The sequence below is a fragment of the Mesoplodon densirostris genome, chromosome 3 (assembly GCF_025265405.1).
Source record: "Mesoplodon densirostris isolate mMesDen1 chromosome 3, mMesDen1 primary haplotype, whole genome shotgun sequence".
Classification (NCBI taxonomy): Eukaryota; Metazoa; Chordata; class Mammalia; order Artiodactyla; family Ziphiidae; genus Mesoplodon; species Mesoplodon densirostris.
The window spans coordinates 42,958,289-43,030,377 of NC_082663.1; the positions used below are offsets into that span (position 1 = coordinate 42,958,289).

Sequence of the window (72,089 nt, forward strand, 5' to 3'; positions counted from 1 at the left end):
CCTTATGTATTGAGGTGCTCCTATGTTTGGTGCATAAGTATTTACAATTGTTATATCTTCTTCTTGGATCGATCCCTTGATCATTATGTAGTGTCCTTCTTTGTCTCTTCTAGTAGTCTTTATTTTAAAGTCTATTTTGTCTGATATGAGAATTGCTACTCCAGCTTTCTTTTGGTTTCCATTTGCATGGAATATCTTTTTCCATCCCCTTACTTTCAGTCTGTATGTGTCTCTAGGTCTGAAGTGGGTCTCTTGTAGACAGCATATATATGGGTCTTGTTTCTGTATCCATTCAGCCAATCTGTGTCTTTTGGTGGGAGCATTTAGTCCATTTACATTTAAGGTAATTATTGATATGTATGTTCCTATTCCCATTTTCTTAATTGTTTTGGGTTCATTATTGTAGGTCTTTTCCTTCTGTTGTGTTTCTTGCCTAGAGAAGTTCCTTTAGCATTTGTTGTAAAGCTGGTTTGGTGGTGCTGAACTCTCTCAGCTTTTGCTTGTCTGTAAACGTTTTAATTTCTCCATCAAATCTGAATGAGATCCTTGCTGGGTAGAGTAATCTTGGTTGCAGGTTTTTCTCTTTCATCACTTTAATTATGTCCTGCCACTCCCTTCTGGCTTGTAGAGTTTCTGCTGAGAGATCAGCTGTTATCCTGATGGGGATTCCCTTGTGTGTTATTTGTTGTTTTTGCCTTGCTGCTTTTAATATGATTTCTTTGTGTTTAATTTTTGACAGTTTGATTAATATGTGTCTTGGCGTATTTCTCCTTGGATTTATTCTGTATGGGACTCTCTGTGCCTCCTGGACTTGATTAACTATTTCCTTTCCCGTATTAGGGAAGTTTTCAACTACAATCTCTTCAAATATTTTCTCAGTCCCTTTCTTTTTCTCTTCTTCTTCTGGAACCCCTATAATTCGAATGTTGGTGTGTTTAATGTTGTCCCAGAGGTCTCTGAGACTGTGCTCTGTTCTTTTCATTCTTTTTTCTTTATTTTGCTCTGTAGCAGTTATTTCCACTATTTTATCTTCCACCTCACTTATCCGTTCTTCTGCCTCAGTTATTCTGCTATTGATCCCATCTAGAGTATTTTTTATTTCATTTATTGTGTTTTTAATCGATGCTTGATTCATCTTTAGTTCTTCTAGGTCCTTGTTAACTGTTTCTTGCATTTTGTCTATTCTATTTCCAAGATTTTGGATCTGGGAAATAGAATCTTGGATCATCTTTACCATCATTATTCTGAATTCTTTTTCAGGTAGACTGCCTATTACCTCTTCATTTGTTAGGTCTGGTGGGTTTTTATCTTGCTCCTTCACCTGCTGTGTGTTTTTCTGTCTTCTCATTTTGCTTATGTTACTGTGTTTGGGGTCTCCTTTTTGCAGGCTGCAGGTTCGTAGTTCCCATTGTTTTTGGTGTCTGTCCCCAGTGGCTAAGGTTGGTTTAGTGGGTTGTGTAGGCTTCCTGGTGGAGGGGACTAGTGCCTGTGTTCTGGTGGATGAGGCTGGATCTTGTCTTTCTGGTGGGCAGGTCCACGTCTGGTGGTGTGTTTTGGGGTGTCTGCGGACTTTTTATGATTTTAGGCCACCTCTCTGCTAATGGGTGGCGTTGTGTTCCTGTCTTGCTAGTTGTTTGGCTTAGGGTGTCCAGCACTGTAGCTTGCTGGTCGTTGAGTGAAGCTGGGTGCTGGTGTTGAGATGGAGATTTCTGGAAGATTTTTGCCATTTGATACTATGTGGAGCTGGGAGGTCTCTTGTGGACCAGTGTTCTGAAGTTGGCTCTCCCACCTCAGAGGCACAGCACTGACTCCTGGCTCCTCAATTTGGGATGATTTGTTGTCTATTCGTGTATTCCACAGATGCAGGGTACATCAAGTTGATTGTGGAGCTTTAATCCGCTGCTTCTGAGGCTGCTGGGAGAGGTTTCCCTTTCTCTTCTTTGTTCTCACATCTCCTGGGTCTCAGCTTTGGATTTGGCCCCGCCTCTGCGTGTAGGTCGCTGGAGGGCGTCTGTTCTTCGCTCAGACAGGACAGGGTTAAAGGAGCAGCCTCTTCGGGGACTCTGGCTCACTCAGGCCGGGCGGGAGGGAGGGGCACGGAGTGCGGGGCGAGCCTGCAGCGGCAGAGGTCGGCGTGACGTTGCACCAGCCCGAGGCGCGCCGTGCGTTCTCCCTGGGAAGCCGCCCCTGGATCCCGGGACCCCGGCAGTGGCGGGCTGCACAGGCTCCCGGAAGGGTGGTGTGGTCAGTGACCTGAGCTCGCACACAGGCTTCTTGGCGGCGGCAGCAGCAGCCCCAGCGTCCCACGCCCGTCACTGGGCTCCGCGCTTTCAGTCGTGACTCGCGCCCGTCTGTGGAGCCCCTTTAAGCAGCGCTCTTAATCCCCTCTCCTCGCGCACCAGGAAACCAAGAGGGAAGAAAAAGTCTCTTGCCTCTTCGGCAGCTCCAGAGTTTTCCCGGACTCCCTGCCGGCTAGCTGTGGCACATTAGCCCCCTTCAGGCTGAGTTCTCGCCGCCAGCCCCAGTCCTCTCCCTGCGCTCTGACCGAAGCCCGAGCCTCAGCTTCCAGCGCCGCCCGCCCTGGCGGGCGAGCAGACAAGCCTCTCGGGCTGGTGAGTGCCACTCGGCCCCGATCCTCTGTGCGGGAATCTCTCCGCTTTGCCCTACCCAGGTATGTGGGGAGTTTCTTGCCTTTTGGGAGGTCTGGGGTCTTCTGCCAGCGTTCAGTAGGTGTTCTGTAGGAGTTGTTCCACGTGTAGCTGTATTTCTGGTGTATCCCAATCATAACCTATATTAAAGCTTCCCAGCCTCCTACACCTTACCATCTATTGCTAAAGGCCTAATTACAGCAGTTGCTTTTACCCAGTACATCATGCCTGGCTATCAAGAAAATATTACAATGCATACTGAAAGGCAAAAAAACATAGTTGGAAGAGAGAAAGAGCAAGCAACAGAACCAGATTCATATATGGCCAGGATGCTGGAATGATCAGATCAGGAATTTAAAACAACTATGATTAATATGCTAAGGGCTGTAATGGATAAAGGAGACCACATGCAAGTACTGATGTGCAGTGTAAGCAGAGAGGAGGAAATTCTAAGAAAGAACCAAACGAAATGCTAGAGATCAAAAACACTGTAAGAGAAATGAAGAATGCCTTTGATGAATTTATAGTAGATTGCACATGACTGAGGAAAGGGTGTGTGGGCACCAGCTTATAGGAGATTTAGTTCTTCATGCCCTTGAACTTGGTCTGCTTGGTGGGGTCATCTATGGTACACTGGAAAAAGGGGTTCTTCCTTCCACTTGTGGCTGTAGAGCCCCAGTACCACACAGCTTGTCTCTGTCCTTCCCCCTCTTGTGAATGCTTTTCAGCATCATACTGGAAGTCCTAGCTAAGGCAATGAAGGATAGGGTATAAAAGTTATACAGATTGGGAAGGAAGAAATAAAACTGTCTTTGTTTGCAGATGATATAATTGTTTATGCAGAAAATCCAGAAGAGTCAACAACAACTCCCTCCTGAAATTCATAATACATTATAGCAGGATTGCAGGATGCAAGGTTAATATACAAAAGCCAACTGTTTTCCAGCAGCAATGAACAAGTGGAATTGAAATTAAAAACCCAACACCACTTACATTAGCACCCCCCAAAATGAAATACTTAGGCATAAATCTAACAAAATATGTATAAGATCTACATGAGGAAACAAAAAACCTGAGGAAAGAAATTAAAGAACAACTACACAAATAGAGAGATATTCCATGTTCATGAATAGTAATACTCAATATTGCTAAGATGTCAATTCTTCCCAACTTGATCTATAGATTCAATGCACTTCCAATCAAAATCCCAGCAAGTTTTTTTTTATAGATATCGACAAGCTGATTCTCAAGTTTATACAGAGAGGTAAAAAACAAGAATAGTCAACACAATATTGACGAAGAAGAACAAAGTTAGAGGACTGACAGTACTCAACTTCAAGCCTTACTCTAAAGCTGCAGTAATCAAGACAGTGTGGTATTGGTGAAAGAAGAGACAGATAAATCAACGGAACAGAATAGAGAGCCCAGTAACAGAGTCATAAATAGAGTCACCTGATCTTTGACAAAAGAGCAAAGATAGGTTTTTCAACAAATGGTGCTGGAACAACTAGACATCCACATGCAAAAAACTGAATCTAGACACAGACCCTACACACTTCACAAAAATTAACTCAAAATGGATCAGAGACCTAAATGTAAAAATGCAAAACTATAAAACTCCTAGAAGATAACATAGGAGAAAACCTAGATGACCTTGGGTATGCAATGACTTTTTAGATATAACTTAAAAGGCACTATCCATGAAAGAAATAATTGGTAAGCTGAACTTCATTAAAATCAAAAACTTCTGCTCTGGGCTTCCCTGGTGGAGCAGTGGTTGAGAGTCTGCCTGCCAATGCAGGGGACACGGGTTTGTGCCCCGGTCCGGGAAGATCCCATATGCCGCGGAGCGGCTAGGCCTGTGAGCCATGGCTGCTGAGCCTGTGCGTCCGGAGCCTGTGCTCCACAACGGGAGAGGCCACAACAGTGAGAGGCCCGCGTACCGCAAAAAAAAAAAAAAAAAAAAAAAAAAAAAAAAAAAAACAACTTCTGCTCTGTGAAAGATGATGTCAAGAGAATGAGAAGACAAGCCACAGACTGGGAGCAATATTTGCAAAAGACACATTTGATAAAGGACTCATCCAAAATATACAAAAAAATTCTTAAAAATCAAAAATAAGAAAACAAACAACCCAATTTAAAAATGGGCCAAAGACCTTAATAGACACCTCACTGAAGAAGATATACAGATGGCAAATAAGCACATGAAAAGATGCTCTACATCATATGTCACCAGGGAAATGCAAATTAAAACAACAGTGACATACCACTACACATTTATTAGAATGGCCAAAATCCAGAACACTGACAACACCAAATGATGGTGAGGATGTGGAACAAGAGGGACTCACATTCATTGCTGGTGGGAGTGCAAAGTTGTGCAGTCACTGCAGAAGACCACTGGCATTTTTTTACAAAACTAAACATACTCTTACTATACAATCCAGTAATCATGCTACTTGATATTCACCCAAAGGAGTGGCTAACTTATAGCCACACAAAAAACCCACACAGGGATGTTTACAGCAGCTTTATTCATAATCGGCAAAACTTGGAAGCAACCAAGATGTCCTTCAGTAGGTAAGTGGATAAACTGTGGCATACCCAGGCAATGAAATATTATTCACCGCTAGAAAGAAGTGAGCTATCAGGCCATGAAAAGACATGGAGGAATCTTAAATGCATATTACTGAATGAAAGAAGCCAATATGAAAAGGCTACAGAGTATGCTTCCAACTACATGACATTCTGGAAAACGCAAAACTTTGGAGATAGAAAAAATATCAGTGTTTGCCAGGGGTTAGGGGGGAGGGAGGGAGGGATTAATAGACAGAGGAGTTTTAGGGCAGTGAAACTATTCTGTATGATAATATAATGGTAGATACATGTCATTATACATTTGCCCAAACCCATAGAATGTACAACACTGAGGGAATCCTAACATAAGCTATGGACTTCGGGTGATAATGATGTGTCCATGGGGAGGCTGTGTGTGTGGCGGGGAGGGAGCATATGGAAAACCTCTGTACTTTCTCCTCAGTTTGCTATGAACCTAATACTGCTCTAAAAAAAAAAAGTCAACTAAAAAAAATTAAAAAAAATGAAAGGCACGCTTGGCTTGTTCCAGAAATAGCAAAGAAACCACTGTGGTCTCTCTCTAGTGGAAGAGAGGGATGGAAAGAGAGGCAGGGGCCTGGCCACCTCTCAGGCCAAGGGAAGAAGTGTGAAAATGCAGTTGTTTGGAGCCATTTAGTGTCCCCTAATGACTTGTCTTTATAAAAGCATAATGAAATAGAAATAGTTGATGGCTATAATGATGATTCTGTAAATTGAATTATGAATAATATGCTCCATTTTCTAGAGAAATCTTTTAAAAATGTTATTACTGTTCTACTTCCCTGAGTGAACAGTTTTAAGTTTCTAATACTGGAGTATATTTTCTAGATATCCAAGACCCTTAAGTGGTAGGGTATTTCCTGCCATTAGGGTGCCACAGGGCCAGGTACCATGTCCCTGTTCTTCATGAACCCCAAGCATTTGCTCGTGCACTGGTGCTGCAAACAACCTCCGAATCCCAAAGGTTCCTCAACCACTGCTCTACAGAGCAGCCCAACCTGTCTGTAAATGCCATACTCTCAAACTCCTGGAAGTTTCACACCCAAAATAGATTTTCAGTCTCCCTCTCTATTTGAAAGCCTGAAGCGTTGCAAGTTTCCTGCTACTTTAATTCTTTAACCTAAGGAATAACTACCAGATGAATAGTAAGGATGAAACTAAATTTATTTATCTTAAATATTCTAGATTAGCTTCTCAGAAGTTACTAAGTAAAATAAATTGTATTCTAGATGTTTCATAAATGTTGACTTCATGTTTCTGACCACATAAATTGTTGATGCCGAAATTCAGTGACCTCTGTTACTTACTGTGAGAATTGTCCTAACCCAGAATTTTCAGCTGCAAATGGTGTAATTCAGAATTTGCTTACTGCATTGAATTAAGGTTTTGCATTAGGGATAAACACTATGGGAGTGATTCTGGTAAACTGGGTTGGTGGTTTTGTGCAGAATGCTTAGAATACCACAGCTCTTACAATAATTGTATACTTTTCTGGCTTGTTTCCCAGATTTGCTTGAAAAGGGTCAGAGGACAGGAGGAAATTAATGACATATGAATGCTAACACCCAATCAGAGGTGTCTTCAAAAGAATAATTAGGCTAGACAATAAGAGGGGATTCTGAGAAGGAAAAGCTTTAGGCAACTTATACACTGAAGGAAAAGAAGATGTGAAACAAGGCAACTCTAGGAGACTGGGGTTGATTAATATTTCAGGAAGTGAATTTTTATCCACTAATCTTTTTTACGCGGGCCTCTCACTGTTATGGCCTCTCCCATTGCGGAGCACAGGCTCCGGACACTCAGGCTCAGCGGCCATGGCTCACGGGCCCAGCCGCTCCGCGGCATGTGGGATCCTCCCGGACCGGGGCACGAACCCGTGTCCCCTATATCGGCAGGCGGACTCTCAACCACTGCGCCACCAGGGAAGCCCTATCTATTTATCTTAAAAATAATATAAATATGGTGAGACAAATGAATGGAGAGGGATGGTCACTGATCTCAGACTAGGAGCAGAGGTGTGAACACTGGTACCCTTCCTGGGGCATATACCCCAAGATTGTAATTTAGGCCGCCCATTATCTTTATGAAGGAGAGAGGTTTTGCTTTCCAAAATAACAATAACAGCAGCAACAGCAGCAGCAAACACTTAAACTGTGCGTACCACGAATAATGCTAGTCATATATTAAGCTCTGTTTCATTTTCCTCATCTATAAATAGGGATTACATGATTATCAAATCCCCACAGCAAACCTAGGAGTCCAGTAAGTAACTTGCTCAAGGTCTTACAGATAGGTATTATCAGGAGGCCGACTGAACCCAGTAGCCTGGCGCGGAAGCTTAAGGTCTCATTCTTGTGTCTTAGGGAGGGGAAGGGACACATGCAAAACGCTAGCTCTCTCTGCACACTTCTTTTAGTGTAAACTCTCCAGTGCCTCCTTCCCCACAGCACCCTTAGCCTCTTAATTGGTCAAACACAGCGCCTTTCCTTACTTTGCTCTTGTCATTCTCCCTTTTTTGACCAAAAGCCTCCAGTGGGGAGAAGATGAAAGGGAGCTTCTCCGTCCGTCTACAGCCCCGACACAGGCATCCTGTCTCTCTTCTTAGCGCAACGCTAATATTGAAAATCCTTTAACAGACGCATGGGTTAAGTCATTGTAGGAGTATTCAATGAGCGTTCAGAGTGGGAACGCTTATCAGCAATGCAAACATTTACTTACTTTCTAGGATACGTTTTTTAACTTAAAAGCCTTAAAAAAGTCTCAGACAATTCACTTCTAAATAGAAACCTTCACCCGCAGCTCTCACTCCTGAGCCTCACTGCGCGTCACTGGCCACAAGGCGGCAGTGGCAGCTACGGAGTCGGACCCGGGGGCGGGCGCGGCGGATCGGCCATCGCTTGCTCTCGCCTGGCGCGCGGCTCTCGGCCGTGGATTAGCGTATCTGGGGACGTGGGAGGCCGCGGGCCCCGCCCCCAACCGGCCGCGGCGGCCGCCCAGCGCGGCAGTCGGCGCTACAAGCGGAGCGGCGCGGAGGGAGCGTAGGGCGCGGCGGGCGCGACCGGCGGGCTGGGGCACAGGAGTGTGCGCCGCCTTCGGGGCTCCTCTCCGCGCGCCAGGGCGCGGGCACCACCTCGGCCCCCTCGGGCCGGCACCAGGCTCGGGGCGCCAGGAGTCGGGGGCAGCCCTCCGGGGCGCCGGGACCATGGCGCTGCGCGCCCGGGCGCTGTACGACTTCAGGTCGGAGAACCCGGGCGAGATCTCGCTGCGGGAGCACGAGGTGCTGAGCCTGTGCAGCGAGCAGGACATAGAGGGCTGGCTCGAGGGGATCAACAGCCGCGGGGACCGCGGCCTCTTCCCGGCCTCGTACGTGCAGGTGATCCGAGCCCCCGAGCCCGGCCCGGCGGGCGACGGCGGCCCGGGCGCCCCGGCCCGCTACGCCAACGTGCCACCCGGCGGTTTCGAGCCCCTGCCCGCCGTGCCGCCCGCCTCCTTCAAGCCGACGCCCGACGCCTTCCAGCCGCTGCTGCAACCGCAGCAGGCGCCACCGCCGAGCACCTTCCAGCCGCCGGGCGCTGGCTTCTCGTATGGCGGGGGTGCCCTGCAGCCGTCGCCGCAGCAGCTCTACGGCGGCGGCTACCAAGCCAGCCAGGGGAGCGACGATGACTGGGACGACGAGTGGGACGACAGCTCCACGGTGGCTGACGAGCCTGGCGTGCTGGGCAGCGGCGCGTACCCGGACCTCGACGGCTCGTCGTCGGGGGGCGTCGGCGCTGCGGGCCGCTACCGCCTGTCTACGCGCACCGATTTGTCGCTGGGCTCCCGCGGCGGCTCGGCGGCCCCGCAGCACCACCCGTCGGGGGCCAAGAGCTCGGCCACCGTGAGCCGCAACCTCAACCGCTTCTCCACCTTCGTCAAGTCGGGCGGGGAGGCTTTCGTGCTGGGCGAGGCGTCGGGCTTCGTGAAGGACGGGGACAAGCTGTGCGTGGTGCTGGGGCCCTACGGCCCCGAGTGGCAGGAGAACCCCTACCCCTTCCAGTGCACCATCGACGACCCCACCAAACAGACCAAGTTTAAGGGCATGAAGAGCTACATCTCCTACAAGCTGGTGCCCACGCACACGCAGGTGCCAGTGCACCGGCGCTACAAGCACTTTGACTGGCTGTATGCGCGCCTGGCCGAGAAGTTCCCCGTCATCTCGGTGCCCCACCTGCCCGAGAAGCAGGCCACCGGCCGCTTCGAGGAGGACTTCATCTCCAAGCGCAGGAAGGGCCTGATCTGGTGGATGAACCACATGGCCAGCCACCCGGTGCTGGCGCAGTGCGACGTCTTCCAGCACTTCCTGACCTGCCCCAGCAGCACCGACGAGAAGGCCTGGAAACAGGGCAAGAGGAAGGCCGAGAAGGATGAGATGGTGGGCGCCAACTTCTTCCTGACCCTGAGCACACCCCCCGCCGCTGCCCTCGACCTGCAGGAGGTGGAGAGCAAGATCGACGGCTTCAAGTGCTTCACCAAGAAGATGGACGACAGCGCGCTGCAGCTCAACCACACGGCCAATGAATTCGCACGCAAGCAGGTGACGGGCTTCAAGAAGGAGTATCAGAAGGTGGGCCAGTCCTTCCGCGGCCTCAGCCAGGCCTTTGAGCTGGACCAGCAGGCCTTCTCGGCCGGCCTGAACCAGGCCATCGCCTTCACCGGAGATGCCTACGACGCCATCGGCGAGCTCTTCGCCGAGCAGCCCAGGCAGGATCTGGACCCCGTCATGGACCTGTTAGCGCTGTATCAGGGGCACCTGGCCAACTTCCCCGACATCATCCACGTTCAGAAAGGTAAAGCCTGGCCTTTAGAGCAGGTGGTGTGGAATGTGTTGTTCACGCTGAAAGGGTGACTTTGGCAGAACTACCATCGTCTGTTTCAGGTTAATATCCCACAGGTCGGGAATACAGCAGGGATGTGGACAGCCAAGCGGTGCCCTGAGCATAGGGCGGATTGTGGGCCGGTAGCTTCCTCCTTAAAATATTTGCGGACAGGGCGCCGGTACTCTTCAGAGGAGTTTCTGAGAGTACTTTTGATGACAGTGCTGTCATTTTAGAGTTTGAATAGTTGGGTAATGAGCTTCTGGGATCTGTAATCTTGTGTCTAGGGTAGAATTAGAAGGGGACCCAAACCATGTTAGGCATCCATTTGGACACTGGCAGTGTCACTTAGTCGTGGGTTCCCGGAAGTGTGGAAATAAGGCGGGGAGAATGGATATCTGCAAATAAAGGTAAGTTCTGCTTTCACCCTGCACACCACTCAGTCACTGCGTTGGTAGACGTTAGGGTCAGTTCTCTGAGGTACTAGCTGGGGCAGCTTAGGAATTTCCTGCACAGGCTTCTTGCTTGCAACCTTTGTAAAATGAGGTAAAAGACTCACTCTAATTTCAGGAAGTTTTAAGAAAATTAATCTCTTTAGGTTCGGTCATTTTGAGTTTGGAGTCTATTAACAGACTGAAATTAAGTATATTATGTAAGAGAATGATGCAGGGAAGCTATGTAGAATGTATAGAATCTCTGAGGATTGTGTCTGAGAGCAGTGTTTCTGGTATCCCAGTGAGTTAGCTGCCTAGCTGCCTGTCAGAGCTTGTTTTGTTAGTAGTTGTTAGAGTCCCTAACTATTGTTAAAGCACTGAGGTTTGCAGATTGTTTTTTTACAGTCTGCAATAAATAAATTAGTAATTCCTGACTTAACGTTAGTCACTAACTTCTGATAGCATGCCTTGAGGGAGAATGGGGAGGGGGTGGAGTTAGGGAGGCAGCCTTGCCTGTGAATGTCTTCTGTTCAGTGTGGAGAGGGAAGAGGGAGTCACCTAACTACCTTCCTGAGGTGGTGGAAACCTTGGGCCACCAGGCCTGGCCTTCAGTAATGAGATGCTCTCTGCCCTGCCATGTGGGCCAGTCCCTTTATGAACAGCCCTGATCTTTGACCTATTCTTCCTGGTATTCAACTAAAACTCGCCTCTCTTGATTCTCTTTCTGTTCCCTGGAACCACACAACATAAGTCTATTTCTCACCAACATGTCAGCCCTTCAGACCTCTGGGGACAGCAGCTTCCTTCCCCTCTGCTGCAGTCCTTCCCCTTCCAAGTATGCGACAGTCTTCTAACTTACCCAAGGGGGGTCCTTCAGACACGTTGATCTTGGCGTTGCCCCTGATCAAATGCACCCCAAACATCTGCAGTACTAGTTTTAGTAGAGACCAGTAACTTTCTTGGCAATTTACATTTTGTAAGTACAGTGTAAGGTTGAATTAGCTATTTGAGCAGCCATATCACTTTTGACCTGCACTGAACCTGCATCTACATTCCTTATGCTTTTTTTTTGTATAAATTGCTGTGAATCCTTGATGTTTTGGATGGTGCTGGTGCAACTGGCTCTTTGAGCCTTTAATGCAGGACCTTACGTTTAAATTCCATTGTGTTACATCAGCGCTGGACGCCTTTTTAACTGTTTCTGTAAGTTTATGCAAATTGTTGGTAAATAGTTGAAAGGGTGGAGCCAGGACAGACTCCTGCAGCCACACACGGGAGACTGGCTACTACAGGGTTTCATCCATCCATTCACTGGCTTTACTGTCATCAGACCACACACTGAGTCTTGTCAGGTGCTCTGCCGTTGAAATTATTTATTAGAAAAGGTGTGATGTTTGCTCTAAGGTCTATTTTGAGTTTATATGTAGCCTGTTAAACCGTGTACATAGTTTATTTTTTTAACCCTAGAACTAAAATTGTTACCTGCTGGGATTTGAGAAACTTCCTTCATTAAAACCAGTACCATTTTTACGTTGTTTAAACAATTCAAGGGCACTAAACATAATCTTTAGAAACTTCAGAAAGAACACCAGTTGATGTTCAACGTAGTTTGTTTCTGGTGTAGCCTTGGCGTGTAACGTACAGGGAACCTGTGTCCCTAGATGACGTGTCTTTAGAATGTACTGCCATTTAAAGCTATAGTGTGCAGTACATAGGCTAAAAGCATTTGTTTACAGCCAGCGTTTATCAAGGATGCTAGTGCTGGCCATTTTTAGGAATGCAGATGAGCTTTAGCCAGGCTAAAGCTTTTTGAACATGTTCTGGATGTTCACGTGGTGGTAAAGAGCAGCTCAGACACCTCCCCCCCACACGCCCTGTACACAGTTGCTGTTGGAATGAATCGTTCTTAGTCTGAGCACTTGGGGATTTTGTTTGCAAGTTGTTTTTTCCTCCAAGACCTCAAAATGTAATCGTATCAGAGGCCTTACTGTGACTTTTGAGAGGAGAGCCAAAAAAAAAAAAAAAAAAAAGTGAAAATCTTTAAGCAGCGTATACAATCCTTTGTTGTAAGTATTTGGTCCAAAGTTTATATTTCAACTTGGGAGAAATTTAAAAATTCAAAATAGTTATTTCAAGTCTTAAGTCTTCATTGTTTACAGTAAGAGAAAAACAGTTTCACCACTTTTATATTTTACATGTTCTAATCATATATTAAGAGACCCACATTCAGTTGAGTCAGAAAATGATTAGAAAGTGCTTTTCAATTACTAAAGTAGTTAAGAAGGGGAGTTAATTAGTTTTCTCCCCCCTTAATTCTGGGGGAAAGGACAGGAACAGTAGGCTCCTCTGAGCCTTTTTCCTATCCAGGAGACTGCTGCCATCAGCCAACTTTCCTAGCGTTCTGAACCTGGGCTGTTCCATGCTGGGTCTGCAAGCCACGTGGGACTATTTAAGTTAGTTAAAATAAAGTTCAGTTCCTTAGTCACACTAGCTATATTTCAAGTGTTTTGTATAGCTAGCGGCTACCATATTGGACAACAGAGATGAGGAATGTTTCCATCCCCGCTGCAGGTTCTAATTGGACAGTGTCGAGCTGGACCCGTTGGCCATAGTTTAACTGTCAGTCCTGTCATAAGTTTCCCCGGCAAATTGATGATCTTTTCACATACTTTCCAGATAGTTTGCTTTTTTCTTGGTCATTGCCTTTCCATATAGGCTTAGGAGATAAAAAGTGGGAGGGGAAACAGGTCCTGCTAGATCCCTCTACAGAACTTCCCAGGCACTCAACCAGTGAGTAATATTTCTGCAGTGTGAGGACGTCCACCTGCTTCGCAGCCTGCCTTCATGTCCCATTAAGAAAATGCAACTGGTCTCAGGATGGACATCTGAGGCTGGTGAGGAACCCGCTCCAGAAAGAGGGTGGAAAACTCAAATACTCTCAAATGTGGTGGACTGGGATTTTCTGACTCTACTTAGTACCGAAACCATCACTTAAACTTAATAATGGTTTCGTATAAGTACTTTCTGCAACAGTGAAAAGAGCCTTGTGTTTCCTTCAGCGAAAAGGGAATGGTTAGAATCCTGATTTTTTTCATCAACTGATGAAGTCTTAGATAAACAGACCTATTTCGGTGAATGGAGTTGAGTGTGGGAAGAAGGCAGTTTGCTGTAGTTTGAAGTACAGTAGGCGGAATTCAGAACCTGTTTGAATTTTCTTCATGTTTTGCTTTGTCTTCACAGGAGTCCCTTAAGTTCTTTTGTTCATGGGCAGTTCATTGATCGTGGACTAACCAGTCTACACAGGTCTTATCAGTGAGCTTTGTAACCCTGTGGTCTTGATTGTCTTTTCTTGAAATGGCAACCTTTTATCCTTTCCCTCTTTATCACCCCTGCCTGCAGTGTGCCTTTATACTGCCGACCTTGCTGAGTTTGGGGTGGTACATAGAATATATTTCACCATCAGTTTCCTAGCATATTCAGTTCTGTTTCCAAAGATACGATTAACCTCTAATATTTAATGAAGCTTAATCTGAATGGCAGCGAGTTGTGGTGGTTTAAAAGCTTTAGGCTTATCTCTTGGGGAATATTGCAAAAGGGAAAGGCTGTAACATTAGATGATGAGAAATGTTGGTTTCATCTTTGTTTATGAATCTGGACTAGATAGCCAGAGGGAGTCCTTTCAAGGGAAATTGTATTCCAGAGAAAAGGTGTAAAATCCTGTAAGAGTGATTGGTTGGTAAAATGTAGTCTCAGTGTGTGAAGCGAGGATGCAGAACTAGATAAATACACAAGGCAGCCCTGCTTCCTGTACTTGTAAATTCAACATGCAGGCAGGGTCTACTTCTCGGCCCTCTGTAAACGTTCCACATGGAGCCTTCTTTTGAACAGAAAACAGCCCCAGGACCTCAGGAATGGTACACCAGTAGTGGGCCTATCAGTCTTGTGGGGTAGAATTTCACCATTGTGCTTCCTTTCAGCACAGGGAGGGTCGGTCTTATGTCCCTCAGACATTAATTAAAGATAGCCGGAGTCCCGGCAGGGCACACGAGGTGAGGCTGGGCCACCGTGAGCCCTTCCCTCTCTGCTCCCCTTTCTCCTGTAGCTAAAAATAGCCCTGAGAGGGTGGTGCCAGGAATACAGAGAAAAGGTCTAAAACGCGGGCTGTTTACAAGCTCATCCTTATTTTGAAACCTCGGCTAGAAACCGAGGTCATTCATCTTTTTTGCTTTAGCCCCGTCTTAACTGCACCCGTTTCTCCTCTCCCCTCTTTCCATCCCCAGCTATTTTTTAAGGAAACTTCAGTTCCAGGCCTTAATCTTTGGCCCAACTGTATTTTCTTAGTGAAGATGAGGTTACCTTTAGGACTTTTGTTATAGATGACTGAATTCCTTGGTTAAAATGTCAGCATGGGGCTTCCGTGGTGGCGCAGTGGTTGAGAGTCCGCCTGCCGATGCAGAGGACACGGGTTCGTGCCCTGGTCCGGGAGGATCCCACATGCCGCAGAGCGGCTGGGCCCATGAGCCATGGCCGCTGAGCCTGTGCGTCCAGAGCCTGTGCTCCGCAACGGGAGAGGCCACAACAGTGAGGGGCCCACGTACCGCAAAAAAAAAAAAAAAAAAAAATGTCAGCATGACTGGCCACCAACAGTCTTGGTCACGATCTAGGTGGGGATACTGCTCACGTCACCCTGTCATTGGTTTCTCTGACTTCTTTTTTGAGCCACGAAGCCCTCGTGAGAATCACACCAGGAAGCCCAGTCTGTTAGGCTGGTCACCACAGAGCCCAAAGGAGGCGGGGACCCACACTCCCACCCACAGTCTTCTGAGGACTCTTGGACTCAGCTGGACTTTCCTCTTTATTCAGAAGTATCCTCCTCACAGGCTCCTGTCTGGTCATCTTTGGATTTCCAAAGACTGTGTGGAACCCAAACAACCAATACAAACATGACACTTTTCTTAAACAACACTCCCTCTTTTCAGGCTGAATAAAAATCTGTTGTATTGTCTCTCAAAGTGTTTTAAAACCAAAGTGTAATATCAAGTTAGATTTGATTTGCCATCAATTTATGATGATCACACACACACACACACACACACACACACACAGCTCAGCACAATAATGCTTAGCTCTGTTTAGAGACACTGTGCCCGGAAGACCTGTACTGTCTGTCATCCTGCATTTACAGAGCACAGACTCGATTCGTGTCTGCAGGAGGGACAGACAGGACTCTGATACTCATGAAGTTTGTTTGTTTGTTTGTTTTAAATTTTATTTCTTGGCTGCGCCAAACAGCATGCTGGAGCTTAGTTCCCTGACCGGGGATCGAACCCGTGTCCCCTGCAGTGGAAGCACGGAGTCTTAACCACTGGAGCACCAGGAAGTCCCCTCATGGAGTTTTTTGACTAGTGGCAGAGAAGCTGTGTGCCAGGTTGCTGAGAGCCCCCAGGGCTACACAGAGGAGACGGGGCTGGCCCAGGTCTGACAGGGAGCTGAGTCGGCTCTAGAGCCCCACAGGCAGAGTCTCACCACTGTGGGCCAGCCTGGCATCTGGGCGACCAGTGTGTGATGTGAGGGGAGCTTTGGGTAAGCTGTTCTAACCTCTGTAAGCCTTGTTTTCGCATTGACAAAGTGGGAACACTTCCTCATAAGGTTATCATGAGGATCAAATGTTATGGTTCTTAGTAGCTGCTCACTTAAATGCTTTATTTTTGCAAAGTAAAATGGTACCTTTAAAATGGCAATTCCAGGGATCTTATCATCCCTCCTGGTGGCCTTTTACCACCAGAATTGCAGGCAAAAGGATGAAATGCCAAGGGGGCATTGGTATAGCAGTTGAGCATTGTATTTTAACTCAGCTGTCCTGTATTGCACACCAGAAGAAATGGTAACAGAGGAATAAATGTCAGTGTTAGTGGGGTCACCAGTTTGCTGTCGCCAGTCCCTCTCCTCCTCCAAATTACTGTGGCCTTGCACAAAGCACTGGCATTTCTGAGCTTCAGTTCCCTCATCTGTAAATGTGAGGTTCATGATTTTCTAGGTATCGTCTTGTTGGTTGACTTTAATAGCATCGTTCCTGCATTGAAAATAAAATACTCCTAAGTATATGATGAACATTTCGACGTTGTTTCAGGCTAGTTTCAGTAGCATTCTATTTGCTTACGTGACTGTGTAATCTAGGAGTGTGAAAATCCTTTATCAGTTGACATGAAGAAGAGTCATGCACGTTTAGTTTGGATCAGCAAACATGCATGCAGGGCTTGCCCTGCCAGGTGCTGCGGATGTGAAAGTGATGACTACCTGGCCTCTTGCCTGCGGGCGAGAGCTCCCAGGTGTTCCGAAGCTGAGGCGAGCTGGGTGCTGGAGCAGCTTCCCTCCGACCCCAATGAGGTTGTAATTAATAGGGCCACCAAAGAGAAGGTGTGACGGGCTTTTTCCCTCCTACAAACTGTACGTCGCTTTGAGTTCTAAGTACTGTCTCCTCTCCGGAAGTAGAACCAGTCTTGCATTGTTGGTGTTGGATTTGTAGCTTGGTTAAACTTCAGTGTGGACGAGTTTTAGTCCCCGTCATTTCTGCTCCTTTTCTTAGAACTTTACACCTCTTACTGTGATGTGACTTTTCTCTTCTGATAAAGAAATTTTATGTGTTATTGAGCGGGTAGGGAGACAGTAGTTACGGAGGGGAGCTTAACATCATTCGATTTATTCATGGGATCCTCTGAAAGATAAACCTGATTTTATTGAACAGATATTTAAGTGCCCATCGTAGGTCAGGCACTGTAAAGATGCTAGGGTTGCATCAGTAGTCAAAACAAAGGTCACTGCCCTTGTGGCGCTTACGTTCTAGCAAGGTGGAGCCACAAGGGAAAACACACAGTCAGTAATTATAATGTACGTCAAAGGATGATATGTGTTAGGGGAAAAAATTAAAGTGGAACGGTTCAAGTGGGGATGGGGAGGCAGGAGGCAGAATGACAGGGGTGATAGTTGAGGCCTCCCTGAGAAGGTGAGTTTTCAGCCGAGGCCTGGAGGACATGAGGGTTAGCCAAGCAGGTATGGGGCAGAGCTTCTCAGGCAGAACATACAGCTAGAGCCAAGGCGTTGGCATGGGTGTGTGCTGGCCAGGCAGGGGGAGGCCAAGTACTTGGAGCTAAGAGGGTCTGAGTAGGAGATGAGGTCCCGGAAGGTTCGGCTTATAGCGCTTTAGAGGTCATTGTCAGGATTTGGAGTAAAAGCTCAAGTGAGAAGGGAGCCATTGCAGGTTTTGAGCGAAGGAATGATGTACCAGTAGATCTTGGAAGAGACCTAGTCCAGTTGGTGTGTTGAGAATAGAATGGGGAGGGGGGAGGGGGTCAAAGGTAGGAGCAGGGAGCCAATCATCTAACAATCCAGGTGAGAGATGATGAGACAGTGAGGAGGGGTCCCACTGTAGGTATGTTTTGGAGAAAGAATCTGCAGGTTTTCCTAAGGGATCAGATGTGGCACCTGAGAGGAAGAGGAGTCATCAAGGGTGCCTCTGGTTTTTGGCTTCACCAACACTAAGAATGGAGTTTCCGTCAGCTGAGATGAGGAAGGCCGTGAGTGGCACAGAGGTGGGGATGGGCCGTCAGGACCTGAATGTAATGCTTCGAGACTGACAGGCTCCTGCATTCTGTTCCACATCTCCCCCACCCAACACATGCACAGTCAAGCCTCAGGTCGAGTTCTCTTCCTTGGAGTATCCCGGCCCTTTTCCAAGTCACCATCACTGATGGAACGCTGACTGGTGTGCCAGAGACTATACATTGCTTGGTTAGTGTGTGGGGATCAGAGTTTTTACGTTCCTCTAGTATGAAGTTCCACCGTTTTGTGCATGCATAATAAGTACTTAATGAATGCTTGTTGAATTAATGAAGTAGTCACTCCCGTAAGTATTTTTTGGTTTATTTTGAAATAGATTTCTTCTGTGATTCATAGAATGTTTTTGTTTTTCAATTTATATGATGATGGATAACAGGGTTTAAAAGTGTACAGGAAATAAAGATAGGATCTGGATATGGTTTATGGGTGAAGTCATTAACGTGTGAGTGATTTAAAAGTCTTAGACTTAAGTCTCTACGAAATGACTTTCCAAAATTCATTGGGACAGCGGGGAGGAAGTTTGAAAATGCTTTATGTGCCAGAAAAATTAATATTATGTACCTCAGGTTTCACTGTATATTGATTCCTGATGTTTAAACTTGTATATCATACACTTCTTTCCTTTTCGGTAAGCCTTCATGATAATACTTTTACGGGGGTCCCTTTTGCTTCATTCGAAGCATATGATCCAGAGTGAGTGCATTCACCTTGTTGAGTGACTTGGATACACAAAGCACTGATCATCGTGTTGAGCAGGAGGTACTTGCCCTCAGGGAAGATGCAGTTCCATGAGGGAGGGAGGATGTATGTGCAGGAAATTGAAATAGGAGGTAGATCTGACTTAGAGCCTGTATAATAAGAGTGCGTGGGAGTCCAGAGGATGGAGAGTTGCTGTCATTTGTGTTAGAGGTTTGGGTGGTAACACTGGTTTTCCCTTTGAAAGATAATTGTATTTTGACTTTTGGAGGAACGTTGATGGAAGGTGCATGGTTGATCTTGGGAATGCTTTCGGATAGCTTTGATAAGCATATGAAAGCTGATACACTGCAAGCCCAGGGCTCAGGTCAGTGAGGGAGGCTGACAGGGTGAGCTAGCTGTCACTGTACAGCGTGACTCATGCAGTCGTGGGCACGTGCCATGGTGTGAAGTAGGACAGAGGAGGCAGGCATGGTTAGCTGTGCAGAGTGAACGGGAGAGTTCAGGGGTGGCTTCTCCCAGTCTCAGTCTAAGAAGAGTTTTGAAAAGCAGTTGGAAGTTGGCCTGGTAGGCAGAGCAGGGAAGGGCATTCTGGGCAGAGGGAACCATATGTACAAAAATCAGGGATTAAATTCTGGGTGCCTCGCACAGTCAACCTTGGAGTGGTTGCAGCTAGCTGTACATGGGCCCCACCCTGGATCTGTTGAATCTGAATGTCAGGAATGTGTGGCCTAGACATTGATGTTCTTAAGAAAGGTCCTCATGTGATTTTGATGTGCTGCTGGAGGTGATGGGGGGAGCATCATGGAAGATCAGACAAGGGTATTGACGTGGTCGGGCCTGCACTTTAGATGCGCAGGTCCTGGAGACAGGTGTGAAGGGTGGCTCAGGGTGGGGCAGGATGGGGAGTTCTTGCAGTGAGTCAGGCAAGACATGGTGCAGTCCTAAACTGAGTGTCTGCGGGAGTGGGGAGGAGGAGACAGAAGGGGCTGTTTGCCACCAGGAGTGGGGCAAGGGACAGGAAGGAGTGTAAAATGACCTGCACACTAGGGCCTGTGGAGCCATCAGTGGAGATGCTTGGAGATGGAGCAGGGGTCTGCAGACTACAGCCTGCGGGTCCAACCCACCCAGCTGCCTGTTTGTTTATAGCACTTGAGCGAAGGATGCTTTTTACATTTTTTAAAGGTTCCATTTTTAATGGTTATATAGGCCTCGATTTTGCCTCGTCCTGCAAAGCATCAAATATTTACTATCTGACCCTTAAAGAAAACGTTTGCTGGCCCTTGACTTGGAGGCCCAGCAGGTTAGGGAGCTGGTGTATCTGTAGCTGTGGCCACCAGTTTTGGCTGTTTGCCATGTGAGCAGCAGCATTGCGGGCAGTCACATCCATTGTGTCTCATTCTGTTCAGGAGTGGGTATAGCAGCAGGGTGGTAGTGCGCCTGGACGCACAACTGTGTGTGGCTGAGTTCCCACCAGCACCTCCTCTCAGTCTCCGTTTCTTTGGGTGGACCATGGAATAACCGCTTTCTATGGCAAATGTCTTTAAGCATTAACTGTTAGCAGTTGTATTCGTTTGCCAGGACTGCTGAAACAAGTTACCACAAACCGGGTGGCTTAAAGGTAGAAATTTATTCTCTTACACACAGTTCTGGAGTCTAGAAGTCCAACATGAAGGAGTCGGCAGGGCCACGCTGCCTACAAAGGCTCTAGGGGAGGCTCCTTCCAGCTTCTGGTGGTTGCCGGCACTCCTTGCTCTTCTTGGCTCCAGTCTGCCTCCGTCTTCACCTGGCGGTTTCCCTGTGTGTCCCTTTGTCTCCTTTCCTTTTAAGGATGCTACCTAATCAAGTTGGATTTAGGGCCCATCCTAACGCAGGACAGCCTTACCTAAGCTAATTACATGTGCAAAGACCCTGTTTCCAAATAAGATCACAGTCACAGTGTCCAGGTGGATGTGAATGTTGTTGGGGTGGCGGGGGGGGGGTGCGAAGATACTATTGAACCCAGCACAGCTGTTAACTCCCCCACTGGGTACCTGTGGGAGCTGAGGATCGGGGACGTAAAGTGATTTCCAGGATCACACAGCTAATAAGGAGACAGCATTTGAGCTCACTTTTTGCCTTGACCTGGGTCAGTACCCTTTATGCTACAGTAAGTAGTACGTCTGCTAGAAAATTGAGTTTTATCCTGTAGGCAGTCAACAGCCACTAAAGGTTTGAAACTGAAGAGTGACATCGGAATTGTGATAAAAGTAGGGAACATACTTTGGGGGCTTTCTGTGTGCCAGGCATGATGTTTCACATTTTATATGCATTATATCCATTTAAACCTCATGGGAGATTTTGAGGTATATTCCCTCTTTATCCCCACTTGGCAGACAGGAAGTGAGCCACAGAAACCTAACTGTGAGCTCTTGGAGGCATCCCTCACTGAGTGCAGCCTGGTCCCCAAGAAGCTGCTCCTGTGGGCTGAGTACAGGCCGGCAGAGGCTTATTAGTAGACCAGGCTCGAGGCGGGCTTTGAAGTTTTCCGTCTGGGTGACAGAAAGTAGTGATGCCAGGAATAGACATAGGCAGGTTAGGAAAAGGAGAAGGATTAGAGGGAAAGAGAAGGAATGGGGCTGAAGGGAGTCTTAGAAATCCTATTTTCTGTTTTTTTTTTTTAAATTATACTTAGTTATATTGACATCTGTGATTTTCACAAAAGCCCACCTATTGCCTGCAGCAAGACATCTTTAAAAACTAGTAAATGTCAACATGGGTAATCTATAAGTTTTCATGCCTTTTGAGTTGTATTTCATGTCTGTCTTAAAATGATATATTTCTAGCTGCTTTGTTTTGGCTTCAGCTGGTTATTTACAACTAGTTCAGGAAGTCCAGATGTGGCCAGAGTAAAGACTCGGAGCCAGTGGAAACCTGGTCCCTGCCAGTGTCAGGAAGCAGGAAAACCCCAGGGTCAAGAGTGTTCCTAAGTTTACAACAGCTGATTTAGAAATTGTCTCCAAATCTTAGTGATTATAAAGCCATGTGAAGTTCCCGTCATAAGGGCCACAGCAGACAGCACTAAGGAAAGCGATGAATGCTGGGCTGGCTGCTCACCACTAGTCCCACCATGGCTTAAACGGCAGTTGGTTAACACCAGGGTTTACAATTACAATTCTAAAGTTAAAAACTAGACGTGATTTGAGAAGACTACTGGAAAGAAAGATTCTTTGAAAACATTACTCTACCTGTAGTACGAACTGCAGCCCTCTCAGAAGCAGTGGTGGCAATCAAGGGTCCTGGCTTTGGGCGGGTAGCTCCCATCTCCCTGGTTTCCATTCCACCTCACTCTCTTCCTGCCCCATATAGAGGGGCCTATCTGTTTAGCAGCTTCTATTAGATTTATTTCAGCTTGGGCCTCCCTTTATCTTCCTGGGAAAAAAAGAAACTAAGGTTTACCTTTGGTTAAAGGTAGTTTCCAAAGTTCACTTTTCTCTTAGGTACAGGTATGTTTTGCTGTATGTCAAAGGTCATTTCAATTCAAAGTGCCGGCAGCTTGCGCACATATCTAATGCCGCTTTATTTGTACAGACCAATATTCATGCATGTATATCAGGAAACAAAAGAATTGGGAAATGAGGAGCTGTGAACAATGGGCCCGAGTTGTCAACTGTATTCTCTGAATTTAAACCATTATATGGATTCTGTTTTATAACATCAGTTGTTTTTTCAAGTTTTACTGTATGTTCATGATTATCAAGGATATTCTTTCTACCTTATATTATTATGATTTTGTGGGTCTAAAATCTTTAAGAAAAAAATGATACATGCTTTTCCTATTCTCAGATTTTAAAGTCTTTTATCTGTATCTGCTTGGACATAGGCAAGTCAACATTTTCACCATTGTATCCAGACGCTGCTGAAATAAAGACACTTTTACAGAATTCTCTTGAATCTATCACCCTAGTATCTTTATCACAGATTTAATATTCAGTATCAGCTGAAACATAAGAACGTTTATTATATGTAAAATTTCCTAGCGATGAACAGCTATTTTACCAAATGAGCCACAGGAGATATCATCATGTGATTTCCCTCTTCATTTTTGGAACAAGGTGAGCTGTGTGAATGTACGTACATAGTGAGTAAAAGTAATCAAATCTTTTAAGATGTGGTACACTCAAGTGAACGCTTTCATTCATACTAAATGCCATTCTGCCCTTCCACTTCTGGTGATTGCTGAATGAAGCTATAAGGACTGCTTAATTAGGATATAATAAGGCTTTTACCTAGAACAAACAACTTCTTCTTGTACCTTCAGAACCAAACCAAGCTTAGAGGCTTGAGTTCTTCAAATGATTAATTTTTTCATTATCAAGCAACCAGGTTTTTGTTGTTATTGCTTTTTGCAATTTATTATCCTTGTCCCGAGACCCTCTTCCCTCCTTTTAAAATGACTCAAAAGTTCTCTTTGTGAATTGAAAGTGAATTTTAAATTAATTATATCTTTGCATTTTGATAGTTCTTGGCTCTAAGGACACTTAATCCCTTCAAAAAATTGCTGTCGCTGTCTTGAGTTCAGTAGTACTATTCGTGCCCTCCAGAGTTTATTAATGTGGTCCCAATCTGGAGCCCACTTAGTAGGATGTGATTCAGGAATAGAATTTTGAGGGCCTGGAGGCAGGTCAGGGGTTGCTTATCCCTGAGATGAGGCTTCTGGAGGACTTGGCGTGGCGTGCTGTGTACCGGGGCTGGTCCATGGGGCTTTGAGATCTCAGGGAGGAGGCAGCCCCCGTCGGGCAGGTACAGGGAACTGCTCGGGCTGGGAAGTTGGGCAGCCCAGGTTCATGTGCAGCTGACACCTCATAAAGTTGCTTACCTTGTCTAAGTTTCCTGGCCACCTCTGAGAGAAGAAAACGAGACCCCGCGAGGTGCAGACCACAGCTTTTGCATAGGGCAGGTGCTCACGTGGGACTGTTTTGCCTGGATGGACGGCCGTCCTGTCTCTGTTACGTAATGTCAGCCTTTGTTTTTTGAGCCGTTTTACTCAAAAAAAAAAAAATCAAAAAGTAAATATTGGAGCAGAGAGGGGAAGGAGGAGTCAACAAGTGGGTGGGTGGAGACCAAAAAGGAGGAAGGGAAGGGGAGGGGAAAGAGTTAATGGGGAGTTAGCAGGGACCCAGAGGGGTGGGTACCAGTGATGAGAGGATAAGAGCAAAGTAGGCCACGTTGACCAAATTAGCATTCTCTTTCAACATTTTACGCATACTAGGGAATGAAGAAAAACAGGTCTAGTCCAGTCTCTGGCAACTTCTGCGCAGCTGTCCCCGTGCCCTTCAGCCTGTCTCCCGTTCTGTCCCTCACGCCAAAGTCTGGGTTTTCTGGGGCAGGGCCCTGGGAAGACAGAAAATCTAGTTAATGTTTCTGGCACATTCATGATTTCAAAATTAAATAAAATGCTTGCTTTTTTTTTTTTTTTTTAAGGGAGAAAATGTAGCTTTTTGGATCCCTGTTGCTTAGTGACTGGGCCTTTTGTATAATTGGTCTGAGGAGAGGGACAAAGCATACTGAGAATAAGAGATTTGGTTGAAGAAAGGAAGGCAAAGTTCAGGTGCAGAAACTGGTGGGTTGGGAGCGTTTGGAGCAGCCAGCAAGCCCTGGGGGGCCCGAGGGAGGTGGAGGAGAGGCCTTAACCAGGGAAACTGAAAGGAAGCTGGACAACTTCTTCAGCTGAATTTAGGTCCTCCCTGGTTAAAATGCCTGAGGCACTGCAGTGGTTTTTTGCCCCCATCTAGTTTTGCTGGGTCAGAAGTTGCCAGGAGAGTGCTTTCTCTCTGCAAATCAGAAGCAAAGATACAGCAGAGTTTAATGTAGTGTGACTGTATTTGCTAATGTGCTTTAGTTCAGCTGGTAGTGGGTTCTTAAAATGTGCTAATTGACTAGATGACACCAGAGCTTCACTGCTCTCATTTGAGAAAAACCAAAATGGCAATAAAATGCTTCCTAACCAGTTTTACTGATTTTCATAATTTAATGGCATGCTGTGTAAATAACATGATGCTTTTGAAAATGGTGCTGGAACTTCCCTGGTGGTGCAGTGGTTAAGAATCCGCCTGCCAATGCAGGGGACGCGGGTTTGAGCCCTGGCCCGGGAAGATCCCACATGCCGTGGAGCAACTAAGCCCGTGCACCACAACTACTGAGCCTGCACTGTAGAGCCCGCGAGCCACAACTACTGAAGCCTGCGCGCCTAAAGTCCTTGCTCCACAACAAGAGAGGCCACTGCAATGAGAAGCCCGCACGCCACAACGAAGAGTAGCGCCCGCTCGCTGCAACTAGAGAAAGCCTGCGCGCGGCAACAAAGACCCAACGCAGCCAATCAATCAATCAATCAATAAATTTAAAAAAAGAAAGAAAGAAAAAATGGTGCTGACTTCCTGGATTGTAATTAATCTATAAAATAAGTTTGTTTGAGTTTGAGCCCTTTAAGGTTATAATATTAATGAACTTTGTCATATGATTGATTTCTTTATATTTTTATGTTCACCACAAACATGTAATATTCCTCTGAAATTGAGTGCATGCGGATTAGGAAGCAGGATGCTCGTTCCAGCCTGAGCATGCTTTAAAACTGTGCTCACATTGTAAGATACCAAGCAGATGGTAGGAGAGAGCTGGGAGTGAATTTAGGACATGAGTTCTGCTGGGTTTGGTGATGGTGACGCAGGCAAAGTGCCTTTCTCTGAGACTGGGCAATTGCGATAAGTATAAAGATCAACCTGTTAGGAATTTTGCATGTACAGAGTCAGCTAAGAATGCCAAAGGAGTCTGGGAGATTTTGTTAATAGCAGGTCCTAAAGCAAAGTTGAAATACGGGTTTAGTTTTCCTTTTACCTCTCCAGACGTGGAAAAGGAAGGACCCTTTTCAGCAGAGTGGAGCAGAGACCCTGCCTGGTATGTTAAGTGGGCAGTGGCAGGGCTGGCAGGCAGGTAGGAAGGGTGGTTTCCTTGCCAGGAATTAGCTGTGGGACTTTGGACAAGTCACTTAGCCTCTTGTTAGAGAGACTGAGAAAACTGTACCAAAAACTCATCTAAAGCCCTTATTGTGCATTAAAAAAAAAATCTGGGACCCACCTCTGCCCTTCTCACTGAGGAATCAGCTCTCCCGGCTTCCCCAGTGGGTGCCTTACCAGGACGGAGTGATGGATGAGAAGGAAGTCCTCAGGGTTCCTGCTCCACCCTTTGGAATAAAGGCTTAGGGTGATCAGTTCCTGGGTGAACCTTCTATCCTGTGGAGAAATTTAAATAATTTGTCCAACTGATTTAATAATTAGGTTGAGTGCTCAGCTGAAGGTTCCCTCTCAGCCTGTAAGCCTTTTTAAGAGGGACTGTCTCTGTGTTCCTTTCTGCCACCCTCTGAGGAAGAAACACCTGAAATGTGTCCAGCTCAGCCCGGTGTCCTGAACGGGAGCTGGGTTGCTTTTGCCTGTTTGGGAGCAAAGTCATGGGTGTGGTGGAAATATATTGCCCCACTTTCATTAATACTTTTTCCCGTACCTCAAATACACTTTAAGAGTTTATTTTCAGTTGTGTAACTTAGGGAGGCTGCACCATTTTTCATTTGTTACCTTCTTGTTATTTTGTCTTATTGTTTTTTTTTTAAATGAAGAATGTAATACTGCTCTGTGTTGTCAGCCCCTTCTTATTTAATGTCAGAATTTAATACTTGCCTCCACCATTTTCTTTTCATAGTAAAATCTTACTTTGCCCATATATTATTCCATATAATGTCTGTCTTTTAGCCTGAGAGACAGTTTTACAGTTATGTACTTAGGTTCCCATTCTAAAATGTGTTTCCCTCTGATCTCTCCTATTTTTAATTTTCTTTCATTTTTTAAAAACATCTTTATTGGAGTATAATTGCTTTACAATGGTGTGTTAGTTTCTGCTGTATAACAAAGTGAATCAGCTATACATATACATATATCCCCATATCCCCTCCCTCTTGTGTGTTCCTCCCACCCTTCCTATCCCACCCCTCTAGGTGGACACAAAGCATGGAGCTGATCTCCCTGTGCTATGCGGCTACTTCCCACTAGCTATGGGTTTGACATTAATTTTCTTTCATTTTAAAACCACTGCCCTACCCATGAGTGTCAATGGGGACTTCTGTTTAATACAACAGCAACTACTTTTCACCTTAGGCTTTATTTTATCATTTCTCTCCCTTAATTCTTTGATTTTACTTTTCTGTTATGAAGGCATGTTAGCAATGTGATGTTTATGAGAGGAGAGGCCTGGCAGGGGATAGGTACCTTCTAAATTAGCCACAAAAAAGTACAGGTTTTGAAAACCCTTGCCTGTTTTTTTATTGATTGCATGATAAAAATGTGTGTTCCCTTTGCTTTTTAGATTCTGGGCCATGGTTTTAGCTTCTATTTACACTCCTCTTGGGTTTGGTAAAAAATGCAGTACGGCTGAGAGAATACTTAAAAATATGCTGTAATGCTTTGTTACAACTCTACAGCTGGTTACATTGTACCTCTGCAGTTGTTTCTTAAGCTACAAATTAATTTTTTAAGCCGTCCTAGAAGTAGCAAGTCTGGAGTGATCTAACTGTGCTCCAGTAGTTTTCTTTCTCCAACTCTCACTCCTTAGACGCTAAACCTGATTGAAAATGTGGCTATCTCTGCCTTCCTTGTGATACTTAATATTTTAAGTATGAAAATATGTGAAGCGTAGAAGTGTGTACAGATAATTCCCAGTTTGAGAATCGGCAAACTGCGAGAACACGCCATTTGTGACCAAACCCAAGTTCTAGTTCTATTACTTAAACTATTTTTCTTACATCTAACCAATGTTTGTAATATAATTTCTATTGGAAAAGTATGTACCCACTTTGATCTTGAGAGAACCCAGAATTTAGAAATGCAGTGGGTAGGAGGGTAAGAGGGAAGCTTCAGGGAGACTCCAGAAAGTACTGGACTGGCCAAAAAGTTCGTTTGGGTTTTTCCTTAAGATGTTACGGAAAACCCGAGTGAACTTTTTGCCTAACCCAATGGTTCTGTTTGTCAGTCCCCAAGTGTTTAAACACCCGTGCTATTTGTTCAGATGGATAGCTTGAGCTGTTTAAAGGATGCCACTTTCTTTTTTTCCTGTTCACTCTCAGACAGTAAACCAGTTAATTAACTTCCATAATTAGCTTACTGAATGACTTGACTTTATCTTTCTCATAAGAAAGCAAACACACTAAACCCTTAGTGTTTGTTAAAATGTATAGGAAGAGCTAACCAGAGGATTGTAAGGTGAATATTTAAAAGCAAAATGGTTTTCTTCTTAAAGGACATACATTTTTAAACTTTGAATAATACTTTACAAAAGATAACTTTCTTTTTGGTGGGTTTGGTGTTGAAGGTCTTTGGGGTTGTCATCCTGAACGTTAACAGCCAGCTGCTTAGAGAAGAACTGGACTGCTGTCTAAACTCAGGAACTCTTATGATTTTTCAAAAAGTATATTGCTGGGACTTCCCTGGTGGTGCAGTGGTTAAGAATATGCCTGCCAATGCAGGGGACACGGGTTCGAGCCCTGGTCCAGGAAGATCTTACATGCCACGGAGCAACTAAGCCCGTGCACCACAACTACCGAGCCTGCACTCTAGAGCCCATGCGCCACAACTACTGAGCCCGTGTGCCACAACTACTGAGCCCATGCGCCTAGAGCCCGTGCTCCGCAACAAGAGAAGCCACCGCAATGAGAAGACCGCGCACCGCAATGAAGAGTAGCCCCTGCTCGCCACAAGTAGAGAAATCCTGCGCGCAGCAACAAAGACCCAGTGCAGCCCCCCCGCAAAAAAAGTATACTGCTATCAGCCTGTTTTATTGTTAATCATTTTTCTTCTGAAGGTGGATCTGGGGGAAAAGCAGTTTAGCTACATTTTAGTTAAAAGAGGTTGTTGCTGTTGTTGTTTTAAAACTTGCTCTAAATTCGTGGGTCCCGTCTTGTGGAGACATGATCTTCCTTGATTACACCTAGCACTCACTCTTCTACCAGAGTTTGTACATTCATAGAATGCTGTTTGATACATATGCTACCTTGTATAGATTTTTAATGGTTTCAGGCATGTAAATCTTGTCACATCAAAAAATAGTCCCTAAAATAGGAAGTATGTCTCTTTTTAAAAAACATATCTTATATCTCCTCCTATTTCCTTGCTACTTGCAATCCTGATGCATTATGCTAATGGATTTGAATTGCATTAAGTGCGTTAAACCAAAATTCCAAGTAAAATTGGCCTTTGGGTGCTTACTCTCAGTGTTTTTTTCTGTCCTTCCTAGTTTGCAAAATAAAGTAATTTTTTGCTGGGATGTCCAACTGCACTAGAGCAAACAAAGGCAAAGCCCATCCAGGGGTTGTATGTTACTATTTTTGGTGGTAGTTCTTAATTTATATAATTTTCCAGTAGAATCTAAGTCGGGAGGGGGGCAGGGGGAGAGAGGCCCCCCTCCCCTATGTAAGTCTGAGCTTACATTTTCAAAATAATGAAATATGTGCTGCTTTTTCGATGTTTTGTTTTGTGGCATCCTAATCATATGCTACAAAGATAAGAAAATCGGACATCTTATAAATATTAAAATCAGACATCTTATAAATATTAAAAGGCTTTGCAGGTACAATTAGTGAATTGAATGAGGTTTGTAAGATTCCAGAGGGAAATTTTCAAAACCTATATGACTCACAAGGTCTTCTGACATGCATGTCAGAATAAAAGTCCGGGACCTGCAAGGAAGGTGGGAAGGGAGAAGGGCAGGGCGGGAGCCCCAGCTCTGGGGCAGGGTGTGGGGAGGCCTGGGGTCAAGGGGAGGAGAGGGGATAGCTGATCCTCAGTGGCCCAGCCCTTATCCCCTGCACCCTGCTCACCAGCGCCCACCTTGCTTTTTTGCCTATTCAGGCTCCAGTTTCTTTTCTGAATATTTGTAGTGTTTGCTTTGAAGTCACTGTACACTCAGATCCCATCTCCTCCGCCCCTTACTGGGTTACCGCTGACTTTGAGACTCAAAGAGGTTGGGTGGCTTTCTCAGTTCCCTTGTCATAAAATAGCAGTAATGTCTGTTGCAAAGTAGCAGCAGGGTTAGAGTTGGTACACGGAAAGTGCCTCGCCTATATTGTGACTATTTTTGGCCGCTACCATTTACTGTTATCTACGCCTGTTCCCTGCCTCTCCCCACTCCTCCCCGCTTTGTCCACAGCACTGCCTGGCACGTAGCAGGCCCTCCGCGCACTTTCCCTTGTGACACAATCATGTTATCTTGGAGAAAGCCATATTCAGCTCCTATGCAGAATTCTGTGCTTTGTGGTCCTGTTTCACCTCGTGTCATGGTTGTGTGCCTGTCCTCAGTGTGCTTTGCGAGGTGATTTCCTCGAGCGCTTCCGGAGGGTGGGGACGTGAACATTTCTTGTGAGTCCCCCCGTGTGCCAGCTCTGTGCTCTACACGTTAGACCCTCCATAAATGTTGGTAAACAAGCTGAGATTCTAGCCCCAGAGCCCAACTGTTTGGGGCTCTGTGTTATTTAGTAAATAAACTTATAGTTGGGAGAAAAGTGAGTCTTAAATTCTCGGCTCCTTTAGTATGTACACTCAGAAAGCTTAAAGGTGTCAAATGCCAAAAGGCCTTCAGACCTTGCAGAGATTTAATCTACTTGTACCGTGTCCAGGAGTTTTGAAAATGTATGCCAATGTGATTCAAGTTGTGAAAACTTCAGTCCTGTTCATTTGTAAGTTGGTTTTATGGATGCACGTCTGCAGTCTGCAGTTCTGTGTAATAGAATGTCATTTCTGAGAATATGGTGATCTCATCTGGAGTCTGACAAGCTGCAGGTTCATTGACATTGGCACAACTCAGGGCCAGGTTTCCGAGCTCCTCTGTGCTGGACTCTAGTAACTAGAACAAGTAATACCTGCAGCATATTCGCAGGACAGGCCACAGCTGCTGCACAGCTGCCCGGGGGTCTGCGGGGGCAGGGCGCCGGCGCCTGTCCTCTGTGTTCACACGGTGGGCCCGGCACCTCGGCCCCGAATCACATGAACAGTCAGAGCTCCTGAGACTTGGCTCTCTTGACTTCTTGTTCTCACTCTCAACCATTTGAAACATAAATTTCATATTCTCAGCCATCTTTTTGAAATATTTTTCTTTTCTTTTTTAGTTTTCTGTCTCATGCTTTCCTGGTCTCTTCAACTTCAATTTTTACATATAAACTGGGACAGGACACTTGTACAAATATAATGAACATAAGTTTGCTACAAAAAATTATTTTCTCTCTCTGAGGGGGAGTGCTCTTTCTCTGTTTAGTATTGAGACCACAAGCAGGCAGGTTTCACTGCTTCCCGAGTCCCGTCTGCCATGAGGAAAATGTTAACAGGGCTGTATTTTCAGGGCGATGGCTTCTTAGGGGAATGGGTCAGGGGTCTTCCTGTAGCTCTGCTAACACGAACGGCATCTCCGCTCTGTGGTCACAGGGGAAGCAGAGTATTCTCTCTGCTCCAGGGCTCTCCTGCTTTTCAAGTAAAGATCTTCTTTAGAATAAATAAATGAAAATATACATACATACATATGTAGCTATAACATTTGTTGTCGGTGGGTTTTAATTTCTTGGGTCTTTGAGCTGTGCCAAAAAAAAAAAAAAAAGGACGCTGTTTAGGCTCTAAGCATTGTATTTAATACTAGGTTTACTCTATATTATTTTGTAGATTTGAAGAAATTTAGATATAGGGCTTTTCCCCTGTATATTTCACCATCAGCTAAAACTGAACATTTCCACATCAAAGTTGCTCAGCTTCCCCACTGCCTTCTAAATAGGCTACCTTTCCCCGCTGTAGCATCACCATGTCCGCAGACCACCAAGCCAGGTGTCCTAGACGTTTCTCTCTGTCATCATGGTTTAGTAGAATGGGTGCCACGTGGAGTCAGGTAATCTGGATTCTTGAGCTGGCTGTGCTCAAGTGATCTGAGCTTTATCACTTTTACGAACCCATGAATAGTCTTTATTTTTCCTACCCCCTAAGCATCCTCAGCCTTTTGTGTTTTCATATGACTATGCTTCTAGGGGAGGGTCTGCCCTCATATGGCACCTGCCACAGAGACCGTCCTCTTCCCTCCTCCTGGCACACACCCTCTGGTGACATTTCTTGACTGGAGGCTATGACACCCTCTGGCTTCATTCCCAGATCATCACTAGGGCAGACTCAAAACTCACCGATCTTTACAGCTCCTAAAGAAAAGGAGGCGAGGGGCTTCCATGGCAGTCCAGTGGTTAGGACTCTGAGCTTCCAGTGCAGCTCAGAGCATGGGTTTGATCCCTGGTTGGAGAACTAAGATCCCGCATGCCACGTGGCCAAAAAAAAAACAAAGAAAAGAAAGAAAAGGAGGCAAATTTTTTACTTCACAGGGCCATTATGCTGCAGGTATGGGTCTCCTGATAGAATGTGGAGTCAAAACCAGGCATGCATGCAGTATTCTCCCCTTTATAAATGTCTCTCTTAATATATGCATATATAATGGTGTCACACCTTTTCTCTTAAGAATGTTAAAACTGCAGAGTTGCTTAGTTTGTCTTTTTAGGGACAATTCCTTGCAGTTTGATATCTGTCGTTTATAGTTTCTCTGCCTGCAAGAGATGAAACATGCTGTAGCTACTTGGTCAATGGCAAAAGCTGGTTTTGATAAGTGAAGTTGCAGCAATGGAGGTGTTTTCAGAAACTTTACCAGATTTCTTCTTTTTTAATAAGTGATTATAGTCAACCCTTTAAACGCCAAAGGACTTTAAAATAGTTCAGGCAAGTATTTATAATGCCCAGCATTCTGTTTACTATGTAGCTGTACCACTGGGATACATACATATTTTTTAATTAATTTTTTTTTTTAACTACAGGAGCTCTTACCAAAGTAAAGGAGAGTAGGCGACACGTGGAAGAAGGGAAGATGGAGGTCCAGAAGGCTGATGGCATTCAGGATCGCTGTAACACTATTTCTTTTGCCACTTTGGCAGAAATTCACCACTTCCATCAAATTCGAGTAAGAGACTTTAAATCACAGATGCAGCATTTCTTACAACAACAAATAATATTTTTCCAAAAAGTGACGCAGAAGTTGGAAGAGGCTCTTCACAAATATGATAGTGTTTAATGACTGGAGGTTGGATTATGGACTTTTTTTTCAGTTCAAGGATAATTTCTACAGCAGAATAAAAACTGCTATCAAAGAGCTATTGCCAACTGTCAGCAGTGGTACAAGGATGGTTTTGTGTTCAACTAAAACTCGGCTGAATATATAATTATGTAGGAAAGAAGCAGTTAATATGGTTATATAATAGAAACAGTACCACACATTGTAACTAAATTATACTATGTATGCCTACACTACCATTGTAACTTTTGGAATAATGATTATACTCTTTGCCTTATTGCTTTTTGAAGTATGGGTATTTTAGTGCATACTTTGTAGACCTCAAAACCCATGAAGGGTCTCAAAGAAGCTGGCTGGATAAAAGCCTGCTGTGGATGCCTTTTTACTCTCACAGATTGGGATTACCTAAATTCAACTTATTCTCTGTTTACAAACTCCAACTAGAGCAGCTATGCGACTTTGTGCCTTTAAACTCTTGGTTTTTTCATTTCTCCACCCGCCCACCCCCTTTTTAAAGTAACCACAACTTTCTGACTGAAAGAGTGAAAGGCCAGTGCACATAATGACAAACTGCCGGGAACCTCCTCTTGATGCTGGGGGTGGGGTGGGAGGATCAGCTGTCATCAGTTTGCCCAGCAAGTTTTGTCTCCTGATACCTGCTGGTGAGCCCAGTGGAGGGACACGCATGCTCATCTTTGGATGTGGTGTCTGTTAGGGAAGAAAACGGTGCCACTCTGTTCCCTTAGATGCTACAGTAGCATAGCCTCTTCGCTCAAGTGTCCTGGAAACTTGGTGTGGAGATTTCATCGAACATGTCTTATAACCCAGAGAAGGAGTCTAATCAATTGGAGACACGAGCACAGAATCAGTGACAACACACACTCGGTTTTAATTCTTAGGAGGGTTTTCTTTTCTTTTTTTTCTTTCAGCTTGAAGATTTTCTTTCTTTTTTTTTTTTTTTTTTGCGGTATGTGGGCCTCTCACTGCTGTGGCCTCTCCCGTTAAGGAGCACAGGCTCCGGATGTGCAGGCTCAGCGGCCATGGCTCACGGGCCCAGCCGCTCCGCAGCATGTGGGATCTTCCCAGACCGGGGCACGAACCCGCGTCCCCTGCATCGGCAGGCGGACTCTCAACCACTGTGCCACCAGGGAAGCCCTGAAGATTTTCTTTTAACATTCAGTGTAATTTTTGTTTTGTTTTGTTTTGTTTTGTTACTGGATCTACACTGTTAACTGATGGAGACTCCACTGTGATTCACTCGTTTACTTAATCAAAAACTTTTCAGGGATGTCTGTAAAATTCAGTGTTATACGTGATGAAAAGTAGTGTTGGTTGATCTAAGGAGGGACCAGAAATAATTTCTGCTATTCCAAATGCTGACGGAAAAAAGTAATTGTTTTTGTTTCTGTTTTTAAGTATTGATAAGCCCCCGGAACATTTAACCTTAAAAATTACTTTAAGTATATTCTTTTATTATTATAAGGGAAATACGATGGCTGATAAATACCAAAACGATTCAAAAGCAGCTTAATTTAAAAAGCACAAAGAGATTCTGGTTAGAAATGCCAAAATCTCAATGTTTTTATAGTTGCTGAGCTCAATAATGTGATTCTTGAGTTTACAGATTTAAAAACTGTCACTGAAAGGTTAAAGTATTTACTGTTTTTAATGAAGTCAAACTTATGCTGCCTCAGAAATCCCTGGGTATGAAAATGGTAACACAGAAGTAAAGAGGTCAGTTCGAAATGCTGGTGAGTCACATCGATTAAAGAAAAGGGTCAATTTGCAGATAGTCATACAAAGAGAAGGTTATTGAAATGATTACTCAACAGCATATTTACTCTAAAAAGTAATCTCACATGGGTTGAATTTTTAAGATCAGGGTATCATAATTTTGATCAAAACTTTATACCTTAGGTAACTTAGAGCCAGATTTAACATCATGTGGCTTTGTCTCTACTACCAACATGTGGAACTGTAACCAAATATATTGTTCTTTAAAAAATAACTTTCTCTTGTTGATTGAAAAATACAGTTCTATAAACAAAACCCATATATATATATATATATATGTGTGTGTGTATATATATATGTGTGTATATATATATATATATATATGTGTGTGTGTATATATATATATATATATATATAAATGTTATTGCAGAAGTTTGGAGATTATAATGATAGCATTTAATTTAAGTTTGAGTCTGTATTGGACAAATAAGCACTATGCTTTTCAGATGATTGGAAAATCAGTTTTACTTGCCTCCTTTTTTGGCAGTGGTTTGATTTTTGTTTGTTTGTTTAAGTAAAAATCACTAAACTTTGCAATGGTAGCATTGAAATTATCTGAGGCGTCTTGTATGATTGTGCTTTGGCCAGGGTGGACATAGCTTAAATTATAAAAACTACAGATTAAAGAAAAAGGAAGTATAAGTTCATGCTGCCTATTTAGAAGAGAACTTTCATTCTTCATAACTATATAACATTATAATGCCACTGATTCATAAGGGGTTTAAATTAATTCTGTGGGGTAGGACACCGGAATTATTAGTGTTCATTTTCATCTAAGATCTTTATATCTCTAACGTTCTTGGTCCTATTGAAACATTTCAGTATACAAAAATACTGCAATGTTAATACCCAAGAGAAAAGCCATCATAATGTGTATGCTGGTCATTATGATCAGTGTGGTACAATTTTTTAAAATAAACTATCATGCCCTTCATGTCATTATTTGTCTTTATTTCTATAATTTATACTTCAGATATATGATGTACTTAGAACAGGAGGGCATGCACTTGAGCTTGGCTTTGCTATTTTAATTAGAGACAGAGTCGTTTATGTGCTGTAAGTATAATGCCGTGAGACTGGTTCTACAGCCGTGCATTGGAACCCTGTTTCTCTTCTAGGCTTTTGTATCTGAAGGTACAGTTTAAATCTGGAATAAGGGGACACATTTGAAAATGAAACGGAAAGTCAGTGCTCCTTGGCTTGAATCGAGTCATAATTGGGATTTTCTTAGGCTTCACTGATACAGTTGTCTTAGATTTATTCATAACAATACAGCAGATTCTTTTTTTTTTTTTTTTTTTTTTTTTTTTTTTGCGGTACGCAGGCCTCTCACCATTGCGGCCTCTCCCGTTTTGGAGCATGGGCTCCGGACGCGCAGGCCCAGCGGCCATGGCTCACGGGCCCAGCCGCTCCACGGCATGTGGGATCTTCCCGGACCGGGGCACGAACCCGCGTCCCCTGCATCTGCAGGCGGACTCTCAACCACTGCGCCACCAGGGAAGCCCTATTGTATAAACTTTTAAATGTCATTCTTTCCTAAGTTCATTTTTTCTATTCATTTACTAAGCCATTTTTTCCATTTATGTCTTTATTTCCTCAGAATCGAATACCATGTCTGATACTTTTAAATCCATAAGCATTATCCAATTTTCTCATTTCCAGGCTTATCTTTGGCTAACAGAATAAGTAAAACAGGATACTATTTATTTACAGGCTAAAAATGTTGAATATTGGTTTTTTCCTTCAAAATGTTATGATTAGTGCAGATCAGCCATGTTTATCTTTTAAAAATAAACAAAGGTTGCTTTATGTCTCAGCTTCAATGGAATATTATAATTATTTTTTCTCCAGTAGTCAAGGAGGCATTTATTTAATGTGAAAGACTTAAACAGAAAGATAGAAGAGTGAGTTCACTGTCTTAAGCTTCCATCTGCAGTTGCCATATAAATTGTTAATGAAATTCTGTAGTAAATTTGATTAATTTAAATCTATAAGCCATTTGGGTGGTCCCACTGAGTATCTGCTTATGTTAGTAACTTCAGTAACTATATAAGCTTATAGCAATAAATTGTGAGTGAGATGTTTTGAAATAATAGCTGTTGTGAGCCCAGCACCTGACGCATAATAGGTACTTAAGGAAAGCACTTCACACGCTGTCTCCGTTGGAAACTGATGCTGTTGGCTGCCAGCTCAAACCAGCCTGATCCAAAATGTAAAGGGTCACGGGTGGGTACCGGAAGCTGGCAAACCCCACACGGGGCCAAAAGTCCCATCTTTTGGGACTAAGAACTAAGAACAAGAACTAAGCTTGCCCTCTACATGGGGCTTTTTAATTTGTCAATTTCTTTTCTTTATGGGTCTATTTTATTCTTTTCCTGTGGCTAGGCTTTCTCAGTACCTTCTAGTACATCTAAAACGGCCAAGCCATCTTGCAGTTCATAAGTTTCCTTGGGCCAGTGGTGGACACCTGACCCAAGCTGGACAAATCAGCTGTGGCCTGGGATTAGCGGGTGGGGCATGAGAGGGAGAGGTTCTCTTAGAGGGTGTTTGAGGGAAGAAAGGAAACCACCGGAGCTAATGTCAAGTCAAAGGTTTAATTCCACTTGGTCAGGGTCAGAATCAGCCATGACAAGTTCCCCTTGGTCACAGGTTGCTTCTGCCTACCACGTGGAGAATTGTTAGAATTCTAACAGTTCTCCACGTGGTAGGCTCTGGTGAGTCTGAGGTGGGTGGAGTAGACTTCTAGGCAGAGTACAGAAGGGTGCTATGCTAGGGGTCTGGGGGCAGGAACATGGAAAAACCCAGCTGAGAATTCACTTCTATCCCAGGCCTCTGAGTTGGTGGGCAGTTAATCTAGGATTGGGTCATAGCTAAAGCCTTTCTAGGGATCATCAGTTCCTCCTACTTGGTCCTGACCCTAGGATGTCCCAATCCCATCATTCCTGTGGCAGAGACCGAGCTTCCAAAAGTGGCCTATTTTATTAAAGGCAGTTCAACTTCCTTGGGTGAAAAGAGGCTTAGAAACACACAAGGTGTGTGTATGGTATTCCTTTGCTGTGGGTCCCATCAGCCTATCTGGAAATGATTTCTAAGTTTGAAATGGTCAGATGCCTCAGATCTTATTTTTCTAGTGGTTTAAATTTTCAGTCACTCGAGGAAATGGCTTTCAGGACTTAACTAACTGCTGAGTTGCTGGACTTCTCTGTGAGCATAGTGGGGAAGCTGACCCAGCATATCAGTGAGAAAGGCAACACACTGGAGCCAGGGGTCATATTCTAGCTTGTCTACTCTCTGAATGACCTCAGGCAACTCACCAACCCATCTCTGAGCCTCAGTTTCCTCATTTGTATGATAGGCCTACTTCGATTTTATTAGAGAGTATTAGACTAACTAGTATGTACAGTCCTTCACTATTTGGCAGTACTCCCTCTCTGAATAACCACAGGAATTGATAAAAACTCCAGAAGTAGGTACTTAATAAATGATAGCAATGTTCCCAAATGTTGTGTGATCTTGAGCTAGTCACTTAATCTCTCTGAGCCATAGTGGGATAGAGTATCCACTTCTCAGAAATACTGCAAGAATTGAATGACATATGAAACGCCCTGAGCCCAATGCATGGCAAGAGTAAGAACAATAAAGATCCCCTGTGATTACGTGAGAAGGGATGAGATGAAGGGTTTAAATAATAAGAATTTCACATCAGCTGTAAGGAATCCACACTCCGGTCCCCATCAGGCGGGAGGTCCCACTGTCAGCCACGGCGCTCTCACCTTGGCACCTGTCTAGGCCAGCTCTCCCCATCCAGGCCGGCCTCAGGTCCAAACCCCCCTCCTGGTTCCAGAACCCTGGCACAGCATCCTTGCTTATTCTGACTCGAAGCCTAATTCACTGCTGCTCAGACCCACCAAGTTTCTCCTGCTGGGGTGGGCAGGGGCTCAGCTCTCCAGAGATCAGCCCTTTTCCATAAGGCTCCCCACTTGCTCTTAAAGAGTGTAAATACCAGTATGTTCAGGAAGTTGTTCTCTACCAGAATATCTGAAGACAGCTTGGAATTCTGTTTTTGCTTACCAAATTAATAATGATTTTATTGATGTCTGCTGTCCTGTATTTGAACAAAAATACCTATGGGGAAAGTGAAACCTGTAATCCTGGGAAAAAAGGCAGTTTTCTTAACATGTGGTGCTTTTTAATAGCTCCTATTCTAGAATCCATGGGAAGAAAATTTGACTTTTTAGGTACCCATGCTGACAGGTGATCCCATGATAAATTGCACAGTTATCTGAAGGATTAAAAACTGTAGGTGTCAATCATCTAGAAAAAACCAAAGATCTTCAGATACCAATATAGAATTTTCCCAAGAAAAATTACATGACAAAAAGAAAAGGGCAGAACAATATTTTATATGCTACCCTTTGAATAAAAGAGAAAACAATTATGTCTGCTTATATATGCCTGGATTATTTCTAGACGTAGAGACAAACAATTAGTAACAAGGTAACATTCTTTGCTTTGGGTTCTGGGAACTGGGCAGCAGGGGGATAGGGGTGGGAGGGAGATTTTTATTTACATGCCTTTGTATATGTTTGAATTTGAATGATTGAATGTAGTTTTTGTTTTAAAAATAAAAATAACTAAGGATAAATTTTAAAATTGATGGGGACTAGCCAAAAAAAAAAAAAAGATATACAAAGGAGGATAGAGCCATAGCTCTGTGCCAACGCCTCTGAGACCCGGAAGCAGGTTATCCAAACGTAGAAGGAACAATCTTGTGTGAACAGTGGACTCGCAGTAGTGAGCAAATCGATCTTCATTGTGTTATTCCTTGTTGAAATCCAACAGCATTATTAGGAAATGTACTGTTACCAGAACAGGTAAAGTAGACTGTCGAGAAACGTATGACCAAACCACAGTCTTGTTTTCTGTGGTACAGGCTACTCTTTTGTCTTCCTCCCTGCCCTGTGAAACCTTCCACAATGCTCTGATCCCTGTGTCTGGTCCCTTCTCTGCACCCCTGTCACTTCTGTGGTGACATTTAGCAACTAAGCACGCATGGATTCTGGGCTGAGATGGATTTCTTTTTCCTACCTACCACTTAGATTTCAAGTGTATATTCTGCTCTAGATATGGTACTATAACTGGCCATTACGTACATTATTTTATCTACAGAACTCACTTACAAAACCATTTTACAAACAAGGAAACAGGCTTCCAGACATTCCATGATGGTCGCAACAGCCAGAAAGAGGCAGAATTGGGATTTGAACCCAGGTCAACTGACCCCACAGCTCGGGTTACTCCCATTTGAGAACAGAGGCACAAGTGCTTGAGCCGAGGAGGAGGTGGCGGTGATATTCCCTCTGAGGACCAGCCCTGTCCCCTGTCCTCACCGCCCCGGGACCCGGCCGTGATCCAGGCCTGGGAAGTAAGTGCAGGAGGACTGTGCTTGGAGAACAGAGGACCTCTGGGACTCACCAGGTTTGTGAATCACACTAAATTGCATCTTATGAAAGAAAGGAAATGCCAAAACTCTGCGTTCGCACCACCAGCACAAGCGGTGGGCCTTCTCGTGAGGGCTGTTTTCCACGAAGACAGACCTGGTTCCAGGAGAACAGAGGTGTCAGCCGCAGGAGGACCAGCTCTGCTCAGCCACGGGCCTGCTTCCGCGCAGCCCGCCCGATTCGAATCAGCACCTGGGCAGCAGGACCCACGGTCGCACGTCACTCCCTACCCAGCCCTTTGCGATCAGCCATCGTTTTCACTGTCAGATCCACATACGCCAGGTTGCTGCTGTGTGTTCTCCCTAAACATGACTGGCAGAGTTTGAAAGGTACAGGCTGAGCTCCAGGAATCAAGAGGAAAGCTGGCCTCCGAGTGGGTGGCCAAGGGGGTCTCACAGGTCAAGACCAGGAACTCACCATCATGGAAGCTGTTGGGAGTCTGAAGCCCTAAATAAGATGAAAACGTCACCGGTTGCCATGCTGGTTCTTTCACTCCTTCAATACGAAAACTTTGAATGGAACCAGACCACATGCCTTCTGACCAGCACATCCTCTCTTCTTTACTCTGGGGGAAACCAAATCATCATCAAAAGGTTGCTGTGAAAAAGGTAGTTACCCCAACATCAACACACCTTTGAGTCACTTACCTTCGAAAACTTGATGAAGCCATTGGTACGACAGAGATATCCTGGATGCTTATTCATTTGTTTGAACAAATATTTACTGAACACCTATTTTCCAGGCATTGTTCTAGGCACTGGGAATACAGCAGTTAACAAAAACCAACCAAAATCCCTGCCCTCATGAATTTACATTCTAGTGGGGGAGACATAATAGTCAAATGTATTAGTGAAATATAGGATATTTAGATGATTATAAGTGGCATGGAGAAAAATAAAGTGGGGTGGGGAATGAGTCGTGAGAGGTGGGAGAATTTGTTATTTTAAATATGGGTGGTCAGGACAGGCCTCCCAACCTGAAGTAAAGACCTGAAGGACTTGAGAGTAAGCCCTGTGGATACACAGTGGAAGAACATTCCAGAGCATCAACAGCAAATGCAAAGGCCCCGAGGCCAGAGCACAACCAGCGTGTTTGAAGCACAGCAGGAAGGCAGTATGGGATGAGAGTGGGGAGTCAGGGGTAGGGGTAGAGGTGGTGCAGGGCTGAGTAGGAGGAGAAGAAGCCCAGAGGTGGGACTCCAGGTCATAGAAGGCTATACAGGCTGTTGGGAGGACTTTTTTTTTTTTTTTTTTTTTTTGCGGTACGCGGGCCTCTCACTGTTGTGGCCTCTCCCATTGCGGAGCACAGGCTCCGGACGCGCAGGCCCAGTGGCCATGGCTCATGGGCCCAGCCGCTCCGCGGCACGTGGGATCTTCCCGGACCAGGGCACGAACCTGCGTCCCCTGCATTGGCAGGCAGACTCTCAACCACTGCGCCACCAGGGAAGCCCTGTTGGGAGGACTTTGGCTTTTACTCTGAGTGAGATGGGAGCCAATGAAGGGTTTGAGGGGAAAAGAGCGTGATCCACCTCATGTTTTGACAGGGTAACTTAGCTGCTCGCTGGGGCCAGCAAAGGCAGAAGCAGAGAGGCCAGTTAGGAGGCTTTGTGATAATCCAGACACAGTGGGGGCCATAGCAAAATGGAGGCAGAGGAGGCTGAGGACAGTTGGGTTGAGTCCCCTGACCAGGGTGCCACATCCCCAGTACAGAGCTTAGCAAGCCCAGGAACAGTGCCTTCCTTGTTTCCTGTGCCCCCATATGGCTGATGACTACCCCTTCTGATTAGATAACTGCCTACTCTATAATTTCACCGTCTGTCTTGCTCTGATTTCAGGACCGTTCATTCTCCTTAGCATGGCTCTTCTATTAAGCATTGATTTTGTAACTCAGCTCTCAGAGAACACTCTTATTTAAGTCCCTAGGGGCCCCTCCATCACTGTCCCCAGGTATAAGAGCCTGACTAGAGGTCTGACACAGAAAATTGACTTCCATGGTTCTGGGTGCATGCATCTGTATTACAGCAGTAGATTGGCTATCCTGGTCACGGCCTGAGAATCTTGTCTCTCGGTACAGTGATGTCTGCCTGGTCACCATAGTGGCTACCTCTGACCAGTGCTGGTGTCTCCAACATAGGGGTTGAGGACCCAGCGCTTGCCTCTCCATCCACCCTGGGGACTTCCTAACTGCCTGGTCAGGGTGCTGTCACGTGATATTTGCAAACTGAATTGACGAACTTTTAACAGACTGTTCACAATTCTTTTGGATTCCTTCCCGCTATGCAACTATGTGCAAACACTAGATGCATTGCTCTTCATGGTTGGGCCTGCACCGTGCTCTGTGCTGTGCCCGCTGGGTGCCCAGGGTGCCCCTGCAGTACCACTGTCTGTCCTTGGTGAGCCTTTTTACTGAAGCTTCCTTTGGCTCCCATTTGTTCCTTTGTCTTTTTTTTTTTTTTTTTTTTTTCTTTTTGCGGTATGCAGGCCTCTCACTGTTGTGGCCTCTCCCGTTGCGGAGCACAGGCTCCGGATGCGCAGGCCCAGCGGCCATGGCTCACGGGCCCAGCCGCTCCGCGGCATATGGGATCCTCCCAGACCGGGGCACGAACCCGTATCCCCTGCATCGGCAGGCGGACTCTCATCCACTTGCGCCACCAGGGAGGCCCTGTCTTTTGTTTTTGTTTTTTTTAACCTTTGTTTGTCTTTTAATAAATATCTGTAAATGAGTTGATAAAACTTTAAGGGATTCCTGTCTCAGTCTCTCCTACTTTCATTTATGGTATTTTTTGACCCTGGTTTTTACATTATCATCACTAGAAGAGCTTTAAAAAGTGTTAAGATGCCTGGACCCCACTCTAGACCAAATGAATCAGAATCTAGAGAGTGGGGCACAGGCTTCAGCCTGTTTTAAAAGCTCCCCAGATGATTTTGATGCACAACTTGGCTTTCTTTCTTCCAGTCAACATAAACAGGGCCTGGCACCGGCAGGCTGTTGCAGCTTCTCATTCATCAAGGCACTCAAAGTTTGCCTCTACATGGGGTCTTACAGAGTCATAACCAGGGAAGGGATTGAAAGAAGAAAACCTTCATTATATAAATTCAAATCTCCGTTCCAGTCCCAGAACACATGCTCTGTCCTGAACTTTGAATGAATACATAATTTTATTTCATTGTATTTTGTATGTGTTAAAAGGAACGATCTGTTAAATATAAATGATTAAAATATACCACAAAATGGTTTTCCTTCTTTAATGCATCAGGGCTTTAAAGAACCAGAAGTGGCTCCAGCCTACCTGGGGCCTAGGGGCTTCGGCCTGGAGGGAAGAGTACAGGGCGGGGACTTCCAGGAGCCAGGTCTTCCTTTTCTGGCCCTGAGACTCTGCTCCCTTCATTCTCTCCTGAAAAGAAGATGTTATGATTCTATTATGAAGGTGGGGAAAGTGAGGTTCAGAGAATGTAAAAAAGCTAATTACGTAGAAGTCCTTGTGTAGGGTTTTAAAGTTTTCTGGTTTTTTCAGATGCTACCCCACCCACATTGGACATCATACCAACTAGCCTTGTGTAAGCTGTTTCCTCCCCTGGGACGGCCTTCCAAGTCTTCTTTGTCTGGCTGAATCCCGCTCCTCCTCTGAGACTGGGTTCAGGCATTTCCTCCTGGCAGCTGTCCTGTCCCGCCTTCCCACCCTGACTTTCCGCATGAGAAGCTCCCTGTGCGAGGTACCCATGATTTCCTCTGCTTTACCATGTCTTGCACTTGGTATACTTCTCTTGCTTCTTCCTTCTCTAGTCAGTGAGCTTCTTTTCTCTATATTTTCCAATGTTTAGCACAGTGCTTGGCATATTTATAGGTTGATGGTGAGAAGGAAATAAGACTGGGTGACCCCAAAGTACTATAATCTCAGTGTTGTGTTCTATTTGCTATGCATTTATACTTTATTGACTGGAATCTCTTTGCTATATTTTCCCTCCCTTCTATTTTAAATTGATTGGCAAGCCCTCACGAAAGCAGAGAGGTTATCTCCCGCAGCTCTCTCTTTGATGAAAGCCTAAAATCCTCAACATCCGTGGTAATGCTGCAATATTTTGTCAGGGTTTTATTCATGGGTGTTTAGGTTGTTTACAATTTTGTGGGGGGGTAGTCACAAATGATGCTTCAGTGAGCTTCTTTAGTCATTGCATTCATTTCCTATTGTTGCTGTAACAAATTATCTCAAACTTGGTGGCTTGAAACATGAATATATTACCTTACAGTTCTGGGGATCAGAAACCCAGAACAGATTTCATTGAGCTAAAATTAAGGTATCAGCAGGGCTGCATTTTTCTATGGAGACTCTAGGGGAGAATCCTTTTTCTTGCCTTTTCCAGCTTCTAAAATTTGCTTCCTTCCTTGGCTCCTGGCTCCCTTCCATCGTCAAAACCAGCAAATGTTGATTGAGTCTTTCCCACACCAGCATCAAATCACTCCTACACTGACTGCTGCTGCCGCCCATCCACATTTAAATGACCTTTGGGATTTCACTGGGCCCGTCTGGTATCATCCAGGAGCATCTTATATTAAGGTCAGCTGATTAGCAACCTTCATTCCATGTGCAGCCTTTATCACCTCCTGCCATGAACATGAGATATTCACAGGTACTCAGGTTCTGGGGATTAAATTGTAGGCATCTTTGACCATTGTTTACCTTACTACAGCTACACATCTTTGAACATTTGTATGACTGTCTTCGTAGAATAAATTAACTAGAAATGAACTTGCAGGGCTGGGGGGAGCAGGGTGGGGGGAGAATGCACAAAAATTTTTCATTGCCCTCTTAAAGGTTTAGATTTCCCCTGGCACACCCCTATTTCCCTCACCCTAACCAGTACTGAATTTTTTTTTTTTGGCTGTGTGCCATGTGGCTTGTGGGATCTTAGTTCCCCGACCAGGGATTGAACCTGGGCTCTTGGTAGTGAAAGCCTGGAGTCCTAACCACTGAACTGCCAGGGAATTCCCAAAGCCTGAATATTTTAATGTTTTAAATATTTGCCAATCCTACTGTTAAAAATCAATTAGTACTCCAGAATTTGAAAACTGAGCAAATCTGGCATGCTCATTGACATTAAGAAGCTGATGGGGAGTTCCCTGGTGACGCAGTGGTTAAGAATCCACCTGCCAATGCAGGGGACACGGGTTTGAGCCCTGGTCCGGGAAGATCCCACATGCCACGGAGCAACTAAGCCCGTGTGCCACAACTACTGAGCCTGCGCTCTAGAGCCCACGAGCCACAACTACTGAGCCCGTATGCCACGACTACTGAAGCCCGCACACCTAGAGCCTGTGCTCTGCAACAAGAGAAGCCGCTGCAGTGAGAAGCCTGTGCACTGCAGTGAACAGTAGCCCCTGCTCGTCACAACTAGAGAAAGTCTGTGCGCAGCAACGAAGACCCAACACTGCCAAAAAATAAAAAAAAATTGTTTTAATGAAAAGAAGCTGATGGGACACAAAAGTGTTTGTGATCCAAAAGTTGATTGTTTGCATTTCAAAGGACTAATGCAAGTGTTTTTCATCTACTTCATCTTTGAAACTGTGTTTTGCTTAGGTTAATATTTAAATAATTTTGCATTCTCTAAGTACCATCAGTCAATGAGTAAAGATGTGGCACAGAATCAATGGGAAGGGAAATACCCTATGATGGACATTTTCTTGCTAGCAATTCATTAAATAGGATCTGAAGCCATTGGTTTATTAATTTATTAATTAGTCTATTAGTAGTTAATATACTCTTAATGCATGCCAAGTACTACCTGACTTCTAAGAATTTCCAAAACAGTAAAAAGGATAAGACACAAGTGCCAGTACATGGTAGGCGATTTGAGAATTGACTGTACTTGTGTAAAATTCATCCATTGCAATTTATATGATTTAACATTATAATAGATCACCTTTATTTTGGAAAACTTTATGATTTTACCTAAATAGTTAGATATTCAGGCAATATTATCAATATAACATGCAGTTGCCAAAACTTCTGTTTCTTAAAAATTTGTTGTCTCAAAAAATAATCTAAATAATTGATTGTCTGATATAAGCCGGTCACAAAAAAACAAATTCCACTTATAGGAGGTACCTAGAGTAGTCAGATTCATAGAGACAGAAAGTAGAATGGTGGTTGCTGGGCTGGGGAGAGGGGGAAATGGGACATGTTGTTTAATGGTTATAGAGTTTCAGTTTTGCTAGATGAATAGAGTTCTGGAGAACAGCTGTAGAACAAGGGGAAGGTACTAAATACTACTAAACTGTATGCTCAAAAATAACTGAGACAGTAAATTTTATGTTATGTGTATTTTACCACAACTTTAAAAAATCTAAAAAATAGTTATCTACTAAGCAGTCATAGGAGAAAGTTACTGCAAACATTTATTGAGTGCCAACTCTGTTGGGCACTTCCATGCATCACCTTATTTAATCCTCCCAACAACCCTCTGTGGTAGGTATTAATTGATCTATTTCGTAGGTGAAAAGACTGAGTAACTTGCCCAAAGTCACACAAACCGGGATTTGAGCCAGATTTATCTTTCTCCTGTGCCCTCATGCCCAATAATTAAAGATGCGTGAGATGAAAGTGTTTTGCACTGTGAACACCATCCCAAATATTCTCTAAGGTAGACATGCCCATATTAAAAGTGACACAAGGGGGCTTCCCTGGTGGTGCAGTGGTTGAGAGTCCGCCTGCCGATGCAGGGGACATGGGTTCGTGCCCCGGTCCGGGAAGATCCCACACGTCACGAAGCAGCTGGGCCCGTGAGCCATGGCCGTTCAGCCTGTGCGTCCGGAGCCTGTGCTCCGCAATGGGAGAGGCTACAACAGTGAGAGGCCTGCATACCTCAAAAAAAAAAAAAAAAAAAAAAAGTGACACAAGGACACAATCACTTAACTGGAATATAAAATTCCTAGAAACATTCACTGGCTTCCCCAGCTGAGGTTTATCTTACTAAACAATTAGGATTTTAATTCCCTTCCTTTCTTCCCTCCTTCCCTCTTTTCATTCTTTTTTTGTTTCAATATTAGAGTAATGTCTACATCACAGTCACACAGAGCAGTACAACCTATGTTGAGGTAACTTATCATTAAAGTTGCCCCTGCCTGTACCATTCTTTCATTCAGAAAGGGCTGGAAAGATCTGTAAGGGACAAAGGGCTTGCCCTGCCCATTCCTCCTCTAATGTGGGCCCTGGATGACATCACATAAAAAGTCATTTCCTGCTTGGTCCTTATCTCTAATGCTGACTAAATTATTAGCCTTACTTCCTTTACTTGTGTGTAATGGAATTTAGGAATAAAAGTAAAATCACTTCCTATTGGAGTTTACACTTAGGTCCCTTAAAGTTCATGTACTTGGACGCTTTTTTTGTCTCTGGGGACCATGAGATTGTTTGATGTAGAAAAAGAACAAGCCATTAAACATGACATGCTGAAATTCAGTGAGAATCATGGATTACTTACTCATGTTCTAGTGAATGTCTTTCGAACCCACAAACTTGCTGAAGATTGGGAAGGAGTAAAACCTGACTCATACAGCCATGGAGGTTTTAAAATTAATTAAAAAGGATGGCTGTCGTTATAAACTACAGCACCCCATGTGGCTTTGAGACAGGCTGGGACCTGGGCCCCTTTGCTCCAGGGCTGCCATACTTGCACATGGACACACCTCTCCTCAGGCAACAAAATACAAAGAAACTGTATGGGACTGAAAATAACTGCATGCATGTGCAGTTAGGGCAAATTCTGGACAAAACATACAAAAGACCAAAAAACCCAACTGCCACTTTTGAAGAGCCTGGAGCGAAAACAGGGTGCTGGGAGCAAAAGCAGGGTACTGAGCATGCCCCCTGCACTCAACATGACCAGAGGGGTGGGCAAAACACCTAAGTCACCCCTCCGGCCTGACCTCTGGACACACCACTACCCTCACCCCATGTAAGGAACAAGCTCACCGCCTCTCAGGGAGCGAGCAAGCAAGGGAAACTGTTGTTTGTTCTTGTTCCTCCCTGCGGTAGCAGGGGCCCCAGTACAGCCTTGCCTGTATTTCTTGTCTGGCCTCTAGTCAATTTCTATTGATTGCCGAAAGCCAAGAACCCTGGTTGGTATCAGCTCTTGGATAGTGTCCTGTGCAGAGTGGGGCAATGAAAAGAGCTCTGGACTTACATTCTCATTTTGGCAAGAGAATCTGGAGCTGCCTCTCCCAAAGGGAGGCCATGGCACCGAGTGACAAATCTCTATGTGAAAGTGTAAACCATCAGCCATATTCCTTCAGGGTCCCTGTCCCATAAGGAGGGATCGTGGTGCCCAAATTTGTGCTCTTCATTAGGAGACCAGGCTGGTTATTCAGTAGCCACGACCAAGAGGGTGGCCTCTAAGAAGTTTACATTTAATCAGTTATAAATGTCCATATTTAGATGGCTCTATGATCAAGAGTCAAACTAGTAAATCAACCTTCACTGAAAACCGATCATCTCCTTTACCCCCTTTGATTATCAGAAATTTTCCCTTTGTCCCCCAAAACTTATTCATTCATTGTCAAATGCTGAAATAGGGTGCTTTTAATGCAACAAATAGAGAGTGACATTTGTTGGATAGAATTAATGGCCTTGAGAAGGAAAATACTCAGGGTCTTCTGACTCTTGACTTTTAAATAGACCTTGTGTGTCTTTATTATTCCCCTTATCAACAGGAAGCAGATATACAAAGGACAGAACCTGATACAAGGCAACAAGTTTTAAAATTTATATGTTTTTTCATCAGACCATGATTATTTGGGGAAGATTAACATCCAGCTTGGATTTTTCTGAAATGAGGTTTTTGTTTTTCTGATGATAAAATTAATACATGATAAGTATAAGTATTATAAAGACAGTCACTCCCATTTATTGAGCAGTTTTCCTTTACAGATGAAGCTCCCTGCTAAGTGCTTGGCAACAATGAGCTCATTCCATCCTGACGGCCCCTGCGGGGTAGGCACTAATATTACTCCATTTACTGGCAAAGGTGCTCAGGCACCATGAGTGAGGTAACTGGCCAGAGGGATTTAAATCCAGGTCATCTAACTCCAGAACCTGTGTTCTTAATGTTAATAGAGTCTCTGGTGTTTCTTTCTGGCTTGTCTTCTAAAAATATTATAAAGGCAGAAAAATTTTGCGTTAGATTTAAATATTCTTTATACCATTTGAGTCGAATGTAGTGGTCATGAGAAAGGGAGCGATAAGAAAAGGGACCATCTCCTCTTCCCTGCCTTTTTTTTTTTTTTTTTTCTTTTTGCGGTATGCGGGCCTCTCACTGTTGTGGCCTCTCCCGTTGCGGAGCACAGGCTCCGGATGCGCAGGCCCAGTGGCCATGGCTCACGGGCCCAGCCGCTCCGCGGCATATGGGATCCTCCCAGACCGGGGCACGAACCCGTATCCCCTGCATCGGCAGGCGGACTCTTAACCACTGCGCCACCAGGGAGGCCCATCCCCTGCCTTTTTTAAAAAAATGTATTTATTTATTTTTGGCTGTTTCAGGAGGTCTTAGTTGTGGCACGTGGGATCTTTCGTTGCGGTGTGTGGGCTCCTCTCTAGTTGTGGCATGTGGGCTTCTCTCTAGTTGTGGCACATGGGCCTAGTTGCCCCACGGCATGTGGGATCTTAGTTCTCCGACAAGGGATTGAACTCATGTCGCCTGCATTGGAAGGCAGATTCTTAACCCCTGGACCACCAGGGAAGTCCCTCCCCTGACTTTTGGATGCACGATCTCAGGCTAGGACTCCACCTGACGCTCCCGCTTTGTGATCCATGTCGAGGTAGCTCTAACCCTGGCAGGGCTGGTTTGACCTTTTAGGAGACCCCTTGAGAGCCCACTCCTACAGTTTCCCTCATCATTTTGCATGGGTCTGATTCTTTATATTTCCCTTTCTGTTTGAAATAGCTTGGATAATTTCTCTTTTCTGGAGCTGAACCCTGGACTTATGTGACATATCTGTTATATGCATATATAATTTTTATAATTGAAAGCAGATACAGGTTTACAAATTGCTTTTTTCAACTTAATGTTTTCTCATAACTTTTAACAAATTTTACAATTAAGTGTTTACTAGTTGTATGATATTCCTTCATATAAATGTAGCATAATTTATCTTCTATTCCTTTATTAATGGACATTTAGATTCTTTTCAGATTTTTACACTTATAAATGAGTAATTTTTTTTGACATAGTGCATTAGTTTTCAGATGGCTATAGACCTGATGGCTTAATACAACACAAACTTACCTTGAAGTTTGGGAAGCCAGAAGTCCAAAATGACTCTCACTGGGCTGAATTCTAGGTGTTGGCAGGACTGCATTCATGCTGGAGGTTCTAGGGGAGGATCTACTTCCTTGCCTTTTCCAGCTTCTTGAGGCTGCCCACATTCCTTGGCTCCTGGACCCTTCCATCTTCCAAGACAACAGTGGCTGGTTGAATCCTTCTTACACTGCATAACTCTGACACTGACTCTCCTGTCCCCTTCCTTCACTTATAAGACCCTAGTGATTACACTGGGTCTACCTAGGTAACCTATGATACTCTCTCTGTCTCAAAGTCATCTGATCAGCAACCTCAGTTCCACCTGCAGCCTGACTCCTCCCTGCCATGTAACATAACATATTCACAGGTTCTAGGAATTAGGATGTGCGGGGACCATTTGGGAGAACCATGATTCTGCCTACCACACGCAGTAATTCTGCTTTGAGGGGTCCATCCAGCAGAAAGAAGCAGAGATGCAGATAAAGGAAAATTTTAAAGCTTCTAACATGTCGAATATAATTGTACCAACTTATATCACATTTACAAATTTAAAAAATTTCCATCTCATCCTCACCACAGTATTGCTAGCATGGAGTATTACTGTCCCTCAATGTCTTTCCAACATCGGAGATTAATAAATAAAACACCCGCATGTGATAGAAAATTCAAACGGTACAAAAGAGTACACAGTGCAAAGTAAGTCTCCTGCTTACCTGTATCCTCCAGAGGCAACCACTGATGCCAGTTTTTTATATATCATTGTAGAGATATCCCATACATTTATAAGCACATGTGTAGATGTGTCCCTCCTTTTTGCATAAATGGTAGTATACTATGCACATGCTTCTGATCTCATAGGTTTTTGAAATAGGATTGGTGTGGGTAAATAAATATACTATCTCTGATCTAGAAGTTCTATATGTTCTAAAATAGCCACAATTAAGATTTATTTTATTTTAGTGAATGATGGACCATATAGAGACCCTCTCTTTTTTTACTTACAAGCATGAGTGCATTGGGATTCCATTTTTTATAGATGCAAAGGCATAATGAAAGAAGTTCAATCTCTAAAGAGATTTGCAACTCCATTATTAGATCTTAATGTTGTGTTTACACTTTGAAAATGGATGGTGTGTTCTGTAATAAGAAAACAGTAGCTGTTTCAAGCTCAGAGAAACTTACAGTATAATGTATCAAAATGTGAAATAAAGCAGATTTTTCTACTATGAATTCATATTTTTATAAAGAATTATACTGTCACCACATCTAATAATCTCTTTCTGAAACTCTCTGTAGCATTCCCCAACTGTGGTTTGGAAGATAACAGTTGTGATGGAAAAAAAATCTATTATCAAAGAAATTCAACCCAGCTTCCTTATATTCAAATAATAATCAGTTATAAAACATAGAGAAAAAATACAGTATTCACAATAGTAGCAAAAATTGAACACACAGGAAAAAACATTAAACACATAAAAATAAGCTATGGGGCTTCCCTGGTGGCGCAGTGGTAGAGTCCGCCTGCCGATGCAGGGGACATGGGTTCGTGCTCCGGTCTGGGAAGATCCCACATGCCGCGGAGTGGCTGGGCCCGTGAGCCATGGCCGCTGAGCCTGCGCGTCCGGAGCCTGTGCTCCGCAATGGGAGAGTCCACAGCAGTGAGAGGCCCACATACCGTAAAAAAAAAAAAAAGAAATAATAATAATAATAATCTATAAAGCTTTATGAGACTATTAAAGAGGGTGAATAAATGGAGAGATATAATTTTTTTAAAAGTATATACTCTTAAAAATAATACAACTTTCCTCAGGTCTCTACATTCAATATAAACACAAACAATCAAAACTCCAGTAAATTTTTGAAGAAAATTATTAAAATTATGCTAAACTTTATCTAGCAATTAAAGTGTGCTACCCTAGAGAAGAAGAGTACAAAAGAAATTTCTTTGTCTTCTAGATATTGAGCCTTATTATAAAGTTACACTAATTATAATAGTATGATATAGAGACAGAACTAAACAGATCAATGGAACAGAATATGAAGTCTAGAAATGGATTTTAATTTTAAAGGAAACATGTAGATGCAAAAGAAGGTCCCCAAATCATTGCAGAAAAGATATCATTATTCATAAATAAATTGGGACCAATTTGCTTCCTGTTTGAAAAGAAAACAAATTATAAACCTTACAAAATTATAAATCCTTACGATCAGATTTATTTACAAAACATAAACCATCAACATTTAAGATGAACATTTACTGGAATGTTGTTATACTCTTGGGAAAAGAAATAATTTTGCCTCTCTAGTTTTCTTCTCTAGGATTTGACAAAACATTCCATTCCACCCCACACTCTTTCTTTAGATTTGTCAAACTTGTGCAAGTACAATCAAATTTTGCTGACTTGGGAACAAAGGTGACTTAGCCTTACTTAAGCAGAAGCATGGATTTGTGTGTGTGTGTGTGTGTGTGTGTGTATGGTGTGCTTTGGTCCTCAGGAATTGTGTGTGAGGACAAAGGTCACTGGGAAATGAACTAGAGTGAGGTTTTTCTGGCCCAGGAAAGGTTGGGGAAGAGTAGAGTGTGAGGGATGCTGTCGGAGCTGTATGTACAGTGAAGGCCAATCAGAGAGAGACCTGAAACAGGCAGAGAGTATCATATACATTTTGAAGTAGGCAGGATTAGGGCTTTCCCCAGCTCTAAACTGCCTTGGCTGGGAGTTGAGGATGTTTCACTTTGTTCTTATGAAAACATCAGGGCAATGTGATGAACAAAAGGAAAGGCGGGGAAGAACAAAAGGAAGGTGCTGGGAGGATGTGTTTTGCTTTGCACTGCATGTCCTACTCTCTTTATAGAAACCAGAGCCACTTAAGTAGTTCACTCTAAACCACCAGAGTATCTGCTAATAGGCAAGTGAGTACAGACAAGATCACAGATTTAGCAGAAGCGGCTATTGGCTGTAAACAGAGTGATGGCTCCCTGGAGGATACTCAGGAAGTATCCCATGTTGGCCCAGCCTCTCAGAGCACCTTGGCGCCCACTTCTTGCCTGGTGTCTTGGGGCTCCCTCCACCTCTGTGGAGGCCGCTGGGTGCCAGTTATGCCTGGGATCTCTGCGTGGAATATTCTGTGGAAGTGGGGAGTTGCTGCTGGAAGGGAACCTTGGGTTTGGGAACTTCTCCTGTGTGTAATGAGTGCCTTCCTCCCTAACGTACTATTTGCTTTTAAAGTTTCCTTAGAAACCATGCATATAATACTTAACTCACCCTTGGCTCCATCCTGACATATTTTTTGTGGAAGTCACAAGAACTGTTCTTTTTAATTGTGGCCTTTTGCTTCTCCCCACATTCCCTCGGTCTCCAAAGTGTGACTATTCAAGAGGGCAAGGCCTTATTTGTCAAGCCAAGATTTGTGTCTGTGCTCTTGGCAGGATTTGCTGTTAACCTTTAAATACTACATCTCTGAAGGAAATGGATGTGCTCTAGTGACACACTTTACATTAGAGACTTTGTTGGCGGTGGTAGAAATAACATCAGCAGTACACAGGCCCAGTTCCGTGGCACGTGTGGGCAACCCCATGCCGAGCCATGGAGATGCATAAGCTGAGCCCTTGCCACATCACCTGGTCTCCATTGTCAGGCCCTCAGTGGACACTCCCACTTCTCTTGTTGTCCTTTCCACCTTCTCTCCACCCCAAACGTCTGCACTACCACTGCTCTCCCCATTCCCAAAGGAGGGGGAGCTCTAGGTCTGAAGGAGGACAGTGCCCCAGAAAGTGCCCAAACCTCTTTTTAAGTTCCTGCTACTTCCATATAACCCAGCCCTGAAGAGACTAGACTTAGCCATGGGAGTGCCAGGTGACTTAGCTAAAATGAGCTTTGGTTGCAGAATAATTTGGGTGTTGATTATGGTTATGGTACAGAGAGGCTTCCACCTTCATTACTTGTGGCTGGAAACACAGCCCCCATATTTAAGTGGTACATTTTTTCTAAACAAAAAGTGTCTTCTTTTTTCCTGATTGTCTAAGTAATATGAACTCATTGTAAAAAGAATTGAGAAAATACAGAAGGGTGTAAAGAAGAGGGTATCCATCCCCACCCCTGCCCTCAAATAATCTTGGTTAACAGTTTGGGGTCAAACCTTCTAGGCTTTTCCTATGCATGCACATACATTCATACTTAAAAAAAAATGTGACTGTACCATTCATGATGTTTTGTAAACCATCTGATCTATTGCCACACAAAACCAACCTAAAACTTAGAGGTATAAAAGAGCATCCATTTTATTACAGCTCATGAATTCTCTAGGTGAGGAGTTTGGACAGGACATAGCTGGGATATCTTGCCTCTGCTCCATGAAGTCCAGGGCATCAGCTGGGAAAACTCAAATGGCTGGGGGTAACTAGAACATCTGGGGTGTGGAAATACCTAGAGGCTTCTTTCTTCACTCACAGAGTTAGCACCTGGTTTGGGCTCAGTGAGATTTTGAACTCAGCTGCAATTGTTGACAAAAGTACCTGCATGTGACTTTTCCATGTGGCTTGAGCTTCCTCACAACGTGATAGATGCAGGGTAGTTGAAGCTAATGACTAATCTAATGATTGATGTCCTTATAAGAAGAGAGAAATTTGGACCCAGGCACACAGCCACAGGGGGAGTATGCCATGTTAAGATGGAGGCAGGGCCTCCCTGGTGGCGCAGTGGTTGAGAGTCCGCCTGCCGATGCAGGGGATACGGGTTCGTGCCCCGGTCTGGGAGGATCCCATATGCCGCGGAGCGGCTGGGCCCGTGAGCCATGGCCGCTGAGCCTGCGCGTCCGGAGCCTGCGCGTCCGGAGCCTGTGCTCCGCAACGGGAGAGGCCACAACGGTGAGAGGCCCGCATACCGAAAAAAAAAAAAAAAAAAAAAAAAGATGGAGGCAAAGATGGGGGTGACATATCTGTATCACACCCTAGGATCAACCAGATAACCAAGCCGGCTGGAGGGAAGTCACTAAGTGCCTCCCCAAGATCTAGTTTCCTTTCTTTGCTCATAGAGCCCTAATGTTTGTGTGTGTGTGGGCGGATGGACGACATGACTACCTGTTCAGCCCTAGGTGATTGATTTATTCATGCTGCCAGCCTCCTGTAGAGGCGGCCATGTAACTGTGCAGAAGAATCTGGATCTTAAGGATAGCAGGCTGTAGTTTATAAGACTGGTCTCAGCAATACTTCAGCCCTATCTGCTCCTCAAGCCCCTCACCACCCCCGCCCCTCCAACTCTGTCACTGCTCGGTGAACTGAATGTGGTGCACGTGATCCTGTGTGACTCCTGGAGCAGTGTCATGAAAGGTGCTCTGGCTGCCACCTGGCTCTGGCTCTCCTGGGACACATGCCTTTGGAGTCTTGAGGTGTCCTGTGAGCAGTCCAGCCACCCTGCAGCCGCTGTGCTGGGGGGAAAGAGAGGGGTGCCCAGTGAACCCAGCTGTCTGAGTCTTCCTAGTCCTGGTGCTGAATATCTGAGTGGACGAGTCCTAGGATGATTCCAGCTACCCATCCCCTGCTTCGAGTCTGCCAGTCGAGGCTGTAGACAAGGTGCATCAGAGATAAGCTACCTCCCCGCGTGTATAGTCCTGACCCATGGAATCCATGGGCCTCATGATTGGTCCATGCCACGAAGTTTTGTGGGGATGGGTTATGTAACCATAGTGACTGGAACACAAGGCAACTATGGGTTGCAGGTATCCCTGAGGCTTGGAGTCCTTGGGATGTAGTGGTTTGGACTCCTCTCAGCAGAGTGGCCAGTAGGAATGAAGTCCCTGGAGAGTTTCACAGCCTCTGATTCCCCATCTGAACCAGGTGGCTGGGTTCGATCAGAATAGACCTCAGCCCGCTGGGATCATTAGCCTTTGCCCTGATGGTACTGGTGAGGACCGAGGACAGAACAGTTTGTTGACGACTTTTGGCTGCTTCAGCACCATCCTCCCTTTCTGATCCTCAGAGTAGCATCTAATTCATCAGAGTAGCAGCATGAACTTCAAACCATGGCTGAACGATGCAAGGATCATTCCCCTTCCTCCTAATGGGGCCACAGCAGCCCTGGAGCCTGGTGTTTATTTGGTGTGGAGCAAATAGCTGTGTTGTTCTAAATGAGGATTCGATTCTGAGCTTGATTTTAAACCTCAGTCCTCTAACTCCATCAAGGCTAAGCCAGGACAGCTTGGCAAGTCATTCATCTTCTCAGAAAGTGTTTCCCATCTGTAAGAAGGGAGATGAGAAAACCCATGCACAGAATTAGTATGAGGATGAGGAACACTGAGATGTTTCGTGAATCCATATTAAAATAGCACGCTTCCCCTCTCCCACCCACTACTGCTCTAGCAATGGCAGGAGAAAACCTAAGAGGCAATGTATTCTGGAAAGGGCAAATCGAAGCTAGCTCAGGGGAGACAGTGCAGAATCCTAGGTCTAGGACCTTGCTTTTGGTAGGGCCTCATTTTTTATGGAGAAGAAAATTGGAGCCCAGAGAGATTAAGCAACTTGCCCATAGTCACACAGCTAATTTATGGGAGGGCTAGGATTTGTATGTAAGTCCTTGTTGTTCTCTCAGCCACATTAAGCTGAACAAAGTAACTCAGGAGAAGGGATGCAAGAGGTTAAAGCAGATGTAGGGATGAAGTGGGATCCTGTAAGAGCTGAGGGCTTGGCCTTCCTGAAGGCAAGTGCAAAACTGAGATAGGGTGGCTGAAGTTCTGGAAAGGCCAGGAGGAAGGGGGAGGAATTACACACAGTTGTTTCCTTCCGTCTCCTTCTGGGTTTTGTGTGCAGGAACCGAGCAAGCGGCTACGACAGCATGTGTGTTTGTTGAAACTCCCATGAATGTTGAGAGCCCATGGTGTGAAGTAAACTAGGTCAGATCCAAGCCTGACACAAAGCAGAAAGAATGCCATAGATTTGCAAGTTGTTACACAAAATGCCCTGTTTTGCTCCCAGGCTTGCTGAGTCCCACCTCCTTCCCATCTGTAATTAAAGCTCTTCAGGAGGGGCTGGGCCTATGGCTGGTGGAAAATCAATGCAGTATTTCTGAATGTCAGGTGAGCTCCATGCCTCTCAACTCTTCAACCTAAGCCCATTAATCAAGTCTGATGACTTAATTTACTTTAGAAACAAACACATCCATTGCAAAGTGATACATCACAAACATTTCCACTTCCCAAGTGCCAGGGGAGTTAGCCCAGAGAAGAAAGGAAAATTAAGCCTTTCTCTAAACAGAAACATTCTCCCTTATAAAACCGGAGACAGAAGATAGGATCTGAGAGTGTTGACTGGCTTCTGTGCTGGAGATGCCAGTCATTTCTTCTTTGCTCCCAGGACCCACAGAAGAGGCCCCAGGGCCCTGACCGCCCTGACTCCAAAGCAGCAGCTGGTCAGCCCTTGGGGAGCCCAGCCAGTGCTCCAGCTGTGTGTGTACTTGGGAATAGGAAGCAATAAGCAGTGAGCTGAAAGCCGTGTAGACCAAGGAGCTGAAGCTGCATTTTTTAAATTTAATATAAAAAAATAATTTACGCAGGCCTCTCACTGTTGTGGCCTCTCCTGTTGCGGAGCACAGGCTCCGGATGCGCAGGCTCAGTGGCCATGGCTCACGGGCCCAGCCGCTCCGCAGCATGTGGGATCTTCCCAGACCGGGGCACGAACCCGTGTCCCCTGCATCAGCAGGCGGACTCTCAACCACTGCGCCACCAGGGAAGCCCTGAAGCTGCATTTTTGACTGATCTCCGGAGAGACCAGAATGAATCAGTTGTACAGCAGCAGCGAGAGGCGCTACTGCCCCAGGGAGTGAGACGGTGATGGAGAGAAGTTACCTGGTTGCAGATGCTTCCCTGCTGGCTGCGTGAGGCTTTCTGTACTTCCTGCTCTGGTCCTGCAAGATGTCCCTGAACCCTTAGAATAATTTCCTCCTCATTTCTATGAGCTTGAGAGGTTTCTATCTCCTGCAACCAAATGCTTTTCTTTACTAAGATACCTACTGTGTGCAATTCCAGGTTCTCTGGAGAGTCAAGAATGATCAACATAAGGTAGCTAATTGATCCCTTTGAAATAACCTCCATGTCTTTGTTTCCTTCATAAGTGCACCCACACTTATCTACCATCCTGTTTCACTTACCATATCATTTAACCAGTTTATCATTTACTAATTATTCAAAGTTTGTTCATCTTTACTCTCTAACTGGACTGAAAATGGTCTGATGTCAAAAACCAGGTCATATATAATTTTTGCACCCCCTAATGGTGACTGGGACAGTATCAGACATATTTTAGCCAATAATTATAACAATTTTTAACTATTTTTTTTGCTTAAATGGCAAAGAAAGTGATTACAGAATCAAGAGCCAATCCAGTTATTTAATAAATGCAAATTTCACTTATTCCCTCCTTCATCCATCCATTTATCAGTCACTGGTTCACTTAATCCATCTGGTTTGAGTGGCTTGGAGTTGGAGAGCTTGGGAGAAGCTATAACGATTCAAGCTTCCTGCAACTCCCCAAATGGAAGGTGATATAAGGGTCTAGTTAGTAGGATGCAGAGGAAGGTACCCATGTGAGGATTTTAGGAGTGAAATCAATGATACTGAGAAACTAGAAGGGCTCTGGATTGGAAAGGGAAATTAATCAAAGATGGGGAACAATCTTAGATTGTTCCCAAGAGGACTCACTGGCAAGGTCCTGGGTGTGGCTAGGGTGTGTGTGTGGCTGGCCTTAGGAGTATTGCAAAGTGCATTTTCCTCGCTTTCAAGAAATTATTTTTCTTGAAAAACAAAGAAACAGTAGTTTCTAAATATAGGAGTTGAACAAAAGAAATGTGTTGTCCTTCTGAACAAGATATGATTTTGCATTTGCCAGATGGACTCAATAGTCATCTGTCAATAATGCATTTGTTTGTCCACATGTAGACACATTTAATTATTTAACGAGTTCATACAGTCTGGCTCAGGTTACACTGGCTAGAACACACATACACACATACACACAAAACACACACACACACCACACACACACACACACAGAGTTCCAAGGTAGGCATTTGCCTGATGGGGATTATAAAACTGGTCAATAAAATAAAAAGCATTTACAGAACAGCTCTGCAAAATACAGCTTTAACAAATACTAGCCTCTGTCATTTCCCCTTCTTAAGCTTGGACTTACATTTGAATTTTATATTCATTTTTGAAGGATTGCCACATTTAGCAGAAGGTCTCAAAAGGGTTTTTTTTAATAAAAAAAGTCTGAATTTATAGATCAAGAAAATGATGGGCTAATTGGCTTTTCAGCAGGACTGCACTTGCTCTCTTGCTGTCTCATTTTTCTTAGGAGCTTACTTTTCCAATTTATGATTCATGTTCATGATTTTAAAGCTCCTAAGAGCCAAGCACTTCTGACTGCAGGGAACTCATGAGCAGGGCGTTCTGACAAGGTAGAAGTATGACATGTTTCTTGGGGACATTCAAAAACCAATTTCCCATGACATAGTAGAAGATAGCTTAGAACTTTTGACTTTTGCTTTGGGGGAAACTTTGCTCAAAAGTGAGTACTGACTGTCCTAAGGGGTATGAAGCTGGGGCCAGCGGTTCCCCAGGAAAGGGCCATGCAGGGGGCTTAATGGAGGAGGTGGAACTCAGAAAGGATGCTGAGGAAGCACTGGAGCTAGAAAAGCAAAGAGAAAGGGTAAAGGCCTATCAAAAAAGATGACCCCTAGTCCCAAGGAAGAAGAGGGTTGTTTAAAGAGTATTGTGGGAGACCAGATTAGAGCCGTCTGTTTGGCCAATGAAGGTTGTGGTGTGTCTTTGTATTCCATGGCCTAGAGTCCACTTCAGTTCTCTTCTGTATCCTCTCTGTGCCAAGGTGTAATGTGAATAAACCCTGAATAAATAGAGTTATATGTGGGAAGACGAATCTGGTTCCCCTGTGTAGGGAAGATCAGAATGAGAAAGACACTAGAGGTGGGCGGTGGGGACCAGTTAGGAGCCATTGTCTAGGAAAGGAATGAGTGTTTTAGGAATTTGGCTGGAATTGCTCTCTCACTCTGGGGTTATAGATTCCAAAACAACATCATGCTGAAAGGGAGATTTAAAGAATATGGCCTGGCCTGGGTCCACTTGGGTGTAAATGAGGACGAATGTCTCGTCTGCTTCTTCCCAGGCTCTCCTCTGCGCTGTGGGCTTACCCCCTGCTCCCAGGCCTCCCTTCTCCCTCCCTTGTACAGGGGACTGGGGTGCATGGGCAGCTTCCTGCTTACACCAATCAACAATCAACAAAAAAAGATTCCCAGTCTGGTAAAGGCTAGCAAGACTTGTGGGCAGCTGGCCATTTGGGGATCTCTTGTCCAGACAGATCTCTCGCCCATCTTCCCTATCAAAGTCCTCCATGCGGGTGGTGGTGGTTTTATTTATTTATTTTTTAAATATTCATTTATTTATTTATGCTCCGCCAGGTCTTAGTTGGGGTATGTGGGCTTCTTAGTTGTGGCATGCAAACTCCTAGCTGCAGCATGCATGTGGGATCTAGTTCTCTGACCAGGGATTGAACCCGGGCCCCCTGCATTGGGAGCATGGAGTGTTACCCACTGCACCACCAGGGAAGGCCCGGGTGGTGGTGGTTTTATTTAACCCAATCTCTGTTCAGTTACTATTGCCAACGTAGCAAAACATCCAACTGTCAATGCCTGTTTGGATCTAAAGATGCAGAGCATGCTGTGTTGAGACAAACCCAGAGACACCACCACAATCACCTCCAGCCAGCACTTACTCACCAGACTGAGCTCAGGGCCATTGCCAAGGCAGTGGCATTTCCGGCTCTTTGTAGGGCATCATTCAGGGATCTGAGAGCCAAGAAAGCCAACACATTGTTCAGACTGCCTGTGAGAGTTTGCTGAGGCCTGGGCACAGGGCCTCCGTAGAAATGGGAAGTAGAGAACTTTGTGGAGTAAAACTCAGGTCATGGCTAAAACTCTGCTTTCAAAGCTTTAAAAGCTTCTGGTCTTCTTGTTAAAAATTAGGAAAGTGAACAGGCCCCTGGAACTAGACACCTTAATCCTGTATCATTTATTATGTTTTTAAAAATCTCTTAGAAGGCAGCAGTTGCCTGTGTCTTAAATTGAAATTACTTGTGACTGGATCAGAAATCACATGTCATCCCATGAGCATTAACTAGAAAAGTTCAGGACACAAAGTTATATGGTTTCAATGGTAACGTGTTTTTTAAAAATTTTGTGTTTATATCATTTTGTTCTAAACGTAGAATCTATTTAGAAGTTGAAAAAAAGAAAAGCAAAATACATAACTTACTATCACTGGCTTTAAAAGAAAAAAACCAGCCATGATATCTGGTTGTAGGGGAGGGGGTTAGTACTGGTGCTTATGTTTCCAATCCTTCCAAATCTCATCTGTCCTTGAGAGTTTGGTTCAAGTCTCTTCTTTATAAAGCCTTTTCTAAAACAGCCCAAATTCACCTCTTTCTTTTCTGAACAGCTATAAAAATTATAGTCAGTACCATACAATTTAGTCCTTCCTTGTAAACTGTGTCATTTACCATTATATGTGCTGCTCCTGTTTCCCCCAACCAGATGGCAAGGTATTTTAGAAAGCATGGATCCTGTTAGGCTTCTTGTTATTTCCTAAAAGTTGAGCATGTTGCTGAGTGCATCCACACTCAGTGAATTTGATCAGCACTTATTGAAAGAAAATACTATTGAGCATCTAAGTGGGGCTCATTTCAGGAGCCAGGTCTGGCTCTGGGTCTTCCCTTTACTGCAGGGGGAAGCTCGGGCTCAGTGTGGTCCAGCTGGACATGCAGAGGTAGGTCATGATGATGTCAATCATTCCTTGTTGACAGCCACGACCGGCAGGGGGGCATACTGGTTAAGAACAGTCAGCAACCTAGGCTCAGATCTAATTTTGCTCACTTATTAGCTATGTGGCATTGGACAAGCTACTTTACTAAATTGTACTTTCCTTGTGTATAAAATGGGAATAAAAATAGTACCACCTCATAACATTTTTTTCAGGAATAAAATAAATTATGTAAACCATATGTCCCACTTCACCAGTTGGTATGTAGGTAATGCAATTCCACCCACTGCCTCTGAATATGCCACTTGAGGGCCCACATGTCCAGATTAGGAAGGTTCATACTCCTATTCCTCCCCTGTGGACCCACTTCCAGTGACCAGCCTGGAGATACAGAAGTGCCTACTTTGTCTCAAGGACTAGCCCTGGATCTTCTCACCTTGCTGGGGTTCCAGGCTTCAGATGACCTCAGCTGTAGCCATGCTGCTGCCAAAGCATGATGATGGCAACCCATTGCAGCCTGGGTGATCCAGAGCAGCTGTCCTCCCTTCTCAACTAGGAGGGAGGCTGTTTCTGGTTTCCTGATGTTACAATTTTTTAATAGAACTTCCCCTAATTGCTGGAGTTTACTCTGGATCAAGGGGAATAATCAATCCATATATAACCCCCAATGGCTTATGGAGCTAAGTCGGAGGATACCTCACCTAAAAGTTTCATCTGGTCTAAGGTAAAAAAAGCCATGATTTCAGTTTCAATCAAGTCTTTGTGTAGCTGGAGCCTGGCCATAGGGGTTTGTGGCCTTGTTATTTAAAAGGATTAATAATGGGCCAGCCACCATGTTCTTGGATTGGAAGAATCAATATTGTGAAAATGATTATACTACCCAAAGCAATCTACAGATTCAATGCAATCCCTAACAAATTACCAGTGGCATTTTTTACAGAACTAGAACAAAAAATCTTAAAATTTGTATGTTGACACAAAAGACCTCGAATAGCCAAAGCAGTCTTGAGGGAAAAAAAACAGAGCTGTAGGAATCAGACTCCCTGACTTCAGACTATACTACAAAGCTACAGTAATCAAGACAATATGGTACTGGCACAAAAACAGAAATATAGATCAATGGAACAGGATAGAAAGCAGAGATAAATCCACGCACCTATGGTCAACTAATCATTGACAAAGGAGGCAAGGCTATACAATGGACAAAAGACAGTCTCTTCAATAAGTGGCGCTAGGAAAACTGGACAGCTACATGTAAAAGAATGAAATTAGAACATTCCCTAACACCATACACAAAAATAAACTCAAAATGGATTAGAGACCTAAATTTAAGACTGGACACTATAAAACTCTCAGAGGAAAACTTAGGAAGGACACTCTTTGACATAAATCACAGCAAGATCTTTTTTGATCCACCTCCTAGAGTAATGGAAATAAAAACAAAAATAAACAAACGGGACCTAATGAAACTTCAAAGCTTTTTGCAAGGCAAAAGAAACTACAAACAAGACAAAAAGGCAACCCTCAGAATGGGAGAAAATATTTGTAAATGAATCAATGGACAAAGCATCAATCTCCAAAATATATAAACAGCTCATGCAGCTCAATATTAAAAAAAAAACAACCCAATCCAAAAATGGGCAGAAGATCTAAATAGACATTTCTCCAAAGAAGACATACAGATGGCCAAGAAGCACATGAAAAGCTGCTCAACATAACTAATTATTAGAGAAATGCAAATCAAAACTACAATAAGGTATCACCTCACACCAGTTAGAATGGGCATCATCAGAAAATCTACAGACAACAAATGCTGGAGAGGGTGTGGAGAAAAGGGAACCCTCTTGCACTGTTAGTGGGAACGTAAATTGATACAGCCACTATGGAGAACAAAATGGAGGTTCCTTAAAAAACTAAAAATAGAATTCCCATATGATCCAGCAATCCCACTACTGGGCATATACCCAGAGAAAACCATAATTCAAAAAGACACATGCACCTCAATGTTCATTGCAGCACCATTTACAATAGCTAGGTCATGGAAGCAACCTAAATGCCCATTGACAGATGAATGGATAAAGAAGTTGTGGTACATATATTCAATGGAATATTATTCAGCCATAAAAAGGAAATTGGGTCATTTGTAGAGACATGGATGAATCTAGAGACTGTCATACAGAGTGAAGTAAGTCAGAAAGAGAGAAACAAATATTGTATATTAACACATATATGTGGAACCTAGAAAAATGGTACAGATGAACTGGTTTGCAAGGCAGAAATAGAGACACAGATGTAGAGAACAAGTGTATGGACACCAAGAGGGGAAGGTGCCGGGGCCGGGGTGGTGGTGGGATGAATTGGGAGATTGGGATTGACATATATACACTAATGTGTATAAAACAGATAACTAATAAGAACCTGCTGTATAAAAAATAAATTAAATTAAATTAAAAAAAAATAATGGGCCAGCTTTTTGAGCACTGAGGGCCTATGGGAGCTGGTTTGGGATACAGAAATATCAACAAAAACAGCAAGAACAACAATAAAAAGCTGTCCCTAGCTTTTTCACAGGTAGGGGAATCGTTACAGATTATATTCCACTTAGGAAAACAGTTTCTCTTCTTTAGAACTGGGAGGTTTGTGTGTGTGTTCCAGTAGCTAACCACCAGAAGAAGGAGGGTGCCCAGCTTTTCCTCACACGAGTGGGTTGTTTTGGAAGGTGACCAAACCCCAAGTACTAAGACCCATCCCAGGCTGTGCTGTGGAAATGCCTCAGTGTTACTCGAGACCACATTTCCTGGGCCAGACAGGCCAGGCTGGGAGGCTGGCACATTTCTTCGACTATGTACCTGAAGCCTTTGTAAGAATGTAAAACAGTCATATGATGATCTACATTTCCTGACGAACTTCCTGCTTTCTACTTGGGAGGACTGCCTGGGGAATTGGCCACACAGGATCAGGCAGCAAAAAGGCTCAAAGGTTGTGCATCCTTTTGTGCTGGGTGGGTGAGGTGGGGTGGGAGCCAGAGGCCTGGTCCCACCCTCTTGGTCTTCTGTCACACTAGCCTCGGTGATCTTAAATAAAAGGGACACGGGGACTTCCCTGGTGGTGCAGTGGTTAAGAATCCGCCTGCCAATGCAGGGGACATGGGTTTGAGCCCTGGTCCGGGAAGATCCCACATGCCGTGGAGCAACTAAGCCCGCGTGCCTAGAGCCCATGCTCCACAACAAGAGAACCCACTGCAATGAGAAGCCCGTGCACCGCAACGAAGAGTAGCCCCCACTCGCCACAACTACAGAAAACCCATGCACAGCAATGAAGACCCAACATTACCATAAATAAATAAATAAATATTTTTTAAAAAGGGACATGGGACTTCCCCTGGGTTAGATGACCACTGTGAGTGATTTGCTGAGCCCAGCTTGTGAGGGATTGGTAGGAGAGTGTCCCTAGAGTGAGGGACAAATTATTTAGTAAGGATGTAGCAGGAGCATAAACAAAGGTCTCATGACCTGGGACTCTGGAAATGGCCAAGTTTTGTGTCAGGCTGTAAGTTCTTTTACACTGTAATGTCCTTCAGCCACTCCCAAACCTTTCACTAGTAACTATCTACATCTACAGTCTGGCTGTGGGGAAATAAGGGACAGAGCTGGTCACGGGGCGTAGCTTGCCCATGTCACCCCTCTGTGAGGCCAGCAGCAAATCCAGGGAAAGCCAAGGCTGGAAGGAGCCTATGATATAGAAGCATAGTGGTGTGGCACGTGAACAGACATATATGCATGTGGCACAAATAGAATGAGGAAGGGATCCTTGCTGGGGAAAAAGGAGGGGACTTTGTAAGGTAACGGCCAACTATTTTGACTGCAGCGCCTCTTCTAGTGGGGAAGCCTGTTCCAGGTAGTAGGATTGAAGCCTCCCCCATCCAGACAAATGGTCCCCTTGGGTATCCAAATGCTAGTGGAACAGCCAACCTATTCATCCAGTCAACCTCTACTCTCATAGTGAATTTTTAAAATCTGAGAACCCACTGCCTTATCCTGTCATCAAGTTTTGGTCTAGGTTATCATAGTCCATCCAATATTTTTAATAATTTTAAGTCTCAAAAAAAAAAAAGAAGGGAATTGTTGGTTCTTATGTTAAAATTGGCATGTACACAAGTGGTTAGGGAAGCAGTTAATAGTAATAACAAGCCTGGTCAAACCAAAGATACAATCTATTACTGTCTTGCCCTAAAAAAGAGTAGCTCTTATGAGAACAAAGGGCTGTTCTCCAAAATGTATTTACCTCTGTAGACGGAAGACTGTTGATAACTTCTAAAAGACAAAAAACAAAGCTGAAACCATAAAATTCTTACTGTTCTGTCTCTACACGGCGCCTACTACATGCACCTGCACACCGTGTGCCTTCTTTGTTGGTGCTCCTAGTGTTCCAACCTGTTTTATGGTGCCCTTCCTTGCTCCCAGAGTCTCCCGCTCTCTTTCAGTCCAGCTAGCGATGAATATAACATCACCGCTTACTGAGAGAGAAGGAATACAGCTCTGTACTTTCCATTCATGTCAGAGCCAGAGGCTGCAAGTTGATCCCCTATCCTCATTCTCTGGTTCTCGTGCACATTAATAACCCCCCCCATTGTTATCTGGCACATGGCCCCTAGGGGACAGTTTGCATGTCCCTGCTTCCCTTGCAGTTAGGCATGGCCATGTGACTTCATTCTGGCCAATGCATTGGGAACAGATGTGATGAGTCCATCTGCCAGGATGTGCCCTTAAAGGGAAGGAGTATGCCCTCCTGTGCCCCTTTCCCTTTCATGGTAGAGGGCCCCTTGGACTATTTGTAAGAAGACAATCTGCTAGGGATGCAAAGCAGCAAAATCCAGGGAACCTGGGTTTCTGACACCAGCACCCAGTGTCCTACACTTCCCCTTATTTCATAGCACACTGTCTCAGGGATTTCTTCACAGTATCCCTAGGCCAGAAAGAAAGGCTTAAAAATTCTATTTATTAAGTAGTTGTATCCAAATAATTTAATAGGTACTTAGGTCCTAACAACATAGACACCACCTGAAAAACCAATACAAATAAAGATACTCTTATTTCATTCTTAAATAACTACCATCACTTCCTAGTGAGATGTGTGCATCTGTGGGGCACCACACAACTTCTCAAACCTTGGGTTCAGATTGGGCAACAGTACCATCTTTTACTTGTATTTTATCAGAAGAACCTATTACCACAATCTGGGTGGCTTAAAACAACAGAGACTTACTCCCTTATAGTCCTGGAGGCCAGAAGTTGGAAATAAGGAAAAAGTAGGATTACGCTCCTTCCAGAGGCTTCTAGGGGAGATTCCATTCCTTATCTCTTCCAGTGTCTGGTGGTTTCATGGATTTGCGGCTGTATCACTCCTATCACTGCCTCCATGGTCACGTTTCCTCCTCCTCTTCTCTGTGCCTGCCTCCCCTCTGTGTCTTTTAGAAGGACACCTCTCCTTGGACTTGGGACCAACTCCTGGTTGAAATTCAGTGACAAAGACTGGAACTGTTGGTCAACTTTATTCCTGTCTCATATTTGTTGGCAACAGGTGGTACTAAAATCATGGAGAGTTTAATAGCAAATCTCGTGAGGCAGTTTGAAGAAAGAGCAAAGAGAACTGGCCCATGGATCCGGCAGCAAGGGGCCGTCAGGCTGGCCTCACTTGCATGAGGGGCTGACACTGTCATCTCAGGCTTGCGCGGGCAGGTAGCAGGGGCCGGGGGAGGAGCCCATCCACGGTGCAGGGCTTTGTCCTTGGTCCAAAGAGGGGCTTTTCTCAGCAGTATGCATTCCACCCAGCTTTGATCAGGAGTCAAGAATTGTGCAAAGCAAGCACTGTCTCTGGATGCAGGGAGAAGAGATAAGACACAAGCAGACAGCCTCCAGAAAACTGAAAGTGAGGAGGGGTGAGAGAGAACCTGTGACTCGTCAGCGATTCAGAAGAAATCAGTTAACGGCCATGTTCCTTTTTTTTTTTTTTTTTTTTTTTCCCTCTTAACTGAATGTTGTCAGCTTCAGTTTTGATTTCAGAAAGCGAGATAGATCCTCGGACTTCTCTCAAAGTGTTTTTTGCTCCTCTCTACCTAGCTCCCCCCCCAACCAGGATGCATGTCAGAGCGATGAAGTTGAGAAGGTGACACTCCCCAGTGCGGTGCTTCTATCAGTGGGCGCCCTCTTCCCCTCCTCCTTCCCAAAGCTTTTGGCTGCTAGACTGGCCTTGTGGTTGGAGTAGGTGGCAACCACTAGCTGGAAAGATCTCTGACCTCCACCTCTGACCTCTGACCCTTCTCTTTCCTGGGTCATGCCAATAGCACTGCTATTGGAGAAGGCCATTCCAGAACCTTGGTCTTCCCCTTTTAAAATGCAAATGCCTGTGAAAAAGAGGATACAGTCATTTACCCAGTTTAAGACTTCTCTTAGGATGTTGCCTACTTTAAAAAGAAACTGTGTAGGGCTTCCCTGGTGCCGCAGTGGTTGAGAGTCCGCCTGCCGATGCAGGGGACACGGGTTCCTGCCCTGGTCCGGGAAGATCCCACATGCCGCGGAGCGGCTGGGCCCGTGAGCCATGTCCGCTGAGCCTGCGCGTCCGGAACCTGTGCTCCGCAACGGGAGAGGCCACAACAGTGAGAGGCCTGCGTACGGCAAAAAAAAAAAAAAAAAGGGGTGAACTATGGAAACTTCCTATTATCCACCCATCATCTCTGTATCTATCTGCGTGTGTATGTATGTATGTACACATGTATGTATGTATTGGGTTGGCCAAAAAGTCCGTTCGGGATTTTCCGCTCTTACAATGCTATGGAAAAGCCGGAACGAACTTTTTGGCCAACCCAATATGGATGTCTCAATGCATTCATTTGACACATATGAACTGGGTACCCAGGATACCCCAGGCACTCTGAGGCCCTTTGTATCTCTCCTCTGGGCCTGAGTACTTGCTAGGCTCTAGCAGTGAGAGAGCCTGAGGACGGTCTTTGTTTTAGCCCTTCCTTTGGGACATCCTGGCAGGCATTTCTGTCCTTATAATTTGACCAGAACCTACATGTGGCCTGGGGGCAGGGAGCAGCCTGGCCTGACAGGAGAGCTCTGACCACCCATCTGTCCTGTTCCTATTAGAGAGCCTTTGCCCCAGGACACTTAGTAACCGGTAACTGGCAGCAGCAGCAGAAAGGGGCGGGGTATTTAGGACTGACAGGGGAGGAGAGAAGGCAGATGAGGTTCACCTGGGGTCATCCTCCCACCTGGTTTCCACCTCTGCCTTCTGCTCCTCTTGACCTTGACCTTCTCACTCTGCTCACTTCCTTCTCACTCATCTGTCAGCTGAGACGTGGTCCACTTCCCTCTTCCCTCATCTGCCTGCACCAGCAGGAGGTAATAAAGATGACACATGATTGGGAAAAAATTGCACACTATTTTTTTTTTTTTTTGGCTGCGCCCCTGGCTTGCAGGATCTCAGTTCCCCAACCAGGGATCGAACCTGGGCCCTGGCAGTGAAAGCCCCCAAGCCCTAACCACTGGGCCACCAGGGAATTCCCTGCAAACTATTTTTTTTTAAACATCTTTATTGGAGTATAATTGCTTTACAATGGTGTGTTAGTTTCTGCTTTTTAACAAAGTGAATCTGCTATACATATACATATATCCCCATATCTCCTCCCTCTTGCATCTCCCTCCCACCCTCCCCATCCCACCCCTCTAGGTGGTCACAAAGCACCGAGCTGATCTCCCTGTGCTATGTGGCTGCTTCCCACTAGCTATCTATTTTACATTTGGTAGTGTATATATGTCCATATTACTCTCTCACTTTGTCCCAGCTTACCCTTCCCCCTCCCCATATCCTCAAGTCCATTCTCTAGTAGGTCTGTGTCTTTATTGCTGTCCTGCCCTTAGATTCTTCAGAACTTTTTTTTTTCTTAGATTACATATATATGTGTTAACATACAGTATTTGTTTTTCTCTTTCTGACTTACTTCGCTCTGTATGACAGACTCTAGGTCCATCCACCTCACTGCAAATAACTAAATTTTGTTTCTTTTTATGGCTGAGTAATATTCCATTGTATATATGTGCCACATCTTCTTTATCCTCAAACTATTATTTTTAAAGAAAAAAGAGCACATTGGAAACTAGGGATTTGGAGACAGATTTGGGGTGTGGTTTTAAAGCACAGCTGGAGTTTTATAAAACTCCCTATTCTCTGTTTAGCTGTTAGCCAAGTTTCTGAGTCCAGCATTTCCTTTGGATAGACAGTAATCTTACTCACCCTCCTCACACCCAAGACTTAGTGCTCCTCAAGTGAGCAAAGCACCCCAAGAATCACGGCCCCACTAGAATGGCCTTCACCTGATGCAGAGCCCAGGCACTGATAAAGCCTTAAGAAGTTTTTTAATGTGGGGAGATGCAGAAATGGAGGGGCAATTGAGGATCTATAATCGAAGGTTGACCTGAGGCTGCCTGTCTGGGAATCACACAGGCAGCAGACTATAGAGGCAGGACCTGGGTAAAGGCCAGTGGCCCCGATACAAGGGCAGGAGAGAGCTGGGAGGGTTGGTGGAGCCACTGGGAAAATAGTTGTAGTCTGGCAGCCTTTTGGAGCCTACTGATGTTGAGATTCTGGGAGGTTTCTCTTATCCTCCTTTGTTTTGAAAACTGCTGGCTGAAACAAAGAGAGTTCCTAATAGTAAAGGAGGCTGACAGGATTTGGGGAGAAAATCCATGGAAATGGTTCCAGGTACCAGGGGCATTTTTACTTGGGTTTTGCCATCCCCATTTAGTGACCCATTATTATACATAAAGTGCAATATGCAGTATGTGTGTAATTTATTATATATAATACAGAGTGGTAAAATATATTATTTACCTGTATATGGCATATATAACCAGAATTACCAGGCTCAGAACTACTTGAAAGTCATTAAAATTTTTATTCCAAAGAACGTTACTTGAAATTTTAGGAAGTCTTGGGATATCAGAACTTGTATTTTATCTGAACCAAAGTCTCAGCCAGCATGCCTCAATTCTCAGAGGTAGATGATGTAATTTAATAGATTTTTCAGTTGATCCTGCTTCCTTTAGTCCTGGCTCTGGCAAGTGCTAGAATCCAGAAATCAAAGGGAAAAGGATGAGAGAAAAAGTGAGGCAGAGATGCTTAGGAGGGCACTAGCATGTGGGCCTCAGTGGGCCTTTTCTTTTGCTCCCTAAAAAGCCAGGGAAAAGCCTTCCATTCTTCCTAATCCATAATCATCAGCCTGAATCTAGAGAACTCAACTGTGAAAACCTAACTGTAAGCAAATAATGGAGATTTATTGATACTTCAGCTCTACAAGTATTTATTGGGTGTCTTCAATGTGTTAAGTGCTGAGGTTACACAAATGATGAGACCTAGCCCTGCCCTCAGGTAGTTTGTGATTGACTTAAGAGGAATAGAGTATAAAGGAGAAAGAACACTAACAATTGCTGAGGACCTACTTCATTCATTCACTTAACAAAAACTTCTGAGTGTCCATTGTGTGCCAGAATTGTTTTAGGTGCTGGGGATGCAGGGAGGGAAAAGACAGATGTGGTCTCTGCTCTCATGAAGGTTTCATTTCAGTGGAGCAGACAAACAAATGCATTTTAAATATGCC

The 72,089-nt window shown here is 44.5% G+C and overlaps 1 protein-coding gene across 1 annotated transcript; it reads left to right on the plus strand.

Annotated features, from left to right (window-relative positions):
* The first annotated feature begins 8,257 nt into the window (after positions 1-8,257).
* On the plus strand, positions 8,258-35,752 carry SNX18 (sorting nexin 18). Its single transcript, XM_060092879.1, has 2 exons — positions 8,258-10,090; positions 32,771-35,752. Exons 1-2 carry the CDS (start codon positions 8,467-8,469, stop codon positions 33,022-33,024), a joined length of 1,878 nt encoding a protein of 625 aa, XP_059948862.1. The 5' UTR covers positions 8,258-8,466; the 3' UTR covers positions 33,025-35,752.
* Positions 35,753-72,089: the final 36,337 nt, after the last annotated feature.

What these genes read in the sequence shown, in the direction of transcription:
- SNX18 (XM_060092879.1), top strand. Translation starts at nt 8,467, where the DNA reads ATGGCGCTGCGCGCCCGGGCGCTGTACGACTTCAGGTCGGAGAACCCG. An exon ending in CATCATCCACGTTCAGAAAG is followed by an intron (nt 10,091 to 32,770) that starts GTAAAGCCTGGC and finishes TTTTAACTACAG; the next exon opens with GAGCTCTTACCAAAGTAAAG.